Source organism: Salmo salar, chromosome 11 (genome assembly GCF_965601325.2).
Source record: "Salmo salar chromosome 11, fSalSal1, whole genome shotgun sequence".
In the NCBI taxonomy this organism is placed as follows: Eukaryota; Metazoa; Chordata; class Actinopteri; order Salmoniformes; family Salmonidae; genus Salmo; species Salmo salar.
In genome coordinates, this window is record NC_138301.1 from 31,114,090 (window position 1) to 31,186,178 (window position 72,089).

At 41.6% G+C, this 72,089-nt stretch overlaps 2 protein-coding genes and 1 long non-coding RNA gene across 3 annotated transcripts; 2 read left to right on the top strand and 1 right to left on the bottom strand.

Moving 5' to 3' along the window:
• Positions 1-23,682: 23,682 nt before the first annotated feature.
• LOC106562422 (uncharacterized) lies at positions 23,683-24,614 on the bottom strand. The gene is made up of 2 exons (XR_001319030.3): positions 24,480-24,614; positions 23,683-23,888 (listed from the first exon to the last, which is right to left on the bottom strand). It is a non-coding gene; the product is annotated as an uncharacterized LOC106562422 (long non-coding RNA).
• An 864-nt stretch (positions 24,615-25,478) lies between these two features.
• On the top strand, positions 25,479-46,569 carry mmp2 (matrix metalloproteinase 2). Its single transcript, NM_001139932.1, is given in 13 exon segments — positions 25,479-25,761; positions 26,208-26,434; positions 27,253-27,401; positions 27,975-28,103; positions 28,317-28,490; positions 29,291-29,464; positions 33,485-33,658; positions 33,948-34,103; positions 34,325-34,451; positions 39,037-39,173; positions 43,327-43,486; positions 43,875-43,984; positions 45,529-46,569. Coding segments are annotated over 13 exon segments (1,980 nt in total). The 5' UTR covers positions 25,479-25,605; the 3' UTR covers positions 45,636-46,569.
• Positions 46,570-47,872: 1,303 nt separating this feature from the next.
• LOC106562418 (lysophosphatidylcholine acyltransferase 2) lies at positions 47,873-57,615 on the top strand. Its single transcript, XM_014127296.3, has 13 exons — positions 47,873-48,168; positions 48,674-48,816; positions 50,788-51,005; positions 52,011-52,123; positions 52,931-52,991; positions 54,257-54,350; positions 54,639-54,693; positions 54,907-54,989; positions 55,087-55,212; positions 55,475-55,628; positions 56,038-56,136; positions 56,448-56,589; positions 57,047-57,615. Exons 1-13 carry the CDS (start codon positions 48,058-48,060, stop codon positions 57,220-57,222), a joined length of 1,575 nt encoding a protein of 524 aa, XP_013982771.2. The 5' UTR covers positions 47,873-48,057; the 3' UTR covers positions 57,223-57,615.
• The last annotated feature ends 14,474 nt before the right edge of the window (positions 57,616-72,089 follow it).

Below are 72,089 nucleotides of genomic sequence, written 5' to 3' on the forward strand. Positions count from 1 at the left end.
CAATATGACATATAGGTTACTGTAGACTAGAACAATATGACATATAGGTTACTGTAGACTAGAACAATATGACATATAGGTTACTGTAGACTAGAACAATATGACATATAGGTTACTGTAGACTAGAACAATATGACATATAGTTTACTGTAGACTAGAACAATATGACATATAGGTTAGTGTACACTCTAGAACAATATGACATATAGGTTACTGTAGACTAGAACAATATGACATATAGGTTAGTGTACACTCTAGAACAATATGACATATAGGTTAGTGTACACTCTAGAACAATATGACATATAGGTTACTGTACACTCTAGAACAATAAGACATATAGGTTACTGTAGACTCTAGAACAATATGACATATAGGTTACTGTACACTCTAGAACAATATGACATATAGGTTACTGTAGACTAGAACAATATTACATATAGGTTACTGTAGACTCTAGAACAATATGACATATAGGTTACAATAGACTAGACCAATATGACATATAGGTTACAGTACACTCTAGAACAATATGACATATAGGTTACAGTACACTCTAGAACAATATTACATATAGGTTACTGTAGACTCTAGAACAATATGACATATAGGTTACTGTAGACTCTAGAACAATATGACATATAGGTTACTGTACACTCTAGACCAATATGACATATAGGTTACTGTAGACTAGAACAATATGACATATAGGTTAGTGTACACTCTAGAACAATATGACATATAGGTTACTGTACACTCTAGAACAATATGACATATAGGTTACTGTAGACTAGAACAATATGACATATAGGTTAGTGTAGACTCTAGAACAATATGACATATAGGTTACTGTAGACTAGAACAATATGACATATAGGTTAGGGTACACTCTAGAACAATATGACATATAGGTTACTGTAGACTAGAACAATATGACATATAGGTTACTGTAGACTAGAACAATATGACATATAGGTTACTGTAGACTAGAACAATATGACATATAGGTTACTGTAGACTCTAGACCAATATGACATATAGGTTACTGTACACTCTAGAACAATATGACATATAGGTTACTGTAGACTAGAACAATATGACATATAGGTAACTGTAGACTAGAACAATATGACATATAGGTTACTGTACACTCTAGAACAATACGACATATAGGTTACTGTAGACTCTAGACCAATATGACATATAGGTTACTGTAGACTCTAGAACAATATGACATATAGGTTACTGTAGACTAGAACAATATGACATATAGGTTACTGTAGACTCTAGACCAATATGACATATAGGTTACAGTACACTCTAGAACAATATGGCATATAGGTTACTGTAGACTAGAACAATATGACATATAGGTTACTGTAGACTAGACCAATATGACATATAGGTTACTGTAGACTCTAGAACAATATGACATATAGGTTACTGTAGACTAGACCAATATTACATATAGGTTACAGTACACTCTAGAACAATATGACATATAGGTTACAGTACACTCTAGAACAATATTACATATAGGTTACTGTAGACTCTAGAACAATATGACATATAGGTTACTGTAGACTAGAACAATATGATATATAGGTTACTGTAGACTCTAGAACAATATGACATATAGGTTACAGTACACTCTAGAACAATATTACATATAGGTTACTGTAGACTAGAACAATATGACATATAGGTTACAGTACACTCTAGAACAATATTACATATAGGTTACTGTAGACTCTAGAACAATATGACATATAGGTTACTGTAGAGTCTAGAACAATATGACATATAGTTTACTGTACACTCTAGACCAATATGACATATAGGTTACTGTAGACTAGAACAATATGACATATAGGTTAGTGTACACTCTAGAACAATATGACATATAGGTTACTGTACACTCTAGAACAATATGACATATAGGTTACTGTAGACTAGAACAATATGACATATAGGTTACTGTAGACTAGAACAATATGACATATAGGTTACTGTAGACTAGAACAATATGACATATAGGTTAGTGTACACTCTAGAACAATATGACATATAGGTTACTGTAGACTAGAACAATATGACATATAGGTTAGTGTACACTCTAGAACAATATGACATATAGGTTAGTGTACACTCTAGAACAATATGACATATAGGTTACTGTACACTCTAGAACAATAAGACATATAGGTTACTGTAGACTCTAGAACAATATGACATATAGGTTACTGTACACTCTAGAACAATATGACATATAGGTTACTGTAGACTAGAACAATATTACATATAGGTTACTGTAGACTCTAGAACAATATGACATATAGGTTACTGTAGACTAGACCAATATGACATATAGGTTACAGTACACTCTAGAACAATATGACATATAGGTTACAGTACACTCTAGAACAATATTACATATAGGTTACTGTAGACTCTAGAACAATATGACATATAGGTTACTGTAGACTCTAGAACAATATGACATATAGGTTACTGTACACTCTAGACCAATATGACATATAGGTTACTGTAGACTAGAACAATATGACATATAGGTTAGTGTACACTCTAGAACAATATGACATATAGGTTACTGTACACTCTAGAACAATATGACATATAGGTTACTGTAGACTAGAACAATATGACATATAGGTTAGTGTAGACTCTAGAACAATATGACATATAGGTTACTGTAGACTAGAACAATATGACATATAGGTTAGTGTACACTCTAGAACAATATGACATATAGGTTACTGTAGACTAGAACAATATGACATATAGGTTACTGTAGACTAGAACAATATGACATATAGGTTACTGTAGACTAGAACAATATGACATATAGGTTAGTGTACACTCTAGAACAATATGACATATAGGTTACTGTAGACTAGAACAATATGACATATAGGTTAGTGTACACTCTAGAACAATATGTCATATAGGTTAGTGTACACTCTAGAACAATATGACATATAGGTTAGTGTACACTCTAGAACAATATGACATATAGGTTAGTGTACACTCTAGAACAATATGACATATAGGTTAGTGTACACTCTAGAACAATATGACATATAGGTTGCTGTACACTCTAGAACAATAAGACATATAGGTTACTGTAGACTCTAGAACAATATGACATATAGGTTACTGTACACTCTAGAACAATATGACATATAGGTTACTGTAGACTAGAACAATATTACATATAGGTTACTGTAGACTCTAGAACAATATGACATATAGGTTACTGTAGACTAGACCAATATGACATATAGGTTACAGTACACTCTAGAACAATATGACATATAGGTTACAGTACACTCTAGAACAATATTACATATAGGTTACTGTAGACTCTAGAACAATATGACATATAGGTTACTGTAGACTCTAGAACAATATGACATATAGGTTACTGTACACTCTAGACCAATATGACATATAGGTTACTGTAGACTAGAACAATATGACATATAGGTTAGTGTACACTCTAGAACAATATGACATATAGGTTACTGTACACTCTAGAACAATATGACATATAGGTTACTGTAGACTAGAACAATATGACATATAGGTTAGTGTAGACTCTAGAACAATATGACATATAGGTTACTGTAGACTAGAACAATATGACATATAGGTTAGTGTACACTCTAGAACAATATGACATATAGGTTACTGTAGACTAGAACAATATGACATATAGGTTACTGTAGACTAGAACAATATGACATATAGGTTAGTGTAGACTAGAACAATATGACATATAGGTTAGTGTACACTCTAGAACAATATGACATATAGGTTACTGTAGACTAGAACAATATGACATATAGGTTAGTGTATACTCTAGAACAATATGACATATAGGTTAGTGTACACTCTAGAACAATATGACATATAGGTTAGTGTACACTCTAGAACAATATGACATATAGGTTAGTGTACACTCTAGAACAATATGACATATAGGTTAGTGTATACTCTACAACAATATGACATATAGGTTACTGTACACTCTAGAACAATATGACATATAGGTTACTGTAGACTCTAGAACAATATGACATATAGGTTACTGTACACTCTAGAACAATATGACATATAGGTGTGCCATTTCAAACAAAAGCTAAACAAAACAATCTTGGAATTTGATTGAACTTATCTTGAACTTCATAGAGTTAAATTTGATCATTTATGTTGATGATATTCATTGCACTCAGTTTTATTTGAATGAATGTTAGAGTCACAAAAGACTTCAAGTCACTCATCAAAATTCTGATCAGTCAAGATTCTGAATTGGCCTCTCTCATGCTCATAGGAGGAACAGTCAAGAGCCAGCAGGCCATCTTATCTCACCTGCCACATGTGACCCCAACACAATGCACATCTAGTGAAAGAACCTCCTAACAGTGTCACTACTCAACCTATGTTAATATGGCATAGAGGAAAATATGATGACAGGTTTTGTTGTTGAAGATTGGTTGGGTGTCTAGGTCTGTGTGTATTAGTGTATATGTGTGGGTGGGTGTATCAGTGTGTGTGTGTGTGTGTGTGTGTGTGAGGATTAACCAGAGATCAGGAGTGTGTGAGTGGTGTGGGCATTAGCCACAGTATGGGGCTCTATAGGGGCCAGTCCCAGCCCCCCTGCACCCCTGTTACCCCTGTGTCTGTTACCCCTGTGTCCTGTCCAGGGGCGGGGTGATCACCTCCGTGTGAAAAGGCCAGACTGAATTACCGGAGAGGCGGCTCACCGTGGCGTGCGTATCTGTGGAATTAAGCCATGCGTGACGTGACTGCACTCCCCTTTAAAACATGCAAGAGAGAGCTAGAGCCAGCGGGATCTCAAGGCGGCTTTGGAAATCGTTGAAAAGAATCAATTACTGTAAATACATCAGGAGCAGCCATGCATGAAACACATGACATATCTTAGCATTTCAGCCAGCCTGGGCCTCCTAGACTACCATCACGGGGGCTATTGCTATCTATTGTGTGATTGTGGAGGTGGTAGATGTGGAGGGTATCTATATTCTAAACTAATATCCCTAATACATAGGCCAGTGTATGTAATTAAATTACACTTTTTACAATGAATTGTCGCTCCCTCTTTTGTTGAACAACTAATATCAAAGAGTGTCAGATGAGATGTCTTGTATCTGGCACCAAATAGCACATTAGCTGTATGGTGGATGTTTTCAGGCTGTTTTTCAATCATAGGAGTAAAATGATCCCCCCCCCCTTTTCAACACAAACCCATCTTTCTGAGAAACGAAAGTCGTTGACTGAGCCAATCACATTTTTCTTCTTTGTAAAAAAGAAAATCATGGTTTGCTTAACATTTTATGAGGTCATACAATGTTTGTATTAAAAACATTGTTTAGTTTATTTGTTTTACATCAATGTTTTGATGCCTGAACAATAGATTATAATTTGTCATTGATGCACTATAGTCCCAAAATGTATTCAAAAGACACAACATAACATTACTGAGCATAGGATTCAGTTGTGTCTTTTGAATACATTTCAGAACATTAGTGCCTAAAAAACATTAAGGAAAGAGGAAATATTGTTGTCATATTTTAGCCTACCCCAAATCTCCCCAATACTGCCTGAATATAGCTGTTCAGTACATCACATAACCTGCCGTGACCCCAATCAGCCCAAAAGCATTTCTTTAGCTTTACATCAAGAGTAACATCCCTAATCTGATGTTCACCAAAACAACACATCACAAAAACATCATCCCACTGCCTCCGCCTAAATCTTTTTCCCATGTTGCTCCTGAGTGGACAAGCAATGTTTATTACTGTCTAACAAGGCAGGGACAAGGTTTAGGATCCCCCTGTAGACACGGTCTGAAGACCAAACCACTGTTTTCACATCCATTCCCAATGTATACACGCTGTAAACCCACGCTGGTATCAGACGGAAACCTTTGTTAACACTTGTTTATAGGTGGTTTCTCTTGATTAGATAGCTGGTCAAAATATTGATCGTTACACATTTCGGACATTGTCTGCATGTATACAGGACACAGGACAGCAACCGTGAAAGTGGAGACGAGGATAGGATTCTCTCTCTGGATGGAAGAGAGAAATGGGAACAGGCCCTGTCTAATACTGTATGTGCCCACAGAATTATGCCACCAAATCCCCCCCCCACACACACACACACACACACACACACACACACACACACACACACACACACACACACACCACACACACACACACACACACACACACACACACACACACAGGCCTCTGTGTTCTCACTCTGACTCCTCTGTTCAGTTTGAGGGGCATTAGCTGATCGTTCATTATTAGCTCCCGTCTGTCAAATGAAACAATGAATGGACTGCTCAGAATTGATGACTATATAGAAGTGCATATGAGCAAAAAGCCTTCCATTTAGTGCCCTACCTCTCTGTATAAGAGGTGACAGCCATGATGGATATGACACTATACACCAGATTTATCTTGGAAATTGAATAATTACCCAGTGGATGCATGGCTGGTGGTCTGCATTTATACTGATAGCTAACAGGACACCCACCCACCCGCCCGCCCGCCCGCCCACCCACCCACCAACGCTACAGCCAGGATATGCATAAAAGGGAGATAGGGGGTCAGATGGTGTGATGATGGTGATGGTTAAATCCCAAAGACCTAAAAGCAGTGCATTGGAAATCTTCACTAACTATGGGAAAATAGATTTTCCTGGTTCAAGGTTAAGACACTAGTCTAATATTATGCAAAGTGGCACTCTGACTATGTCACCTCCATCGGGGATTAAGAAGCTCATAGCAAGGTGACCCCAGAGCACCTAATAGTGACTAATATGCCTGTAGAGAGAAGCTAAGGGTTACCAGGTGCCAGGTCATTTACACCCAGACCAACACGAGTTCACATCATGGATCAATAGGGGAAATTACACATCCCTGCACCTTTCTTCTTTGTCCCATTCCTTCAAAATCTAGCAAGGAACCACATCCTGGTAATGTAGAAATAATGTTGATGTTCTAATCGACTCCCTAGGTTTTACATAGTGAAGTCGATACATCAACGTAGAGCCATATAAATGCTCCACTGTTTCAATAGAATGATTTTCCATTACAAGTTATCAGTTGAGTTGTTCTGCTCTGTCTGGAAACAGAACAAACAGCTCTACTATGCACTGAGCCTTTATAATTGACTGTGTGTTTCCCAGACATCAAAACAATCAGAATGTGTCGGCTTTGGGCCGCTCTGTCTCTCTCTCTTCATCATATCAGCCTAACTTCGGATAGGCTTTATTTTCTCTCTCTTCTCTTCCTCCCTCTCCCTCTCTCTCTCTCCTCAGGGATGAAGCAATCCTTCAGTGGTGTCATGGAGGGTGTTTTGTAAAACACAAAGGAGAATCATCTCCTCTCTCAGAGGTATATTTTATTTTACAGGTATCAGTCATCCTGCTGTCAATCCTGCCCAACAGATTTCACACGCCACTGCCACCTCTGCTCTGCAGTCGCACCTCACACTCACACACATAAACACACACACACACACACTCTGCATCTCACCTCCCCTTCCTGATTGCATTCATATATACACCCACCAGTCTGTTCCACAGTGGACTGACTGCATCCAATTCCACAGCAACTCAAACATTTCATGCAAGTACATGCACAGGCCATCAGAGGAAGGAAACCATCAACTAATAAACAGTAGGAAGCCATTTGAGGACGGTGGGATTGTGGTTGTTGTTCCAGCTCGCAAGACTACAGATCCACTCACATATCTGTAAGCAATTATTAGTTACTGTGTTGTGATGTGAAGCAGCACTGTGGATGAACTCACTCCACTACAGTGATGAAACAAGGGAGAGAGAGGGAATGAGAGGTACAACACTGAGTAATGCAAACAGTATTTATTACATTTTTTTACCTTTATTTAACTAGGCAAGTCAGTTAAGAACAAATTCTTATTTTCAATGACAGCCTAGGAACAGTGGGTTAACTGCCTTGTTCAGGGGCAGAATGACAGATTTTGACCTTGTCAACTCAGGGATTTGATCTTGCAACCTTTCGGTTACTAGTCCAACAGTCTAACCACTAGACTACCCTGCCGCCCCAGTATGAGTGTAATCACACCTCAATGAAAGCCACTCAATGGTTAAACTAATTTCAGTCATTAGCTTCACTAATTCTTCATACATTTACGTGTTACCATTCGACTGGCAGTTGTTCAAAGATACATGAAAAAGCACAAATCCACCTTGCCTCCGGGTGACATGTTTAACAGGTAGTACCCAACCAAATGATAGTCTAAAGACTGATGGAAAGAGGTTTCAACCACACGCCTGAACTGAACCCATCTGCCTGGGTGATGATGATTCCCATTCATTCCTGTTCTAGTGATACGGGTGCTGTGTCAGTGTCTTTGATCAGCTGGATGGAGACAATAGTAGCTGTCCCCAGCCTGTGGTACTGGGTTTACCTGCTGCTAAGCCAGGTATCACAGCCTGCTGGGGGGACGTCATAGCACCTTAAAGCAGCTTTAGCCCACCTCCCTCTGGATCGGCATTCAGCTGACATGATTCATGTGGGCCGGGACGTGGATTGGAGAGAGTCCCTACTGTGGAGGAACGTCGTCTTTCATGTCTCTGAGGAGTGTTTATGAGGATATGGAGATGTGAGGACGGTGTTGCGAGGGGGTGTTCCGTTCCTTAAATCACTGATACTGAAACGACCTCAGGCTGGGTTAAGGCTTGATCCCTTCTCTGACGAGGAGGAGAAATCTACCTCTGGATGAATCCCCTTGTAGTACAGTTAATTCCCATAAGAACATGGCGCGTGAGGAAGCCTCATCTTGGTAAAAGAAAGGAATATGAGAGCAGATTAATATTATAAACAGTAATATTCCTGGCAGCAGCATCTGCATGCACCAGGGATTACAGGGCTCCCGGGTGATTACCGGCGGGGGAAGAGGGGTTACAAGTCCACACAACTTTTCATCTTCGTCCAGGGCACAGAGCACACACACACACACACACACACACACACACACACACACACACACACACACACACACACACACACACACACACACACACACACACACACACACACACACACACACACACACACACACACACACACACACACACACATCATATGCTCAGTATAGCAATGACATGACATACTTCCGTTACTGGATCACAGTACACAAATAGTCTTGACACAGGGTGGAACACAGTAGATACACTGTTTATCTACTATCAGCTGATTGCATGTTCTAGCATTGTTATATGTTCCCATGATGAATAGGCCTAAAGTTGTTAGAGCACATTTTGTATGCATAGCAGACCGCATTAGCAGTAAATAAATAATGCAGTGTGTGAGCTTCAAAAGCATCCAATAATAATCTACAAACTACATTAAAACATGATGTTTACATTCAGCACATTAATTTATATATTGTTTCTGTATTTTCTTGTAAGTGTGAGCACAGGAACTTTCAAAGGTACAAGGGTTAGCAAAGCCAAACTCCCATAGGACAGAGTGAGTGGAGCCCCTCAGGGATGTGTGTGGGGCACACTGATAATGTGGTGATATCAGGTTCCAGTGAGGCTGAGGCCTGTGTGGTGTGTGAGGGGCCTGCCAGGGCCAGTCTGAGCCCCAGTTCTCTGTAAGCTCTCTTTATCCCCCCTGCCATCGGGCAGGCAGACGCCGGCCACGCGTGCAAAGCAAGCCCAGGAAATCGTAGCCAGGAGATGTCTTACGACCGATAGGACTCAGCAATTTCCTCTGCACCTTTCGCGTGAGGAATAACACACAAGTCTAGTCTGTGACCAATAAGCAGGTCTAATGAAGGCCAGGCGGGGGCAGACTAGGGGGCGACGCAGGGCTCAAACAGATCCTGAGGAAACTACTCTGGCACTCTACTCTAGCTGCTGGCTGTAGTGTGAAAGAAAAGAAACAACACTGTTTCCATTTAGAGACTAAAGCCAAGAATCACAGGGTAGACATATTTGCTGGGAGAAAAACAGTGGGACGTTTCCCGTCTTCAGACTCAACTGTTGGCTTTGTAGTATGCCGCGGGGTCCCTGGATTTTGGACCAGAGGAAGTAAGGAGAGGGGGTGCAGGGCGACACTGCTGTGCTCCCCCATGTGGCATCTAAACGTGTGTCTGCACCTCCTAATCTGGAGGTTCAAAGAAACATCTGATAGAAGGGGGTACCAACCTACCAGCGGATCTCTCCTCAGCTGCCAGCTGACTGCTTCCGATACTCACCCACCAGTCATCAATTAGGAACCTGACGGGCACCACCCATCCACGCACGCACGCACGCACGAACACACACACACACACACACTACCCGACTGACAGACCTAGCGTGTGGAAAATACACACCTTTACTGAAGCTGGAAATCCGATATAGAAGGCTATACACTGCCCACTCACAGAGCTATAGCGGGAATAGACTTCCTACATTGACATGTACAGTACTACTTTGACATGTTAGACCTACACTCAGCTACTTTTTTGCAGATATGAAAACATATTGCAACATAGTGTGACTGTTATAAGAATCAATGATTGATCACAGGATATATTGCAAAGAGAAAAACACATTTGTTAGTTAATACGTGAAAAATGAGAAGAGGAGAGGCTATACAATCATGCAGAAGCAGTTGGAAATGAATACGTTTCTCATTCTGCATACATTTCCAAAGGTAGCAATGAAGTGCAGTAATGTTCCATGAGAGGAACTCACATGAATAAAAATCATTCCGCTCTTTCATTTTTCTTTTCTAATTCAACCAGTCTTAACGCACGACACATTCCCCCACAAAGGCACTAAACGCTCTGTTGAAGAATGTGATTGGAAGGCGGGCGGGCCGGGTCATTGGTGTAATGGTCGCCTAGGTGATTATACCACAAATTGCTCTTTGCTATTAGAATAAGATTTCATGCAGATGGTGACAACGTGCTCCGTCTCTGAAATTAAAGGGCAGCAGTAATCTTAACGCCCCTCTCCTAAATATAATTTAAAGCGTTGTAGCGAGGAAACATCCCAATTCATAATCCCTGAAATATATCATTATTGGGATAATGCGAGTGGATGAATTACTTTGCATACACTAGCCGTCTGGAAGGCTGACCCTGGCTGGCAACAATTCCATACGACACTTCTCCAGAGCCATATGAATTCATTTTCATTTTCCTGCAATGGCTGTCCTAATCAGCATGCCTTATTGTGACAGAGAGTTCATTGTTGCTGTTCAGATTGCCTGGGTGCTATAGGAGCCTATGGGTGCTGTTCAGATCGCTGGGCCTGGGTGCTATAGGAGTCTATGGGTGGTGTTCAGATCGCTGGGCCTGGGTGCTATAGGAGTCTATGGGTGGTGTTCAGATCGCTGGGCCTGGGTGCTATAGGAGCCTATGGGTGCTGTTCAGATCACTGGGCCTGGGAGTTAGAGGAGTCTATGGGTGCTGTTCAGATCACTGGGCCTGGGAGTTAGAGGAGCCTATGGGTGCTGTTCAGATTGCTGGGCCTGGGAGTTAGAGGAGCCTATGGGTGCTGTTCAGATCACTGGGCCTGGGAGTTAGAGGAGTCTATGGGTGCTGTTCAGATCGCTGGGCCTGGGAGTTAGAGGAGTCTATGGGTGCTGTTCAGATCACTGGGCCTGGGTGCTATAGGAGCCTATGGGTGCTGTTCAGATCATTGGGCCTGGGAGTTAGTGGAGTCTATGGGTGCTGTTCAGATCGCTGGGCCTGGGAGTTAGAGGAGTCTATGGGTGCTGTTCAGATCACTGGGCCTAGGTGCTATAGGAGCCTATGGGTGCTGTTCAGATCGCTGGGCCTGGGAGTTAGAGGAGTCTATGGGGGCTGTTCAGATCGCTGGGCCTGGGAGTTAGAGGAGTCTATGGGTGCTGTTCAGATCATTGGGCCTGGGAGTTAGAGGAGTCTATGGGTGCTGTTCAGATCGTTGGGCCTGGGAGTTAGAACTTTCCTGTAATGCAGGAAATGTCAAACGTGTAGTGTATTTGAGGTTTATAAAGGATTCTGAAGTTTGTGATTTCCACTTTAAAATGTCAGACTTGATTTTCCCTTATGAAAAAATGTATCAGCCCCTACAAAAATGTAAATTAAATATAATCCACATCATAATTCATATTTCCTGTTACTGCCGGATTATTTTCCTGCTATAGCACACTGGCTCAAATGAAGACCCAACATGGGTATATTTTAACACATCAGACAGAAAGTAGGGTATGAGTAAAGGTTGACAGGATGAGGAACTGGGGGATTATAGTCTGCATAGCATCCCATCTGTAACCCAAACCTAACATAAGGTCAAAATAATCATCTGCTTTGTATCTAAATCCTCACTCATAACCTAATTGTGACAGGAACATGCGACCCATGGGGCCAGAGAATCACTGCTTTACGGAGACTGACATCTATGGGTTCCAGGCAGTTTTACAGGACTTTTAAAACACAGATGGGAATTGCAGATAGGTGACATATGCATAAACAGGCCTGGTGCCGTAAATCAATACAGGCTTCTATTTGCATCACTTTGATCATGTTAAGGCAGAAGCAGGAGAGTAAGAAACACAAGCTCTGCCTGACAGGCCGATCGTTTACATTAACATTAACACCAGTAGCAATCTGTCTGTACCTCCATCTACACGTCCTGTCTAACACTAGGGGAGATGCCTTAGGGAAGACCAGACAAGTGTAGAACATCAGTGAATTGCAGAGTGCAAATGTACTGTAAGACTGCGGACATACAGTAACAAACATACTGTACCTGCAGTTAGTGTTGTTTGCTGTTAGGTGAGTGTGCACATTGTGCACAACCTGTGTCAAGTAAACCTCAAATCATACATAACCTGACCTGACCAATTTCATCATCTAGTCGTCTTGAGTAGTACTATTATCAAAAAGGTTACACATTTAACCAGAGAAAAAAGATCAGAATTAATACTTCCATTTCCTGGGAAAATTATAATCAGGGTATTGTAGAATTTGGGTCAACAGAGGCAATGTAGAATGGTGACCTCTGCACTTTCCTCTCAAACCCAATAGGCCTCGATATCCCCCCTCTCCCACCTCTCTCAGACCCCTTCTCAGCCCCTCCCTTCCCCATTCTCACCCCCTCCCTGTAATCCTTTCAAGGATTGGTCCTCTTAAATGATTAAGCACTCTGATCTGAGGACACAGAGTGCAATTTCATACGTCAGTGATATTCACAATGCTGTAGGAAATTTCAGGGCATATTGTCCACCCCCACCCATTCACCGTTGTTCAAAACACACACACTACACACACACACACACACACACACACCATAATCACCAAAGCGGGTTGAACAATGTTGTTGGTGAGGGAAATCACTGTCCCTGATATATTACAGAGATATAAAAAATGATGTGTAGGATTACGTCCTGACACCAGCTCTTATTTACTCCTATTGGTGTAATCAAAACACCTGCCTCCAGTCCTGACCCAATAGGATCAGAGGATTCATCTTGGTAAGACTAAATACATACAGATGGTCAGACAGGAGAAATTAGAAAAATATGCAATATGAATACATTCGCCTTGCGTAATATGAAATATGATTAATCTATGGAAGAGATTACAGCCTGATGTATTGGTGTACTTAGCAAAGAGACAAAGTTAATTTCTTTATAGGCCAAATGTTCCTGCCAAGACCTGGGAATAATAATGATTCTTCTGGGAATATCATATAAATTACAGTTAGGCCGTCTATCCAGGTTGCATATTAATGCTGCTGGGGTTAGCACAGAGCACTGATTCATTTCATTCCCTGTCACATTCCCATATTAAAGATAAAATACACTCTGTGTAACATGCCTGTCATGTGCCTTTAGTTATTTTACATAGAAATAAAATGTTCATACCACAACTAAGAAACATGCACTGAAAACTAGAGGATAACAAACCTGCTACACAAACTTAATACACAAACCTACTACACAAACCCAATACACAAACATACTACACAAACCCACTACACAAACCTAATACACAAAAATAACGCAAAAGCATAATACACAACCTATCTTTATTATATAGATATAGAGAGTTCATTCAAGACATCCTTATATTTGGGTATCTCAACACCAGTGGAGGCTGCTGAGGGGAGGATGGCTCATAATAATGGATGGAACGGAGAGAATGGAATGGCACCAAGCCATGTGTTTGATACCATTTCACGAATCCCGCTCCAGCCATTACCACGAGCCCGTCCTCCCCAATTAAGGTGCCACCAACCTCCTGTGCTCAACACAAGGCTCTCATCCCAGTGCTTTACAAACCCCCAAACACACAAACTTGTCACCCATCAGACACAACTTCTGCCGTTACCTGGAGAGAGAGGTGATACAGTAATCTAGAGCAACACCACCTCCGCTCCCCAATGGCCTGTGGGCCTCCACTTCCTGACACAGGTCTTTTCCAATATCCTGTAAACTAACATCCCTGGCGGGCGGGCGGAAAGGAGAGAGAGGTGGCGTGCCATCCGGTGCTTAGTTAGAGAGGGGGCCTACGGGCCACAGACTGGCAGGCCTATACAACAGGACCCAGATCCTAGATCACAGGCTGCAGAAATAGGAGGAGGCATGGGCTTCCATGACCAGAACACTGGCTCATACATGGAACCACCTCCGGGCCGCCGCCTGCTAACACGCATCACAACACATTGCTGTTTTCATAACCTACCATGCAGGCCAGGCCAGGCCAGGCCAGTCTCTGTGGTGACAACATCCAGTAGCATGCCTCTGCAGTCTGAAGAGCTGCATGATCAGTAATAATGTCTTCATATCTGGATCAACAAGGCCACTAGTTTAAGGCTACGTGACTAAAAGTGAATCAGTGATATAAGGCTCCCGAGTGGCGCAGTGCTCTAAGGCACTGCATCTCAGTGCAAGAGGTATCAATGCAGTGCCTGGTTTGAATCCAGGCTGCATCACATCCGGCTGTGATTGGGAGTCCCATAGGGCGGTGCACAATTGGCCCAGTGTCGTCTGGGGTAGGCCGTCATTGTAAATAACAATTTGTTCTTAACTGACTTGCCTAGTTAAATAAAATAAAAAAATATATATACTGTGTGTCGTGGAAATTACAACCAGGTACACTCAAAGTCAATCTTAAATGAATCATTTCTTTATTACTATCATCACGCTGGAGAGGCTCCAACCAACTCAATGCACCATAGTACACATGTCAATCAGGAGCTCTGCTGGGGCAGTCCCAGCAGTTGTCTTATACTGTATACGGCAATACACAGACAAGTTATATTTGCATGATTTAGCATAATTAATTCATCATTACCGTTTTGTTTAATTCATGTGACCGACCAATACTGGCTCATAACATGTGACAGACCAATACTGGCTCATAACATGTGACAGACCAATACCTCACAAGGCTTCTTCTCTCTAAGCCGAGACCTTGAAACTGAGATCTTTCATTCTCAAAACAAAGGTCTGGGCGTACTGCCAAATTGCAGATACTGATAGTGAGGATTCGTTCAGTCAGTCACTTGCTTGAACATAGAAAATGGTTATTAGAAAAGCACATGAATAGAACACAGAAATTTGTTATTAGAAAAGCACAAACATTAAAAATGTCCAGCACAGGCGACTTCTTTACCAGTGTGTGATTCTGAGAGAGGCCTGAAAACAGTTGCACATTGACTGGGGTGTGTGGACAGTGTGGGCCAAAGAGGTGTGTGGACAGTGTGGGCCAAAGAGTGATACTGATATAGCCAGTCTGGTGTTTCTGTTTCTTGGGAAGGCTATGAAGGTTACATACATGGTGGAAAAGCAACGGTAATCCAACTCCCCTGGACTAACAAGGGTAACACGGGGTCAAAGTGAAAAGAATAAGTGACAGGTTTATTGAATCATGCTTCCTCACTTTCAGAGGTGATACTCTGGGTGTTATTGACAGGGAATAGGAAATTCACTTCTGTCTGGAATTTGTGACAGAGGGTACGAAACCATAACAATGCCATATTGAGCTTTAAAGCTATTACGTTTTTCCAGGAAGCAGGGCCAATAACGTGACTGAGGGAGATTTGTTTGAACCAGTTCGAGTTGTGAGAGAGATTTAAGTTTAAAATATATATATTTTTTTAAACATGTCAAAACTCATATTGAGCCCAGCTGTTGAAATGTGCTGTTTGATGTAAAGCGGGTAGATACACATCAAATCAAATCAAATTCCGTCTGCTCTGTATGCAAGCCCAAAGCAGATTAAACCTGCTTACCTGGGTGTATTACACATTCTCTGAATTAAGAGCCGAGCCTGAGGGACAAGCTGCTGGAGACCTCACATTAGACTAGAGAGAGGCAGACAGGCTATACTCAATGATGAGGTCATCTCAGCCACCAAGCACACACAGACACACACAGTGTCACACACATCACAATCACAGCACAATCACACACACAGACACACACAGTGTCACACACATCACAATCACACACACAGACACACACAGTGTCACACACATCACAATCACAGCACAATCACACACACACGCTGTGTCGCACACACAGTGTCACACACACGTCACACTCCCATACACAAAAAACAACACATTATTAAGACGACAGAGTAGGGTTGGAATACATTAGTGCCAGCCAGGTGATGATACGAGCCCCCTGGAAAGAAGGAGAGAAGGGAGAATGGATTAGAGAGACGCTCCACCACCTCATGTTCAAAGAGGGATTTGTGTTCTCCGAGCCTGGGCCTCGGCACCTGCTCTCCCTGTCCCCAGAGACAAGGTAATGGGGCCTGGGAACATGTCCTTCTAAAGTGCCTATACATACCCTCCATTAAGAGTCAGTCATCAGTTAGTTACTATTCTACCATGATTTCTTCTCATGAGATTTACTATAGGTCAAACCTAACAACTGGAGTGCATTTACTAAAATAAGGAATCTCACATGTGTTCTTCTATCACAAAGCACTTATGACATATGTCAATCTTTTGAAGAAGGAAGGAAGCTAAATTACTAGCTTGAGATCAGAAATAGGACTCTGGAAAATACATTATAGCTCTAAAACAAAATGTGATATGCTCTTTAAATCATACACAGGCCACGGGTAAAGAAATTAAGGCCATTGATTGACTACATGTAATTTCTACTCATCATGCTAATTTCTTTCACAAACAGTAATCACTAGAAACACAATTTTCCCTGTCCCCACCTGACATGTACAAACAGCATCAGGAGCTAATCTGCAGCAGAGCTCTTAGAACTGTCAGACTGTCAGACAGAATGCTTTCACTCACTTACATCATATTTCATTCACATCCCTCACCAGCGGTGCAGGTACATCCAAACCTGAACATGACTTATCAAGGCTATTCATTTTCTTCTGTGACGGCCGAATCAGAACAACCACTGAAAGATTAATCCCCTACTGTCAGCCTGCCAGCCTGTGCATAGCAAGCAAGGAAGTGAGGCTTTCCATTCCATAAATACCACTTTAAATATTTTACAATTACTAAAAGCAATTCAAGGTAACCATTCATATTTCATTTCCATGTCCGGGTACGTACCTCTCTGGGATATCTTTTGAGAGTAATTTGTCTTAGACGTGAAAAAGGCATCAATATTTGAATTTCTCTAAAACATATACATACAGGCCCAACGGTGCCATCATTGCCTAGTGGTGCTGATTCTTTTACAAACTGATTGTTTAGCTGTCTTGTATTGAGATGACAAAATGATATATGTACTACTTCACATTAAAAACTCTGATGCCTAATCTAAATCCCTGTTGTCTGACAGTCATAGATGTTAAAGGAAGAAAACAAATAAATGAGAGAGAGAGAGAGAGAGAGAGAGAGAGAGAGAATAAAGCCCAAAGACTAGGTTCTGATGCCTTGCTCTCTCTTGGTCATTTCTATGATGTGTATTTGCGAGGCCCCACCACAGAGTGGAGCAGCAGGAGCATGAGGATCTCTGCCTGGTAGTGACGCAGGGCCAGGGTCGGCCCCTTGTCCTATAAACACAATACAAATAATTTACATGCTGCACTCATCAAAGCCACCTCTTCCTCCCTCATCTCCATAAAGATTCACTGCTGATCTGAGCTCCAATTGCATCTCGGAGTGCCGCCACCGCTGCTAAGCTTTGCAACTGCCCAAAATTGTATACATTTTTTAAATACATTTTTAAAGAGACGCAAGTCTCTTCCTCTCAGCGCTATAATGGAATGTGTTATTGCATCAGTGTTTACACGGCAACACTAAAAGAGAAACAGAATGGAGGGGAAAAGCATTAAATAAAACAATTCTGTTCATGTTGCTCTCTGGGCCGGGCTCTCAGATTTCACATACAACACGTCAGTCAGTCAAAACTCAGCGAGTAAAGCTGTGATTCATTGCATTTCAACTAACTTTGCTAGTTTGCAAGCATCCAAGAGGAGCAGACCTGGGTTCAAATACTATTTGAAATATTTCAAATACGTGAAATATTAATAAAAGTGTATTATATAAAAGTGCCAGATGGGAAGGGTTTACACTTCAGGGACTATTCTATTGGTTAATTACGACAGGCAAGTTCCACCAAGTACATATAAAGGATTTGAAATGTTTTTAAATAGTATTTGAACCCAGGTGTGGAGAGGAGCAGTGACACAATATGCAACAATAATGACCCAGTAGTGCTGAAGTGTCTTAGAGGGCTTATAAATAAAATATGTCCAAGATAATGGATTTATGTTCTATAATTCATCATCACAATGTTTCAAACTGAGTGATATAACATGTGTCATACTATTCGCTAACACAGTGCTTAGCCAAATTAAAATAAATGAATTGGTCAGGGGGAAGATGTTGGGTTTTGTTTACTCAGCAACCATTGCTTAATCATTTCAAACAACCAATCCTGCCAGACTGATTATCAACCTCTCTGCGTCAGTCTTAATTGCTCTCAACATAACAACTACAATTCCATCCCACCACATCGACTCGAATACTAAGGCATGCAAGGAGGGACATGGCTTTCCCAGTCCCAGTCTGTTTCACTCAAAGCTGTGTATGCCACTCCATCCTCCTAAGTTCTACTACCACCAGAAACTCTCTACAACTTTGAGTGAGAGGAGAGAGTGGAAGTGTATGTAGAGGAACTGTGACTTTTACCATGTTGGATGTTTAGAGAATCATGAAGAGGTTTGGTGATTCATCAGAGGCTTCTAAGAAGAGCCAAAGGACCAAAGGAAGGGTGTGTCTTCTGTTGGACCAATAGTACTGGAGCAGACCAAGGACCGCTGGAGAGGCTTGATACAGTAGAAGAAACTCTTCATGTCCAGTATGTCCAGTCTGTCCCATTCCCATCCAGTGATTTATATACAGTGCCTTGCAAAACTATTCACCCCCCTTGGCGTTTTTCCTATTTTGTTGCATTACAACCTGTAATTTAAATATATTTTTATTTGGATTTCATTTAACGGACATACATAAAATAGTCCAAATTGGTGAAGTGAAATAACATACTTGTTTCAAAAAATTCTAAAAAATAAAAACCGGAAAAGTGGTGCGTTCATATGTATTCACCCCCTTTGCTATGAAGCTCCTAAATAAGATCTGGTGCAACCAATTACCTTCAGAAGTCACATAATTAGTTAAATAAAGTCCACCTGTGTGCAATCTAAGTGTCACATGATCTCAGTATATATACACCTGTTCTGAAAGGCCCCAGAGTCTGCAACACCACCAAGCAAGCGGCACCATGAAGACCAAGGAGCTCGCCAAACAGGTCAGGGACAAAGTTGTGGAGAAATACAGATCAGGGTTGGGTTATAAAAAAATATCAGAAACTTTGAACATCCCACGGAGCGCCATTAAATCCATTATATAAAAAGGAAAGAATATGGCACCACAACAAACCTGCCAAGAGAGGCTGCCCACCAAAACTCACAGACCAGGCAGGGAGAGCATTAATCAGAGAGGCAACAAAGAGACCAAAGAAAACCCTGAAGGAGCAGCAAAGCTCCACAGCGGAGATTGGAGTATCTGTACATAGGACCACTTTAAGCCGTATACTCCACAGAGCTGGGCTTTACGGAAGAGTGGCCAGAAAAAAGCCATTGCTTAAGTTCTCCAAAAGGCATGTGGGAGACTCCATTTTATCCTCATCACCCCGTGAACAACATCCCCACAGTGAAGCATGGTGGTGGCAGCATTATGTTGTGGGGAAGTTTTTCCATCGGCAGGGACTGGGAAACTGGTCAGAATTTAAGGAATGATGGATGGTGCTAAATACAGGAAAATTCTTGAGGGAAACCTGTTTCAGTCTTCCAAAGATTTGAGACTGGGACGGCAGTTCACCTTCCAGCAGGACAATGACCCTAAGCATACTGCTAAAGCTACATTCAAGTGGTTTAAGGGGAAACATTTAAATGTCTTGGAATGACCTAGTCAAAGCCCAGACCTCAATCCAATTGAGAATCTGTGGTATGACTTAAAGATTGCTGTATCTAGATGTGCCAAGCTTATAGAGACATACCTCAAGAGAATTGCAGCTGTAATTGCTGCAAAAGGTGGCTCTACAAAGTATTGACTTTGGGGGGTGAATAGTTATGTACGCTGAAGTAATTTTTTGTTGTCTTATTTCACAAGAAAAAATATTTTGCATCTTCAAAGTGGTAGGCGTGTTGTGTAAATCAAATGATACAACACCCCAAAAAACTATTTTAATTCCAGGTTGTAAGGCAAAAAAAATAGGAAAAATGCAAAGGGGGTGAATACTTTCGCAAGCCACTCTATACACTAGATGATCGACAGGGGGTGTGGTGTTTTGAAGCCACCGCGCCTCCATCTTGACACTCCCCCACCATTTTACATACATTTATGAATATTTACATTTGTTTTTTATTCTATTACAGACACCTTCATGCACACTTAGAAAAAATATGAAAGAATAAAATTACATTTTGTTACTTAAATTCCCATTTTTGAATGTTCTTCTGTTAATGTCACTACTACAACAAAAATTCTTAAATACATGTAATTTTGTACTTAAACATTTAATTGAAATACTGTAGAATTCCATTCAGTCCTAGACAGCTCCTTCTGGGCTTCAAAGCCTCTCATCGGCCAATACATAGCATTAGCATTCCAGGGTTTATAAACATCACTGGTCACATCCCCATCCACAACAGGGCCACTGGGCACATTTGAGAAAGCTACCAATGGTATATTAATGACATGGGTATGTGTGCCGCATGTGACAAATACAATTTGATTTGAGTAAACTAGAGTAAGCATATTGCACACAAACTGAACATCTTCCCTATGTAAAAAAAATCTCTGCTAGCCATTAAATCAAATATATGTGGGATGTTTATGCTTATGTTTAGGCCCTGTGCTATGTATGAAGTTATATACTGTAAATGATAGAAGTACTATACGGCATATTCTATTACAATCAGGTTTGTTTCCCTTTAAAAGTCAACCATCAAGACGACATAAAATACAAAGGAGGGGATCAACACATGCAGACATTTGCAATCAAAACAACAAGAACACACACACACACACATGCACACACACACGAAAGAGCGAGAACTTGAGAGTCACTGCCTTCAATCTAAAGGAGCTGTGGCAGTAAACAAACAGAGAATAAAAGAAACAATTTACATGCAAATCAAAGTTTATCATCTCAATCTGTTTATGCCCGTATCCCCCGCAAATTTGCATTCATATGCACAAAGGCATTCACTTAGCTGTTACCCAAGTTTACACGCCTCAGCATTTTCTATTTGGAAAAGGCAGGGTGCATGTACATTTAATGGGCATCCCTCTCTATTTGTCAGAGATGTGAGAGATCTGTGAGTGTGTGTGTGTGTGTGTGTGTGTGTGTGTGTGTGTGTGTGTGTCCCACTCCCTGCGTGTCAGTCTGCGCAGATGGCTGCATGTATCAGTGCATGAAATGAAGCCCTGCTCTGCAGTGACAGGCCCAGGATATTGTAGGCAAATGGATGTTACATTTACTCTGCTTTAGCCACAAACAGGCCTATGCTATGAAAAATTAACTGTACTCTTGGCTAAAAGAACAGGAAATTGGTTTGTGAGATAAGCCACAGAAATCCTATTTGCTAGCTACAGTATATCCGTCTGTCTGTCAGATCTCTGGGTAAAGTCCTTTGGCTTCCTCTATTAAGGAGTCAGTCCACAGTCATACTGTCAGGGGTAATCCACAGTGATAGGAGAAACAAAGAGATGTCAAATGGAGTTAGGATATCTCTTAGAGATCCTGAGCCTATGTGATGCGGCTGGCCTAGTGTTGCTCTATGTGAGCTACTGATGAGAAAGCGATGCATGGCTTTGTTCAGCCACTAGAGGGAAATGATACAAATCCACAACCCTTTAATGATGAAGCTGCCTCACCACAAGCCTTTACATCAAGCTGCCTCACCACAATCCTTTACATCAAGCTGCCTCACCACAATCCTTTACATCAAGCTGCCTCACCACAATCCTTTACATCAAGCTGCCTCACCACAATCCTTTACATCAAGCTGCCTCACCACAATCCTTTACATCAAGCTGCCTCACCGAACAGGGCAGACTCCTGCTCCTATGAGCTGCTCTGGCTCGTGGAAGGCTACTTACTATATATCTGTTCTAGAGTATAACAACAGCTCAAAGATATGATGTTAAAGGGACTACAATACAGCACAATGTACAGTAGCATACTGTATGGAAACAGAGGTAGCAAACATGAGTCAAGAAACACCTATGTCTTTAAACAAAACATATTTTCTAAGTGAGATAATGACAGCAAGCCAAAGTCCATGTTGCCTTGTGTGGTGACCAATTAAATAGTTCCCCATGATTTTCCTGACTGCACTTCTTTCAGTACATAATGTATTTACACAGCATGACCACCAGATGTCAGCCTTTCACCTCATATTGCATCACACTGAGAGTTCAGAGATGGAGCATAATCTGGCCCAGACTGAGAAGACTTCCATGTATGCAATGTTGTAGTGGGTTACATCTTATGACTTTCTCTGGTGGTTTCCTTGGTCTACTACAATTTAAATAAATACAATAAATACAAATAAAATTTAAGTAAAGTCCTAATGAAAGGAAAAGATCAAAGCAGAAGCTGCTCGGCGTCTGTTGTTGAGCCATTCGACACATTCAACAAACCACCATTATGTTGTATAGGCTGCTATACTCTACCATCCCTGTCATACTGAGGAGCCTAAGAACATAGGCCTATTATTGGGCCAATGGGTCCTAGTCCCATCTTCATTAGAGTCCGACTGAAATTGGGTTTTTGGGTCAGATTGAGATTTTTTGGAAGGACAAAATTTACCGATATATCTGCCAATTACAGCAGGAAATTCAAAAGTGCCGTTGTTCCACACTGAGTTCTCTTAAATTGCCATCCAAAAGCGCACTTGTCCAAGAAATTGACACATCATGAGAATGGCCACAAGTGTTCAGATAAGAATGAGACTGACATTTTTTGAATATCGGTTATCGGTGGGATTGTCACACTATATCATATATCAGCTCTAATCTCCATGACACCACCAGAGATGATGTATTGTCACCATCGTGGTTGAATTATGAAAATGCCTTCGTTTTGCCATAGACTGCTTATTTTCCAAGATGATCATTTATTTTCCATAATACATTTTCCAAGAGGCACATTTTGGGAAAAAATGACAGTCGCACAAAATCAGCACAGAGGCTGTGTGAAGAGATTAAGGGATGATTTACTCTGCATCCATTGGTTGGCATTGGCACCACTGTTCCCCATCAGAGTCCGAACAGCAAAAGGTCCAACAGCAAACTCTCAGAAGCTGTGAAAAAAAGAGCAGAATAAAGTGCATTCCATGACATGTTCACATGGAATTAGTGCTTGATATAGCTAGTGCTTGATGTAGCCTAGTCCATGCGCAACATTACTTTTCTTATCATGATTTGAAGCTATACATATTTTTTTAGTTAACATAACATTTAAAAAAAAATAGTATTTTGGGTTATGGTAAGATACAGTATTAGTAGGCGGTCTAAGCTTGCTAGGGTACATTCTTAGAAAAAGCGTTCCAAAAGGGTTCTTCAGCTGACCCATAGGAGAACCCTTTTCGGTTCCAGGTAGAACTCGTTAAGGTTCCATGTAGAACTCTCTCTGGAAAGCGTTTTTACATGGAACTCAAAAGGGTTCTACCTGGAACCAAAAAGGGTTCTTCAAAGGGTGTTCTTATGGGGACAGCCAAATAACTCTTTTAGGTTCTAGATAGCACCTTTTTTCTATGAATGAAGTAGTAAGCCACACCTAGGCCTAGGATACTAAATGTACTGTTCTTTGCAGCAACAGGTGTCAGGGAAACATTTTTACTAAGGCCTTTTGCTAACATAATCAGAAACGTCTTAAGAGGGGCGCTGCTCACCTTTTAGCCAGGACAGAACAGGTGAACTCTCAACTTCAGGGCCTGGTTAGAGAGCGCCTTTGCTGAACTCATGTTCCAACTTTTTCAGTGGTTTTAACATTTTGTTAAACTTAACTATTTCTAGCGATATTAGGCTACACACTTTACCATTTCGTTGACACTGTTAAAGTGATTGTTTTGATTCCTTGCCGCAACATGTCTCTTTCCTTAATTCATGTCATTATCAGGTGTTTGGTCCTGAGTGGATGAATGCGGTGTATAGGAGCTCATAAACATTTGCTAACACTTCCGCTTTGAACACACCGACATAGTCATTGCATTTTGGTACACCAGAATTATAGTCATTGCATTTTGGTACACCAGAATTAAGTTAATTTCCAATGAAAGCTGCGTTTGCCTTGCAGCATTGCGTTGGATTTATTGAACATATGCGTCAAACTGTATGCGTAGATGGCTTGACAGAAATGGTAGCAGAAGTCTAATGTTGAACTTTTGTTGAATACATATCCAGATGATGCTGCTTACTATTTTGCGCAATGACCCTGTCGGTGTGATCGAAGCGTCACAAGACATTCCCTGTAGTCCGGCGGCGGATGGCCTCTGTTCGTCCATAGCCTAAAAAGGCGCTCTCTTTTTTTCCGCGTTGAGTTATTTTTATGCTATGACATAGACCTTGGTTACAACTGTGTTCATTGTAATTTATGCTGAATTTTCCCTATCTGTTTGGTTTCATTGTCAATCTATCTACTATTTATGCTGGATTAGTGCATTCATTGTACCCGTTTCAATGTATGCGCAAATACAACGAATAGGCCTAGCCTACAATGCAATGAAAACAGACCAGAGGCTAGGAATTACGCAGTAAACTCGTAATTGGAACAGGTATCCGGTTACATTTGTCCAACGTTCCCCGATTTGGGGAGACTGCGCAGTCTGTAGCCTACACTTCCCGTGGAAAGCAGCATACAAAAATTGCATGTGTAAGCACAACTGAGTTAGCAGACCTGGGTTGCAGTGCAGAATGTCCCGTTGAGGAGAAGATAAAGCAAGAGGACTACATCCAGCCCAGAAGCGTTCTGTTTTCTCCATCCCGATTACATACACAGCGATTCTCCACCGGGGAAAGATGGGGTGCCACACGGCATTTAGCCCTCGACACCTTGTCCTCAAAGTGTTTTTGGTACAGTTAATCGCCTTTCTCCAGAAAACCTCTGCAGCTCCCTCGCCCATTATCAAATTCCCAGGAGACGATAGTCCAAAAACAGACAAAGAAGTGGCTCTGGTAAGTGTTTCTTAAACAACTTTTCATAGTGGGAATGTAATGTGACTTTTGCTTCAAACTACTTTATCGGTTATTTTCAATAAATTCAGGAATAGCGAATTTAAATGCCATGATACCATTTGTGAATTACTTTAAAATGGCAAATCATTCATGAAATTCATAATGTTTTGGCTTCAGACCTCATAGTTGGATACCCACTGGGCACACACTGGCTGAATCAACATTGTTTCCACGTCATTTCAATGAAATTACATTGAACCAACGTGGAACAGACATTGAGTTGACATCTGTGCCCAGTGGGGATGTTTCATTGTGTAATGCACACAAATGTTCATGTATTCATTGATACAGTATGTCTACATGGATGAATGCACTATATAGAGTAGGAAGGCATCAGAATAGATCCTATATCAACTCATAGGCTTGTCTTTTATTCCCTTCTGCAGCACTATCTGAACAAGTTCTATGGCTGCCCACAAGATAGATGTAATCTCATGGTGCTGAAGGACACCCTGAAGAAGATGCAGAAGTTCTTCTCGCTACAAGAGACGGGTGAGATCGACCCCAAGACGGTGGAGATCATGAAGAAGCCCCGCTGTGGAGTTCCTGATGTTGCCCAATACAACTTCTTCCACAGGAAACCCAAGTGGCAGCAAAACGCCATCACCTACAGGTCAGTGGTCAAAACATGTTCGTTTGGCCCAAATAGTGTTTTGGTATAGGGAGTTGTGCAATAGGGTTGTACTCCATATAACTCCCTATGTTGCTGTGCAATGTGCTGACTGCTGAACAAAGGAAATGACTAAGGAAATGACTCCTCCAGCCCCTGTAGTTTGTTTTGGGGAGATGAAAACCTCAACTATGTGCTGCCCACCAACCCAACCACAATCTGCTAACTCCAAGATTCCTGTACAATGTGTGCTTGTTTGATATTTTTAGTTTGAGGTTAAGAAGAGAGTAAAGTTCTGTTGTTTACATCAGCCCTTTCTGTGTCCTCATGACCACTCACTTACTGTATGAACCATGGGAAAAATAAAGATGGGGAGAAGTTAACCAAAACAACAAGAGACAGAGGGTTGTAATGCTCAGACAGACTCACATAGCAGGGGTTAGTTGCTGGACTCTCTCATGAAGCATTCTAACCACATGAGTCATAGGCAAGGCCTGAAGACTGATGGACTTTTTGTCCAGAAGGGGGGTTTAGGAAAGCTCTGCTCTATTGCTTTTGTCCTGTAAATAGAAGAGAGTGGTGTGTACAAGCTTTTGTCTTCTGCATTTTGACATAGGTGAATCTCACGTTTGAGGGTTTTAAATGCTGACATTGGTCCCTCTTCTGCTTGCATTATGTGCATTTCCTCAAGCATACCTAGTCAATCACACTGTAATATTCCATTATGTAAGATGTATGATGCAGCACATCTTCAGCCAGGGATGAGCTGTTTAATGAGTCTCCTCCTCAGTTTCTTCTCGTCTCTGTGTTCCACCTCTCAGGATTCTAGGCCACTCTCCTGACCTGGACGAGGAGACTATTGATGACGCCTTCTTAAGGGCCTTCAAAGTGTGGAGTGACGTCACCCCACTCAAGTTCACCCGCCTCATGGATGGAGAGGCTGACATCATGATTAACTTTGGCCGCAACGGTACGGTATTACAGAACAGTTTTGACTTTTATATTCTGCTGAATGTACTGTATGAAACGTCAGCAATGCCGGCTGATGAGTAGCCTAGTTAAACCAGACTTAATTCTGCTCTCACCTTCGTTCAGACTGGTTTAACCAGGCTACTCATCATCCGGCTATTGTGCAAAAGGGCGGAAGTGGCTGGGAACTAGATTAGATGATGGGTGCTCAGTGCTGCTAATCGTAAAGTATAGTACCGTAGGCCTGCCTATGTGTGAGTTACTAGTTGCTCTTTCTCTGGGTTCCCTGTGTCTCACATAAAGTCAATATTCTCGTAATGAGGCCAGACCTCAAGTAAGAACATATAGAGGTCACTGTCTGACCGACTTGTGGTCAAAACAAGCCCAGAATGACATGTTTTCATTACATGTCTTCATGGCACCATCCCATACGTGATCTACACTGTTGAAGTTTAACACTAGCTACTTTAGAGACAGTTCTATTCTGAGTTGAATCCATCCAGCAAGGCTGTAACTGTATACTGATCTGTGCCTTGAGTCCTTTTGTTTTAACCCTTGTTATGTGAATCCACAGAGCATGGAGATGGCTACCCCTTCGATGGTAAAGATGGTCTGCTGGCTCATGCCTTCGCTCCTGGACCAGGCACCGGGGGAGACTCCCACTTTGATGACGACGAGCAGTGGACCCTGGGAGAAGGACAAGGTACTGGAGACTGTACTGTCTGAGTTGTAAATAAGAGTTCATCCTGATCTAATATATAAACCTACTTGTTTTTACTTATCACCTATTTATTCATGGTCATACATGCCACGTTTTTAAAGCAATTTGCTGAACCACACAGTATCTGATACAGCTCTGTTTGAGCTCTGTTTGATCATCACCTCTCCCCTCACCCCATCCCCCTCCTCTCCACAGTTGTGAAGGTGAAGTTTGGTAATGCAGAGGGGGAGTTCTGTAAGTTCCCCTTCATGTTTATGGGGAAGGAGTACAACAGCTGTACCAATCAGGGCCGTGATGATGGATTCCTCTGGTGCTCCACCACATACAACTTTGACGACGACGGCAAATACGGTTTCTGTCCCCATGAGTGTGAGTAGGAGCCAACATGGCTGCGTTTTTCTTTTTCCTCTAAAGAGTTCCTGTGAATGTATTGTGCAAAAGAGTTGTAGTATGCGTTTTGATATCTACATGGAGTGTATAAAGTTAAGAGTGTTGCATTCAGCAGTCCCTCAAGGAACGTTTGTGGTGTTTTAGCTATAGTTTCTGACGAGGAGTAGGCCAGGAGTTACTCCAGGTGAGAGGTTTGTGATTAGTTAGAACAAGCTGTGTTGCTGTTGGACTGGGACCAAGTGGGTGGGAGTCCATTCTGGGAAACTAGTGTTGTTGTCTGGGTCATAAAATACTCCCACTTCTCTGTGTTGCTGGGCCAGATTCATGAAGCTTTTCATCAATCCTTTTGTCTGTCTGTTTGTGTTGCTGTCCATGGTACTGACATTAGGGTATAGACTCACCATAAATGAGCGCAAAGACATATTGATACATATAGGATTACAGTCGACTCATATGAGACCAACAGTCTTTATGAAACTTCCTAACTGGTTATCCTTTGATCTTGAGAAAATGGCGTACTCAGTGAAGTCTTGTGAAACATTTCTCTTGTTGATAGTTTTATAGACTGTTGATATACTGTAGCAATAAACATTTTAGTCTGGACAGAGTGGATGTGTAACACCCTGACAAAGATTGATTATGCGGTTCAGTTAGCTTTAGATTGAATCTGTGAAATCACTCAAACTCAGGCTCAATGTAACTGCCATGGCATTTTATTAAATTATGGAAACCTACTGTAAACTCTGTATAGATAATTCCTTCAACTTCCCGTGTTACAGTACTCTTCACCCTGGGTGGAAACGCGGACGGAGCTCCCTGTAAGTTCCCCTTCACATTCCAAGGGGAGAACTATGATGGTTGCACCACTCAGGGGCGTGACGACGGCTACCGCTGGTGTGCTACGACTGAGAACTATGACAATGACAAGTCCTACGGGTTCTGCCCTGAAACAGGTAGGTTCCCAGTTCATACTGCCCAAGCCTGAAGGGGTCTCTCCGTCCATATAGCATACAAGCCTCATCAGCTGTGTTAACCCAAACAGCTAAGGGCACTGATGCATCCAACAAACCTAACTGTTGCATGGAAACCTTCATCTGAGGATTATATTGAAATATGTGTGTGCTTTCGATTGTACTTGAGCCAGGTTGTGTGTGTGCGTGCTAGCGTGTGTTAGTGGTGCGCGGGTCAGCTGTTTCTTCACCCGCCCACTACTGCTATTAACCCATCCGCAACCGCCCGACTATATGTGATAGTGAAAGTCTGAGGGCCTCACCCAACCCTAACCCGTGAATGTAGAAAATGTGCTATAGGCTACAGTCAAAGATGGCAGAACAATGTTTTGACAAGGGGTACAGGATATTGTTTTTGCCTGATTTAAATATGTGTCTGCTTATAATTTATGACATTTTGGTGAGCTATTTGTTAGCCAACTTGTCTATAATTAGATACATGTGGCTGTCATTATACAGTGCACACATTTTGTTACGTTACAGCCTTATTCAAAAATATATATGTTTTACCCCATAATGACAAAGTGAAAACAACAGGTTTTTAGAATTTTGTGCAAATGTATTAAAAATAAAAATCTGAAATACCTTATTTACATACACTACTGTTCAAAAGTTTGGGGTCACTTAGAAATGTCCTTGTTTTCCATGAAAATAAGTTGCAAAATGAATAGGAAATATAGTCAAGGTTATAAATAATGATTTTTAATTGAAATAATAAATGTGTCCTTCAAACTTTGCTTTCGTCAAAGAATCCTCCATTTGCAACAATTACAGCCTTGCAGACCTTTGGCATTCTAGTACTCAATTTGTTGAGGTAATCTGAAGAGATTTCACCCCATGCTTCCTGAAGCACCACCTCCCACAAGTTGGATTGGCTTGATGGGCACTTCTTACGGTCAAGCTGCTCCCACAACAGCTCAATAGGGTTGAGATCCGGTGACTGTGCTGGCCACTCCATTATAGACATAATACCAGCTGAATGCTTCTTCCCTAAATAGTTCTTGCATAGTTTGGTGCTGTGCTTTGGGTCATTGTCCTGTTGTAGGAGGAAATTGGCTCCAATTAAGCACCGTCCACAGGGTATGGCATGGCGTTGCAAAATAGATAGCCTTCCTTCTTCAAGATCCCTTTTACCCTGTACAAATCTCCCACTTTACCACCACCAAAGCATCCCCAGACCATCGTCAAGCACTCCTCCAGCATCTTTTCATTTTTTCTGCGTCTCACGAATGTTCTTCTTTGTGATCCGAACACCTCAAACTTAGATTTGTCTGTCCATAAGACTTTTTTTCTAAATCTTCCTCTGTCCAGTGTCTGTGTTCTTTTGCCCATCTTAATCTTTTCTTTTTATTGGCCAGTCTGAGATATGTTTTTTTCTTTGCAACTCGGAGTCGCCTCTTCACTGTTGACTTTGAGACTAGTGTTTTGCGGGTACTATTTAATGAAGCTGCCAGTTGAGGACTTGTGAGGCGTCTGTTTCTCAAACAAGACACTCTAATGTACTTATCCTCTTGCTCAGTTGTGCACCGGGGCCTCCCTCTCCTCTTTGTATTGTGGTTAGAGCCAGTTTGCGCTGTTCTGTGAAAGGAGTCGTACACAGCGTTGTACGAGATCTTCAGTTTATTGGCAGTTTCTGAATAGCCTTCCTTTCTCAGAACAAGAATAGACTGTTTCAGAAGAAACAGCATTGTTTCTGGACATTTTGAGCCTGTAATTGAACCCACAAATGCTTGGGGGTAAAACCGTTTTTACCCCCATGCCATAAGACTCCTGAACAGGTAATCAAATGGCTACCCGGACTATTTGCATTGTGTGCCCCCCACCCCTCTTTTACGCTGCTGCTACTCTCTGTTTATCATATATGCATAGTCATATATGCATGTGCCCCCACACATTGGCTAACCGGGCTGTCTGCATTGTGTCTCGCCACCTGCCAACCCCTCTTTTACACTACTGCTACTCTCTGTTTATCATATATGCCAAGTCTTAACTTTAACCATATCTACATGTACATACTACCTCAATCAGCCCGACTAATTTTTCACTGCTTCTTTAATCAGAACAACAGTTTTCAGCTGTGCTAACATAATTGCAAAAGTGTTTTCTAATGATCAGTTAGCCTTTTAAAATGATAAACTTGGATTAGCTAGTTTCCAGCTACAATAGTCATTTACAACATTAACAATGTCTACGCTGTATTTCTGATCAATTTGATGTTATTTTAATGGACAAAAAATGTGCTTTTCTTTCAAAAACAAGGACATTTGTAAGTGACCACAAACTTTTGAACGGTTGTGTAAGTATTCAGACCCTTTGCTATGAGACTTGAAATTGAGCTCAGGTGCATCCTGTTTCAATTGACCATCCTTGAGATGTTTCTACAACTTGGAATCCACTTGTGGTAAATTCAGTTGATTGGACATGATTTGGAAAGGCACACACCTGTCTATATAATGTCCCACAGTTGACAGTGCATGTCAGAGCAAAAACCAAGCCTTAAGGTCAAAGGAATTGCAAGAAATGCTTAATTCTGCAGGAGTTATTTTTAAGGCTATGTGAGAGGTTATAGACCTACAGTCAGTATCCAGATTTCAGTTTCCATTAACCAATCTTAACAGTAGGCTACAGTTCCCTAGACATGCCATAGGCCTATTTCAAGTCCCGTCTTGTGGCTGTGGAATTGGTGTACCACCTCACAATCATCACACATAAGATAGCCGGTACTGCTATGTTACTGCTAATCCTCTTTTACCACTTCACCAAAACATTTCTAAACATTACTTTTCTGGCCCTCCCTCCTATTTATTTTCAATTCTCCTTTCGTAGCTTTTGTCTTATTGAATTCAACTTTGACAATGTCCTTTTATTGCCTCTGTGTATAGACGTGAACTTTTTCTGCCCATTACCAAAAGCATTATTTGGCTTTCTGCCCATTCTTGAAAGCATTATTTGGTGATTGGCGGTGTAGGCTATTTGGCACACGTACAGTTAAGCCCTGAAGCTTAGGCTTATGCACTAATAGACTAAAATAATGAAAGAAAAACCTCAATGTAACATATATGTTACATTTATTTATATATATATATATATATATATATATATATATATATAATATATTATATATATATATATATATGGCACAAGAATGATACCTTTATGGATTTTTTAAGGTATTGTTTCTCTTTATTCAGCCCGCCCGCCTACCCACCCACCCTTCAGCCACACAATATTTAATGACCCTAAACCCATCCTCCCGGGACTGCGGGTTATGAGTCAACCCGCGCATCACTAGTGTGGGTGCTTGCATTTATTAGTCAAGGTGTGCTGTGCTGATGCCTCCATGTATTGGTGTAGGAGAATGTTATAATGTTCCAGATCTATGGTTTCCAATCTTGCAGCAGCTAGTCTCCTGAATGACTGTAAAAGTATTTTACTGAGTGGCTGCTGGCTGGGGTTATTTTCCATTGTGTCAGTGGGGCTGGCTCAGGGCTTTGGGGTAGAGTCGGGAGAGTGAGAGAGCGGGATATGGGGAGAGAAAGAGAGACAGAAAGGGAGAGAGAGGGGGGGTTTAAGGCTGAGGTTTTCATCTGGTTCTAATTGGTTGGGAATGCTGGCATGCAGTGTAGTCTTGTGTGTGTGTAAGAAGCACTGAATAAGAAACAGGCTGCTTAAAAACATTTTTTACACAGGCCCAGTGCTGTACCAACCCAGATCCCAGATATAATATTATCATGCAGGAAAAGAAAAGACACTTTTTGGAGAGTGGTATTTGGTTTTGTTTTGGATATACCGTAGACTCAAAATACATCTGATGTCAATGTCATTACAGTCATGGTAGTTTCTCAAGAAAATCCATTTAGCAATTCAACCCAAATCAAGTTGATAACTTTAAGCACTACCTCATCGGCACACAAAGAAAAGTCCATTTGGTCCTGAAATATGTATTTTTGTTCACCCATGCAGCCATGTCCACCGTTGGAGGAAACTCTGAGGGTTCCCCCTGTGTGTTCCCCTTCACGTTCCTTGGAGACACTTATGACAGTTGCACCGCTTCTGGACGTAGCGACGGCAAGATGTGGTGCGCCTCCACCAAGAGCTACGACGATGACCGCAAGTGGGGCTTCTGTCCTGATCAAGGTAAATATGTAATCGATGACCTTTGACATTATGCTTGTTTGTAGGTTGTTTTAGCAGTTTAGTGGACAATGACAATTCATGTTTATTTATTTGAATCATTTGTATTATTATTCTGTTTTATTCATTAATGTATTTAGTCATTCATTGTCTATGCAGAATGAAGGGAAAGTGGCCATCAGGAATTTCCCAACATGGAAACTATTCTCAAACTATTCACCTGAATATATCTTGACTTGTTATGCTTTGAATATGTGTTGCTGTATCTCTCACTCCTATTGGTGTTGTCCAGGCTACAGTCTGTTCCTGGTTGCGGCCCATGAGTTTGGCCATGCCCTGGGCTTGGAGCACTCCCAGGACCCTGGTGCTCTGATGGCCCCCATGTACACCTTCACCAAGAACTTTAGACTGTCCAACGACGACATCAAGGGCATTCAGGAGCTCTATGGTCAGTTTGAAATTCTTATGTACTGCTTATGGGTTATGTATGGGTTATGAAGTCATTATGTAGGTACCTTTTAAATAATGTGTAACCATGACTTCACCCGCCGTTTATAACCCGTGTACTTTGGTGAATGTCCTGCAGGTAACAAATGTATTTCTCCTTGTTGAAGGATATCAATCTCATCTACTCAATGCTCACCATGTTGCCTCTCCTTTTCCTCTCAGGTGCTGGTACAGACAAGCCCGTGCCTCCCACCCAGGGCCCAGTCACTCCTATGGACATCTGTAATGAACCTGTGGTGTTTGATGCTGTGGCCCAGATCAGAGGAGAGACCTTCTTCTTCAAGGACAGGTAAATGATTTACTGGGGATTCTACAGTATTACTTCTGATCGCCAATGGTTAGAGCAAAATTTGACTTGTAGGTAATACACTTTTGTTTGGTCTTCTCAAAAAGCATGTTGCCAATCTGACCACCGATCTGTCCACAGAAAACAGACAGAAAGAACATATAACCCGAAATACTCTTATTTTAGACTCTGTGGTTAGAGTCATTGGAGCAGACCAGAGTCCACAAGTTAGACCTCACAATCCACAACTAAATAATTTCACCACAAACAATGGGTAGTTTAATAGGGGGCTTTATTTGGTCTCAGAATGAATTATTTTCTCTTGGCAATCAGTTGTTTTGTTTGAATGAAGGGGGTGGTGTTATCTCTGTCTGAGCTCTAATGCTTATCCATACTGTGATAAGTATAAAGTTATGAAACAGCTGGTAATAATAACCACTCTCACAATCCTGTATCAACTATGGTAAACCAAAATGGCTGCCTGTTATTAAGATTGTAAACCAGACCCTACTACAGGGTACAGACTTCAACTGGGATTGTCCTATGTAGTGTAAAAAAGGAGAAAAGGAATAGGCTTTCTGTATCTCTCCATCTTACATTATCTGTTGTGGTTCATTCTCAGCTTTCCATGACTCAGTGTACTTTCCCTCTGAAATATGAACTCTTCACCACAACAGATTAATCCTGTCTGGGACAAATTATGTTAGGAACACTTTCAACCCAAACAATAAGCTATTGCATGCAATCCAAATTACAAAATTGTGACTGAAAAGCAGGTTTAGATTAGGCTTCATTGGACATTTATATGTTCCTTCTCAGACATTGCCGCCACATCTTTTAGCCTTCAAAGTTTTAAGGTGAGCTTTACTATATATCTGTCATTGCTGAGTTGGAACGGTGTCCAAAGCAAACAAGTAGACATTTTGGACTCAAAAGACTGTAGTCATTCAGCCTGCCTGGCTTTGCACACTGCCCACCCTGAGTCTGGGGCTGGAGGGAAACCACCCTCAAATCCTGCTTTAGTTCATAGAATCCTGCTTTAGTTCATAGAATCCTGCTTTAGTTCATAGAATCCTGCTTTAGTTAAGAGTTAAGTCTTCACTCGCTGTGGTTCACCATGCATTAACGCTGTTCAGGGAACAGGGACAAACATCATGCTGAAGGCTGTTCTGTGGACTTTAAACTACTGTATAAACAGTGTAGTGTTTGGTTGATGTGTCAACATAATATTAACTGTTAAAGGATGGAGGACTGCCAATTAAAACCGGAGTCTGGTTTTAACAGTAGAATTTCTCTCAATAGTTAGTTTAGAAATGATTTGACTATGCCTGTAAGTCATATCTTTGATTGGGTTAGTTTGGTTATTTTTTAGGTATATCGTCTGTTGTCTGCTGCTCAAACATCCTAGAGAATCCAAATCCACAAGATATCCAGCCTATGATAAAAGCTGTCAGAATACCCATACAGTGATGTGTTGTGGACAAGACACTGGACCTGGGGATTTCTGGAGAGATTCTCCATTTCCTCATCAGCAAGATCATTGTCTCATTCAAAATGATTTGCGGTGTTCTAGTTCTAGATATCACATATACCATGATATCATTAACAATGACACATATTCAATGATACACCCCATAATTATAGCTATCTCTCAGATGGAGGGAAATGCCATTACGGAGGGAGTTACGGCTGTAGGATCTTCATTTGAGCCAGTTTGCTACAGTAGGGAAATAATCCTGAAGCAAAAGGAAATGTGAATAATTATGTGGATCATAATTCATGGACATTTTTTGTAGGGGTTGATACATTTTAATTTAGTGCAAATCGAGTCTGAAATGTTCTAAAGTTTGTAATTTCCACTTTAAAACGTGAATAAACTGCTGTGCAGGAAAATTCTCATCAACAAAAGAGTGATCAAATTAAGATCCTACATCTCAGGTCTTCCCTGTGGCTCAGTTGGTAGAGCATGGTGTTTGCAACGCCAGAATGGTGTGTGCAACGCCAGGGTTGTGGGTTCGATTCCCACGGGGGGCCAGTACAACAACAACAAAACAATGCATGAAATGAAATGTATGCATTCACTACTGTAAGTCGCTCTGGATAAGAGCGTCTGCTAAATGACTAAAATGTAAATGTAAAATGTATCTCTATGGAGGAGTTACAATAGCAAACCCATAGCTGCATGATATCTGGACTCAGAGGGCCAGTTAGGCTGTATCTCAGGTTTCAGTGGTGGGATGACTTTGGTCCCTAGTTATTCATTGTTGGCTCTAGGTCACCAGATGGTTTAGCTATCAGAGCCATGGAGCAGAGGAGTGAGAAGAGATGGAACAGAGACCGTGAGGAGGGATTCAATATAAAGAGAGAGTGAGGAGAGATGGAGACTCAAGTCAATAAGCAAAGATTAGGATAGAGACTACTAAGGTTATTGGCGTTTCGTTTCCTCAGCCAAAAAATTGTTTTCATGGAGCTGTCAAGGTTAATAAAAATAGCCTAGGGCCCATTAGGATATTCATTTCTGTGTGCAGCCATTTTGTTTTGTTTTGTTCTACTTCTCCCTATTTTTAGGCTGTAGTGAAATTACAGAGACGGATAAATAGGGAAAGTCACAGACTGGAGGGCAGTCACCAGTCTAGTGGGTCAATGTAATGTCTGGAGGGCAGTCACCAGTCTAGTGGGTCAATGTAATGTCTGGAATCTGGAGGGCAGTCACCATTCTAGTGGGCCAATGTAATGTCTGGAGGGCAGTCACCATTCTAGTGGGCCAATGTAATGTCTGGAGGGCAGTCACCAGTCTAGTGGGTCAGTGTAATGTCTGGAATCTGGAGGGCAGTCACCAGTCTAGTGGGTCAGTGTAATGTCTGGAGTCTGGAGGGCTACTAGATTGGAAACAGTGTGCATCAGTTTAAAAGTGTTGTCACCCAGCTAACACTTTTTTGAGAGCAGATCTCTCTGGTGAAGGTAGAATCCTCTCTCTAATATCTCTGGTGTAGGTAGAATCCTCTCTAATATCTCTGGTGTAGGTAGAATCCTCTCTAATATCTCTGGTGTAGGTAGAATCCTCTCTCTAATATCTCTGATGTAGGTAGAATCCTCTCTCTAATATCTCTGGTGTAGGTAGAATCCTCTCTCTAATATCTCTGGTGTAGGTAGAATCCTCTCTCTAATCTCTCTGGTGACGGTAGAATCCTCTCTCTAATCTCTCTGGTGACGGTAGAATTCTCTCCCTAATATCTCTGGTGTAGGTAGAATCCTCTCTCTAATCTCTCCTGTCTCAGCATGGTGATGGAAAGCAGATCTGGACATGAAGGATGAGTAAGACATCGTGGTGGTCTAACTTCACTGTGTGCTCAGCACCTTATTTACAGTCAATGGCTCAGAACAGGGCTGGGTGGGAAGTCTGCAGAATAATCCACTGAACTGAACCCACGCACACTGTCACTGTTCACTGGCCTAGTGATTTAAAAAATAAAAATAATAATAATAATATTTAACCTTTATTTTACTAGGCAAGTCAGTTAAGGACAAATTCTTATTTACAATGACGGCCTACACCGACCAAACCTAGACGACGCTGGGACAATTGTGCACCGCCCTACGGGACTCCCAATCACGGCCGGTTTGGCTGATGATGAGGTGGACCTGTATGGGATCGAGACTCTGAACACAGACAGCCCTGCTAGCTAGGTTTCTCTAACCTCTCTGGCTGCATTTCATGCAGGAAGTGTATTACATATGCATCCAGAATGTGACAAGAGTGAGTGAAATGCTGAAATCTCTGTGACCCAGATATAGGATTTCCTGTAATCTCACAATCAGAGGTGGACATGGATTGTCTTCCTGTCTGATTTAGGGTCAGGTTGGCTTGTTTTGTGGGACTAATTCAACATACCTCAACCTTGAATAGATTACTATAGCAGATCATCATATGACTACTTTGTCCATATCTGCATAGCATTTTATAACCATTAACAGGCTATCTATCTGAGAAATATCTGGCTCTTTGAAAAATAGGTCAATGGAAAAGACTTGGGGAGCTGCTGCTGCTGTTGTTGCTCATGCAGCTGCCTGTTGGAAATCTGGGCAAGATGGGTCTTGTTCCCCTGGCTTCGATAAACACCGGTCCTAACGAGAACCAGATGCTGAATGAATCAGGCTATTGTGGCTTCGCTGCTGAAACTCTCCCTCTCACTCACTGCCCCTCTCTCTCTCTTTCCCCCTTACTTCCCCCTCTCACATCTCTTACTGCTCTTCACTTTCCCCTCTCTTTCCCTCCTCTCCCCTCTCTCTTTCCCTCTTCTCTCCTCTCCCCTCTCTCTTTCCCTCTTCCCTCCTCTCCCCTCTCTCTTTCCCTCTTCCTTCCTCTCCCCTCGCTCTTTCCTACTCGCCGCTCTGTCTTTCCCTCTTTCCTCTCCCCTTTCTCGCTGCTTCTCTCCCGTCTCCCCTTCCCCCTTCTCCTCTCTTCCCCACTGCCCTCTACTCTCCCTTCATCTGACCCCCCCCCCTTTTCTCCCCTCTCTCCTCTCCTCTCTGCCCCCTCTTACATGATTTGAACCAGTAGGTAACTCCTCTCTGCTCTCTCTATCAGGTTCATATTCAGGTCAACCAACTTCCGGGGCAAGCCTTCAGGTCCCATGCTGGTAGCCACCTACTGGCCTGAGCTCCCTGTTACCATCGACGCTGCCTATGAAAACCCACTGGAGGAGAAGACTGTGTTCTTTGCAGGTAATGTATGTATGGGAGACTGAGTTGTCATCCAACGTTGAGATGCAACGCCTTCGGAAAGTATTCAGACCCCTTGACTTTTTCCACATTTTGTAACGTTACAGCTTTATTCTAAAATTGCTTTTTTTTAAACGCACACTACCCCATAATGACAAAGCGAAAACAAGTTTTTAGATTTTGGGGGAAATTTATTAAAAATAAAAGTATTCAGACCCTTTCTATGAGACTCGAAATTAAGCTCAGGTGCATCCTGTTTATATTGATCATCCTTGAGATGTTTCTACAACTTGATTGGAGTCCACCTGTGGTAAATTCAATTGATTGAAAAACATGAGCGGGCGCACACCCAGAAAAATTGTTTTGTGTGGAGGTGCTGACTAACGGCGAATAAACTATAAAAATAAAGAGAGTCGCACACTCCATATATAAACTCCCAGTAATTTATTGGGTAAATCGCCAACGTTTCGGCATCAATGTGCCGTTTCGGACATGATTTGGAAAGGCACAAACCTGTCTATATAAGGTCCCACAGTGGACAGTGCATGTCAGAGCAAAAACCAAGCCATGATGACAAATGAATTGTCCATAGAGCTCCAAGACAGGATTGTGTCGAGGCACAGATCTGGGGAAGGGTACCAACAAAAATTCTGCAGCATTGAAGGTCCCCGAGAACACAGTGGCCTCCATTATTCTTAAATGGAAGAGGTTTGGAGCCACCAAGACTCTTCCTAGAGCTGGCCGCCTGGCCAAACTGAGCAATGGAGGAGAAGGGCCTTGGTCAGGGAGGTGACCAAGAACTCGATGGTCACTCTGACAGAGCTCTAGAGTTCCTCTGTGGAGATGGGAGAACCTTCCAGAAGGACAACCATCTCTGCACCACTCCACCAATTGTTTAAAAAAAATGTTTACCTTTATTTAACTAGGCAAGTCAGTTAAGAACAAATTCTTATTTTCAATGATGGCCTAAGAACAATTGGTTAACTGCCTTGTTCAGGGGCAGAACGACAGATTTTGTACCTTGTCAGCTCGGGGATTTGATCTTGCAACCTTTCGGTTACTAGTCCAACGGTGTAACCACTAGGCTACGCTGTCGCCCCAATCAGGCCTTTATGGTAGAGTGGTCAGACGGAAGCCACTCCTCAGTAAAAGCCACATGATACCCCGCTTGGAGTTTGCCAAAAGGCACCTAAAGACTCTCAGACCATGAGAAACAAGATTCACTGGTCTGATGAAACCAAGATTGAACTCTTTGGCCTGAATGCCAAGCGTCACATCTGGAGGAAACTTGGCACCATCCCTACGGTGAAGCATGGTGGTGGCAGCATCATGCTGTGGGGATGTTTTTCAGCGGCAGGGACTGGGAGACCAGTCAGGATCGAGTCAAAGATGAATGGAGCAAAGTACAGAGAGATCCTTGATGAAAACCTGCCCCAGAGTGCTCAGGATCTCAGACTGGGATGAAGGGTCACCTTCAAACAGGACAACGACCCTTAGCACACAGCCAAGACAACGCAGCAGTGGCTTCAGGACAAGTCTCTGAATGTCCTGTTTTTGCTTTGTCATTATGGGGTATTGTGTGTAGATTGTTGAGGAAAAAACACAATTTAATCAATTTTATAATAAGGCTGTAACAACAAAATGTGGAAAAAGTCAAAGGGTCTGAATACTTTCCGATTGCACTGTACGTACGTACGTACATACATACATACATACATACATACATACATACATACATACATACATACATACATACATACATACATACATACATAATACGGTTTAATATTTTCCCGGTATTTTACAAATGTTCCATCCCAAGAATAAATCACTTTTCTCCCAGGTAACCCGGTAATTTTGTTAAAACCATAAGTGTCATTGAAAACCATTATAAAGAATATAAATATGTCTGGATTTGATTAGAGCTTTGATCAGCATGAAGATTAAAACCTGATGCTACCTGATCCTGATGAGCCATATATTAAATACATTTAATGAGACATATATTAAATACATTTAATGAGCCCTACATTAACCACATTTAATGAAGCCAAAACCAAAAAAGGCCAAATAATTGTGCAGGTATTCAATAAATTCCCATTAGTTGCAGCTAGCTATATGCTCTCTTTGGTAGATAAATGAAACTATCTCCCGTAGGCTAATCTTTCTGGGTGTGAACTGTATTACTGTACTGTATTGTATTATACTGTATTATATGGACTGGAATTATGCACATCATTCAAACCATGATAAAGCAGAATGGAACATGCAATTCTGAAGCAGCACATGTGGCCTACGAAGTTAAAGTATAGCCTAGAAATGTAATTTTAATTTTGGAATTTGTAAAATTAGTAGGCTGACGCTTCATTCCTTCCTCGCTTTCAACAGTTAAATGAAATAAGTTTTGTTGTCCTTATCTTCATCATTCTAATGACATCCTTGAATAATATAGGAGCAGAATTAGATACAGAAGGTTTTCACTTCTCTTCACGAAGATTGAATGGTTATGGGTCTGAATATGTAACTGTTATAGCCTACCACCATCGAGTTCGCTCTTATTACCCGTGACTTCTATTGGCTGCTGTATTTAACATTCAGCAAAAAAAGAGCTTGCGTCCCTTTTCGAATAGTCTACTGGTATAATTGTCTATTGTCCAGCGAGCTATTCTAGTGTAGCTTTTCCTGCATGGGACTCCAAGAGCTAAGGAGCTTTTTTTAAGGAGGCCAGGGGAGCAGAGGTGCTTGCGTATTGCGCTAGAGACAGAGGCTATAAGTTATAAGCTTATTATGCATAACCCATCATTAATTAGCTAAATATAAGGTTAATACCTCATTGAATGTATTACTGATAGAGGTACGCAAGGACATCTATATATAGGGTTGTATATCAATCTAGAACAGGATGTTCTATTTTTAATGGAGTTGATGGAGAGAGAGAGAGACTGCGCGGGCACTGATTTAAAGCAACGATATTCGAGTGACAGGCTGTTTTAAAACTCTGCAGCTGCAATACAAAACATGTTCTATCTTTCCAGTTAAAAAACAAGGTGACCTCTGAAAGACAGGTTGAGATGGGTAAGTTAGAGGTGCATTCAGTCTTTATATTACTGAGCATAGACTATGCTGTAGCAAATGTAGGACTCCCTGTCACAAGAAAAAAAAGTTACCATGATGAGATGATAGGTCTACATGCACTGTGAACTGCGCTCCATACTGTGATGGGGTGTCTGTCCCCACCCTGAGCGTTGATTCATCAGGCCGTAGAAAAGCCAAATATAATAAATCATTTAACAATTCCATTTCACGACATGCTGTTCCTCTAAATAATTTATTATAATTTACCGGTTTCTCACTGTTACTGTATTTATCCCGGGAAAAGGGAGTGGTAAATCTCGGTAACCGGTTTCCCACCATTCAACCCTAATACATACAGTTATGGATGGATGTGAGAGTATGTAAATTAGTTGTCATTCACTGTTGATACCCAGGAGAACAATCCAGGATTACACGCTTGCATATATGCAGTTCATTGTTGTGCTTATTGACTTGATCAGAAAAACTCACAATGACATTTTCATGGCAGTTTCCTCTCTCTACCACCGTTAAACGGCTGTGACAATTTCCAGTAAATAACATCCTATTTCTAAGAAGTTCACCGTTAGGAGAATCATAAGTGTCTTTTAGTATTTCAGTCAAGTATACTGCTAGTATGTGGTTTGGACATTTTGGACATTAGTAGTGTAAGTAGTTATTAGTGGTTTATAATACATGCCATGCATTGTAGAAGCATGCCATTCTCCTTTAGAAAAGCTCCATCTCCTATAAGACCATGAAATCAGAGCTCTTCCTATTTAAGAAGATGAATGCTTGGCCTTGTAGAAGAGAACCATTTCTTTTCCATCCAGCCCTTCAATTGTAAAGCTATGAGTCACATTTCCTCAATTACTTATCCAGTCCTCCCTAACCACAAGATATGATCAAATGTTAGCCTGGCCCCAGATCTGTTTGTGCTGTCTTGCCAACTCCTATGATCATTGTCTCTCTGTGGCTAATGAAAAGGAAACCGTTTAGAGAAACTCTATCCTCACAAACCCTTCCCTGTGAGCATCTTGACCTGTGCTCATTTGCCATCTCTCCCCTCCTCTCTCTCATATAGGCAATGAGATGTGGATCTTCAATGCAGACCAGATAGAGAAAGGCTACCCCAAGAGAATCTCCTCTATAGGCCTGCCCACAGACCTGAAAGGCATTGACGCAGCCTTCTCCTTCGGAAAGAGCCAGAAGACCTACCTGTTCGCTGGAGACAAGTTCTGGAGGTGAGTCACCACAACACAACCCCTACCAAAGCCTGTGTCTGGTCCACTCAGGATTGTAACGATGACATCGCTATAGAATTAGAATTACTTTAAAGTCATTCTAATTCTATAGACGTCACTGTGTTGATGTGTTGCTGTGCTGAGCCATGTCTGCTTTTAATTAGAGACCTTAGCTTCCACTGGACTGTTAAAACAGCTCACTCTGCTCTTACCTAATACAGGGATAATGTAAGATACTGTTGCTGTATGTACTTAACTCTTGCATGACTGCTGTGACTTGTCAACCAAAACAGCCCAATCTTCTCGTACCTGACAGACTAACATAGTATCATGTACTCATGACTAAACATTGATATCATGGCCTCTGTGTGTTATCATGCCCCTCCAGGTACAATGAAGCCAAGAAGAAGATGGACCCTGGCTTCCCCAAGCTCATCGCTGACTCTTGGAACGGAATCCCAGACGGCATTGATTCTGCTTTTAGTCTGAATGGCATTGGTAAGCATACTAGAATACAATACTGTATAATAGATACTTTATTGAACATCACTTAGAGTGACACCACCACACACACAGAGCAGGGGGGATAGAGGTAGAGAGGGGGGGTAGAGAGGGAGACAGAGAGAGGGGGGGTAGAGAGAGAGGGGGAGGGATATATAGAGAGAGAGAGACCTACTGGACACAGACGTCAATTCAACGTCTATTCCACTTTGGTTCAAATTAATTTCATTGAACTGACGTGGAAACAACGTTGCTTCAACCAGTGTGTGTGTGTGTGTGTGTGTGTGTGTGTGTGTGTGTGTGTGTGTGTGTGTGTGTGTGAGAGAGAGAAAAACATGGAGGGAGCACTGCTTCAGTCTGAGCTGTACCGACACACCACTGGCTGCAGGCTTACATTCCTGTCAGTTAGAACCCAACCTGACCCAGCCAGTCCTCTCCATTATGAACTGTCACCTGGCCTTAAAGCTGGAATCCTTAGTGGTGAAACTGCCACGTCTGTTTAGATATTACAACAACAAAGACCTTACTTAAAACAACCAAAACTGTTTCATTCCCTCTGACATCATTGCACATCCTTGCATGCCCGATATGCAGGAGGAGAGAGAGAGCAAGCAGGAGGAGAGAGAGAGCAAGCAGGAGGAGAGAGAGAGCAAGCAGGAGGAGAGAGAGAGCAAGCAGGAGGAGAGAGAGAGCAAGCAGGAGGAGAGAGAGAGCAAGCAGGAGGAGAGAGAGAGCAAGCAGGAGGAGAGAGAGAGCAAGCAGGAGGAGAGAGAGAGCAAGCAGGAGGAGAGAGAGAGCAAGCAGGAGGAGAGAGAGAGCAAGCAGGAGGAGAGAGAGAGCAAGCAGGAGGAGAGAGAAGAGGCAGGAGGAGAGAGAGTAGAGGCAGGAGGAGAGAGAGTAGAGGCAGGAGGCGAGAGAGTAGAGGCAGGAGGCGAGAGAGTAGAGGCAGGAGGCGAGAGAGTAGAGGCAGGAGGCGAGAGAGAGTAGAGGCAGGAGGCGAGAGAGAGTAGAGGCAGGAGTAGAGGCAGGAGGAGAGAGAGAAAGCAAGGAGAGAGAGTAAAGGCAGGAGGAGAGAGTAGAGAGCAAGCAGCGAGAGTAGTATAACACAGGAGGTAAATCTTAGTCTATGGCAGTTAACCAGGGTTTTTTTTATACCCTTGCTTCTGACACACATATACTATACATCACACACCGCGCTTCCCTACTAAGAAACCGTGTTTGATAGAGCCAGCCTGTGCTGCTTCACAGAGGTACCTCTGTCTTCATTCTAATTAGCCTGAGCTCCTCCTCTGCTGATTCCTGATTGGGTGTTTTTACTGAGGAGACGAGTGACATCATCATGTCCTCTTCCTCTGGCTGAGACAATAGTGTGTTATACTAAGATAGAAGCTTCTAGGGGACATATTTTACACTAGCTCAAATTTTCCCTTCTAGTGTGTAAGGCCTCGTGGCTTGCTCAAGGTGAAATTAATGTATATTTGATGCACTGAATGTGATGATTTTTATGTACCTTGTCTCGTCATAATGTTTGTGTTTTCCAGATTACACCTACTTCTTCAAAGGTGCCCACTACTTCAAAATGGATGACAGTAGCCTGAAGATCGTCAAACTGGGCGAGATTACAAAGGACTGGCTGGGTTGTCACTAAGCAACAGTGAGACGCATAGACATTGGCTAAGCTCTCAGCGGACTGATTCCCCCATCCCTATCCAACCAGCCTTTCCTGCACCCTAGCCTAGAAACTAATGACACCTTGTAACACACCGTGGGACCATCTACACAGGCTGAACATAGGCAACAGGATTTTGTATTATATTACGGTGTGATATTATCAGTTTGTGTTATGATGATGCAGATTTACTTTGATCTCTTTAGCCCGTTGTTTGTTATTAGAAACTCAGACATCAGGTATGTCCACACTACATAGAGACAGGCAGTGTTGTACTGGAAGATATTCTCCTATATAAATGTAGCTTCACCTGAGCAGTATTGCATCATCTGAAGAATGAATGCTGTCTATATTTACTGCTATGTCTGCAATCTAGAGAGTACATGATACTGCAATAGAATGAGAAATAGTCAATAGTAATTTCAGTGTTGTGGAATACATTTGAAAATATGAATTTGCACAATATGTCTGGACAGATAATGGTGCTTATAGAAAATGCTTATTTGCATGATCCTATATTTGATATGCAGTTTTTCTACATTCTGTTCAGACTATTTTCAGAAGTAAGTACTTATAGACATACCTTATTCTTCATATAGGGCTAGCACTTTGTATTAGACTATACAGGGGTACTGCACAAATATGGAGACCAAATTCTCTATTTTGTAGGATCTGTCTATTGTTTCACTGATGGTACAGGGAGATGAAAGGCACAGGCTGCCTAGAGACTGTATCTGGTTTGTTGTTGCATGATGGAGTCATGACAAGAGAAGTACCACAGAAGTATTGTGTAATAATCTTTTTGTATTGTTGTTTTGATACTAGTCATTTTGTTTTGATTCATATGCTTTTTTATAATACTTTGTGCAATGTGTCATTCTCTGTCTGTAAAATAATAAAGATGGATGGTCAATACATGTTATATATATATGTGTGTGTGTGTGTGTGTGTGTGTGTGTGTGTGTGTGAGAGAGAGAGAAAAGCCCTTGAAGTTTCTTACCAGATAGTCCTATGTCACACTAGATAGGACTATGCCTTTCTGTAGCCCACTAGCACACAATTTGTAATCAGTAAATTAATAGTTTATAAATAGGTGTAGTTCTAAAATGTTTTTTCTTAAGTACACTTCATACTGTATATTTGTATTCAGGTCCTTGTTGAGCCATTCTGAGGGCCCTTACATACAGTACCTCTGTGGTCAATGTAAATGCCATATTTGACTAACAGGTGACATCTTGTGGATGGATGAAGGTCTGAAAAACACTTTGTTGTGGTTTTTATTATTGAGCAGAGCATGTCATCACGCCAGCCATAGTATGCCTTTGCCCTTGAGATATGACTTAGTTAATTTCATACAAATGAACAACAATTTGACCCCAATTGCTAAGCTGTGAAAAGAAACCTCAATGACTATTCTTATCCTTCTATGGGTATTTCTGTGTTTTCTTTTCTTAAGGCCCTATATCTATTGAATGCCACCCTAATGTACATTAACTAATCTTGTAAAGTTGCTTCAAAATTATACATTTTGTAATTCAACATGAATATTTGACTTGTTCACACTTTATTTCAGCCAATCAATTTCAATTGAAGGGGCTTTAATGGCATGGTGTGCAAATAGTTAAAGTACAAAAGGGAAAATACATCAGCATAAATATAGGTTGTATTTAAAATGGTGTTTGTTCTTCACTGGTTGCCCTTTTCTTGTGGCAACAGGTCACAAATCTTGCTGCTGTGATTGCACACTGTGGTATTTCACCCAATAGATATGGAAGTTTATCAAAATTGGATTTGTTTTTGAATTCTTTGTGGGTCTGTGTAATCTGAGGGAAATATGTGTCTCTAATATGGTCATACATTTGGCAGGAGGTTAGGAAGTGCAGCTCAGTTTCTACCTCATTTTGTGTGCAGTGTGCACATAGCCTGTCTTCTCTTGAGAGCCAGGTCTGCCTTCGGCGGCCTTTCTCAATAGCAAGGCTATGCTCACTGAGTCTGTACAGTGTACATAGTCAAAGCTTTCCTTAATTTTAGGTCAGTCAAAGTGGTCAAGTATTCTGCCACGGTGTACTCTGTTTCGGGTCAAATAGCATTCTAGTTTGCTCTGTTATTTTGAAAATTATTTCCAATGTGTCAAGTACTTATATTTTTGTTTCCACTGCTCACTTGGCAAAATGTTACAATCCCACGTAAACCCAGTGCAGTAGGTGGGGCCTAAAAGTAGTCGGAGGCAGAGTGCCAGATCACTCTCGTCCTCGCTCTACCGTTGTTGTGAACGATGTTATCGCAACATTCGGAGAGCGAACAGAATTCGCAAGATTCGAATCGAGGAAGTGGGGTGATTGCAGAACTACTGTGCAATTCTAATGCTTATTGACGCCATACCGCGACCCGAGCGAGAAGAATGACTCCCCGGAGAGTGTTCGCGCTACCCAGGCAGCAATCCCTGTTTCTTCCGGCCGTCCTTAATCCTTTTGTGCAGGAGGTGAAATTGGCCAAGGCTGACATTATCAAAGTGAGTATAAAATGTAAAATAAATCGATTAACTCATTCATTTATCGGTCACAGAACTGAGGTTGGTATTCAAACGTAAACAGTTCTACTCCACTACCCACCGCTGAGCGCAGCCGGGTGGTTGTCCTCTAGCTCCTCGGCTGTGTGTGTGTCTGGTGGTGCGTGACTATAGCATACAGTACAGGTACATAGCTAATCTAAACCGATGAAACCCTGACAATCCTTTTGTAATACCTTGTTATTGTGTAACACAAACAATGAATGCATTTGTGCACCCTTCTGGAAATTCCTCCAACCATGTGAATTTCTAGAATGAAAAGTCTATAACGTGCGTATTCCTTGGTCAATGGTTGCATTGTTGCGCATTATATGTTGGTTAGGAAATGTGTTTTAAAATGGCTCTTTAAAGTCCCTCTTTCAGTGACATGAAGTCAATAACCTAAACACGTTGTAGATCTGTAAAAAAAAAACTGGTGTGTGTGATGTTTTTTTCTCTCTCTTTGCAGTGTGTATTCCGGGGAATCTTCCTGGTGCCTATCCGTGCCATCTTCCTGACTCTGGTTCTCATGGTAACATGGCCTGTTGCTGTCGTAACAACATTCTTGCACCCTCTCAAAGGAGCAGTGGCGCCCATGACCGGATGGAGACGGTAAATATACTGCAAACACCATCCTGTGCCACTACTGACATAGGTCTGTATGTATAACTATTGTAATGAAACAGCAGGCAGGGAGCAGGTCTCGAACCCTCGACCTTCAAGCCAAGGAGCTGATGTAGGCTACATTCCTTAACAGCTTGACAGTTCGTTTTTTGTTGAAGGTGAACAAGAATTAAGCTAGTGTGAAATTACGTAGTTGCGTTTCTCAATGTGTGAAATTCCCATCGCACTTGATGCATAGGAGCAATTCCACATTAACAGAACTGCACAAACAGCACAAACTATTATTCATTTACCAAATGTTGCATGTGCACTGTGTTTTTGTAACATTTTCTGTGGAAATAGTTCAAAATAGTCATTGTGCATATAGTTGTGTGGTTTGTTTAAAGTGAAAATATGTACATTTTGGGGCGAAGGACCAAATTCACATAGAAATATGAGTTATAGATCTATCATTCTACATGAAAGCAAGCATAGGAATCGGTAGATCTGTTCTATGTGCACTTTCAATGCTTCCCGTTAAGTTTTGTTTTTGAGTCTTTTACTTTCGGTTTTGTACACCAGTTTCAAATAGCTGAAAAAACTATTATTTTGATTATGGAAACTATATTTCATAGAGGTTTCAATGGTACAATGATTGTCTACACTATACTAGCTTATTTTGTCATATAAACTGAAATTAGTCTAACTATTAGAGTTTTAGCAACCAGGAAATGGCATAGAGATTCCAGCATAGTGCAACTTTATCTTTGCAGTCATTGTTTTTGTTTGAACTAGATTTTAAAGTGAAAAATCTGTTTCAGCATCACTCTGTTACCATGGAATTGCCAATATACATCCAGAGCTGTGGGATTTTCACACATTGAGAAATGCATGAAGGACAAAGGAGTAACAACTACGCAATTTCACACTAATTCTTGTTCATCCTCAACTAAAAACTGTGAAGCTACTAAAAGGAATGTAGCCTACATCAGCCCTTTCTGTGTATTTATTTATTTTTATTTAACCTTTATTTAACAAAACAAGTCAGCTAAGAGCAAATTGTTATTTAAAATGACGGCCTACCAAGAGGCAAAAGGCCTCTTGCAGGGACGGGGGCTGGGATTAAAAGAAAAGTAGGACAAAACACACATCACGAGAAGAGAGACAACACTGCATAAAGAGACCTAAGACAGCAACACATGATAACGCAGCATGGTAGTAACACAACATGACAACAACACGATAGCGACACAACATGGCAGCAGCACGACATGGTAGCAGCACAAACATGGTACAAACATTATAAGGCACAGAAAACAGCACAAAGGGCAAAAAGGTGGAGACAACAATACATGATGCGAAGCAGCCACAAGTGTCAGTAAGTGTAAATAATTGAGTCTTTGAATGCAGAGATGGAGATAAAACTGTCCATTTTGAGTGTAGCTGAAGCAGTCTTCATTAGATCTTGTTTGTATCGAAGGAAACAGTATCTACCTCTTCTTCTTTATTTCCTCAGAACGGAGGGGGTCATAGAGATATGTAACATGAGGCCTGATGCAACACATGATAAATAAACCAAATGTGTTCTTCTGTGACTCAAAAGCAGCCCACTTCCCTCTCTCTTTGATTGTATGTGTTGATATGACGTGACCACAGCTACATGCAGCTGCTGGATGTTTATCGCCCGTGTTCAAGTCTGTTTTATTTGATAGTTGTCAACACTAACTAGCTGATGAACATGGAGCACCAACTTAGCTCATAACAACTTAGTACAGTACTACTGACCCTCAAAAGGCTAAGTTGAGGTCCTGACAACACACAGATCTATGTTGACTGTAATATTGGTCCATTCAGATGTAGGCTATATGTATCCATGTTCAGTGTCTCTAAGTGAATATTCCTGACAGTATACAACTGTTAGTTTAATCTGTATAGTTTCATGCTACATGTCTGTTGATGTTTGACTCTCTGGTTCCCCAGGTTCATGTGTCGGCGTGTGATGGCGTTCCTGGGGAGGTCCTACTACTTCTTCATGGGCTTCAGGGTGGTGGTGAAGGGCCAGCAGGTGAGCAGTGCAGAGGCCCCCATTCTGGCTGTGGCCCCACACTCCACCTTCTTTGATGGCATTGTGTGCATCGTAGCAGGCCTGCCCTCCACTGTGTCCCGCACTGAGAACCTCGCCACTCCTATATTCGGCAGTGAGTGTTGTTTCTGTCTGGGGTTTTTTTATTAGAGGGATTTTTTTTTAGAGTGTGTGTTTGTGAGTTAGCAGTAAGTGTGTGGGTCTGTCAACGATAAGTGTGGGTATTTATGCTGATTCTGTTTGCAGATTTAATATCCGTTAGTGTTTATCTGATGTGTGTGTTTCCTCTCTCCAGGGTTTGTGCGGTGCCTCCAGCCTGTAATGGTGTGTTAGTGCTGAGCGATTAACTGACATTTTTAAACAACTAATTGACCAACAGGGGTTCAATTATTTCATTTCCATTTAGTTCGTTTTTTTTCTGTGAGCTCAATGCGTACATTGCACACATTCTCGTACATTCTCTAGAGATAAATCAGATACAGCCTGAACTGTGTGATATAGTAGGGAGTTGTAGTTTCCAACAGGCCAATATTCTACATAGTTTAGTGCATAAAACGTGGTAATTAACTACAATGACGATGATCTTTTGCGCATCTGCTTGTCCGGTCTATGTTTCTTTTACACCTGCAGCGGAAGACAGAAGAATGCGTGATCGTGAGGTGATATAGAGAGCAGATGTTGCTTCGTGAGGCATCTCTAACTAAAAATACATGATCTTATTGATTGATAGTTGGTATTCAGCAGTCATAAAGTATGCCTTATTTACTTTGAAGAATTACAAAATAGTGATTTGTCAGACAGCATAGGTAGCAATGATGACTTGAAATAAAATAATAAAGCCATCAAATAAAACAAATGTAATATACACAACAGAAATATTTGATTAAAGTAAAGTAATGTGAATAAATGGTGGTTAATAAGTGATAAGCAGTAATGGTCAGTCACTACCATCATGGGACCTTTATTCATTGTTTTATTCTGTGTTGTTACAGCATTCAACCCACATAATGCATAGTGCATTTAATCTTTAAAATAATAATCATACTCAAAACACTAAAAAACACATTGCTCAGCACTAGTGTGTGAGTTTATCTGATGTGTGTTTCCTTTCTCCATCCAGGGTTTGTGCGGTGTCTCCAGCCGGTGTTGGTCTCCAGACAGGACCCAGACTCCCGTAAGAACACCATTATGGAGATAGACAGCAGAGCCAAGTCTGGAGGCTGCTGGCCACAGGTCTGTCGCATGCGTATATACACACACACAGTCTTGAATAACTAGCCTTGTGGGGACACACAATTCAGTCCCATTCAAAATCCTATTTTCCCTAACCCCTAACTCTAACCCTAGCTCCTAACCATCAACCGAATTCTAACCCTAACACAAATTCTTAATCCTAACCTTAATCCTAAACCCCCCCATAAATCCCATTTGCTCTTGTGGGGAATAACCAACTGGGGTCCATTTTTTTTATTAGTTTACTATTCATGTGGGGACGCGTATAGTTAAACACATCCACACACACACATACACACAGCCATTTGACATTTTTTATCATAATTTATCATGTCTTGTCTAGCTTGTAGTCTGATAAAGAGCTTGGGAATGAAACATCACACCTTTTCATACCAAGAATTTGCCTTGTCAACTTCCTCTCGCGTGACATATCCTTCAAACACAATTTCTGTTGCTACTTCTTTGTTATAGAAAGTCTGCTTCATTCAGCATAGAATGAAACATTGGACTAGATCCACCTACATTGTCAGTGGCAGTAGCCTAGTGGTTAGAGCATTGGGCCAGTAACCGAAAGGTTGCTGGATCGAATCCCCGAGCTTACAAGGTAAAAATCGGTCGTTCTGCCACTGAGCAAGGCCGTTAACCCACTGCTCCCTGGGCACCGAAGACGTGGATGTCGACTAAGGCAGCCCACCGCACCTCTCTAATTCAGAGGGGTTAGGTTAAATGCAGAAGACACATTTCAGTTGTACAGCTGACTAGGTATCTCTCTTTCCTAAAATAAACATTTAGTTATTTATGTTCCAGATCCTGGTCTTCCCTGAGGGGACTTGTACAAATCGCTCATGTCTCATCACTTTCAAACAAGGTAGGTTGAACTTCACTACCATGCTTATTTTTAAATAGGAGTAGAAACACCTTTGTGTGGATCCAAGGTATCAACTTATACCAAACAGTGTAGTGTTGATAGGGCATGAAAATCATGTGGGACCCTACAATGTCCATGTTGTATTCCCATTTAACAGGCTGGTTGTCATTTGTTTATAGTGAAGACAGACAGCCTTCCAGGAGAGACACACAGTACCATCCACACTAGTGGTGTCATTGACTTAATGCAAATTCACTTGATGCAAATTCACCACCATGCGGTTGCAGAATGGTGTTCATTTAGCTTCTTTCTGGGGTGCTTGTGTAACCGGTGTGAAATGACTAGCTAGTTAGCTGTGCACGCTAGTAGAGTTTCAATCAGTGACTTCACCCGCTCTGAGACCTTGAAGTAGTTGTTTTCATTGCTCTGCAAGGGCTGTGGCTTTTGTGGAGCGATAGGTAATGATGCTTCGAGGGTGACTGTTGTCGATGTGTGCAGAGGGTTCCTGGTTCAAGCCCAGGTTGGGGCGAGGAGCGGGACGGAAGTAATACTGTTACAATTGTTTTGACACAACACCTCTTCATTTACTCCCAGTATGCTACATGCTATGTGCCTCATTGTGTGGTCAGTCAGCTGATGCACACACAATGGGCTTCTCCAGAGTGAAGGGGCCTGAGTGTATCCATTACTTCCTGAAACAGAACAGTAGCCATAGCGACATGGAATAGATTGCACGATGTAATAATGAACTTCAGAAGGAAATGACTGACTGATTATCTTCACTCAATACCAAGAACTAGGCTATTAAGATCTGAGTGAATTGTACAGTAGCACTTTCTATGGTTCAATGCTAAAGCTGTAAACCTGAGAATGCATCTAATAATCAATGCAAATAACAGCATACAAGACCATCAATTACACTCTATGGCATGTTACACTTTTTGCATAGACATTTGCACCTAACTGAATTACTTTGTTTTACTGCAGTGCCAATAGCCAAACCCACAGAAATAATATGAGTATCTTCCTTACAGTACTGATTGGTATATTGATCAGGGTTAGATGAATCCAGCTTCTGGTCTTGTTATTGGTTGGACGTGTACTGTGGGTAAATGAGTTGTCATCGGCTGCACTCTGTCCAATTAGTAGGCTGTCTGTGCTCCTGTGTTTGCACATATAGGTCGTGTGTGTGTGCTCATTAAGTTAGAATAGTAGTCAGTGCTGGAGGTCAGTAGGGTCTCACTCTGTCCCTCTCTCCCCGTCAGGTGCCTTCGTCCCTGGGGTCCCGGTGCAGCCTGTGGTCATGAGGTATCCCAACAGACTGGACACTGTGACTTGGACTTGGCAAGGCTTCAGCTCGTAAGTTTGCAGTGCACTCAGTGGATTACAATCATCAGTGTTGCCTCAACGCTTCGACGCTACATTTCCCCTGTTGTTTTCCGTACAGTCTCTCACATTGCAACTATGTTCCTGTAACTTCTCCTCATGGGCCATAGTTAGGCCTCAAACTCTGGGAATAGAGATTTTCACTGTTGAGCGATGAATTGTTTTTCAGTTTAGTAGGCTTACATTTCAATCTTGTTGTATGGGATTACCGTTATGCCCTTTGAATAGAGGTGATGATGATTCGTGGTGATGTTCTTTCAGGAAAACCCTGCTGCTTCTCACTCTGTCTCAGCTCTACACCAATGTAGAGATAGAGGTTAGTATTAACACACTACACAGGAATACTTACTTAGGCCAAGAGATAATGACTTCATAACACATTCATTAGCAGTACTTATGTGTTATGTATGGTTTGTGAAGGTGTTATGTATGACTTATGAATGTGTTATAAAGACCTTATTTAGGTAGCCCTCCAGTTAGCCTGTACTTCCTGGTTAGTCCCTGTTTTGACCTTTGCCCTCTCCTCCAGTTTCTTCCTCCAGTTACCCCTACTGAGGAGGAAAAGAAAAGACCTGTGCTGTTTGCCAGGACAGTACGAAATGTTATGGCCCAGTAAGTGTGTGTGTGAATGGTATTACAGCATTTTAATAATAGCTTCCTTATGTCTATTCTTACCCATCTCTTCAATGCTATCCCTATGTGTGTGCAGGGCCCTGGGTGTGCCAGTGACGGACCACACATATGAGGACTGTAGACTGATGATCTCGGCTGGGGAGCTCACCCTGCCCATGGAGGCTGGTCTAGTGGAGTTCACTAAGATCAGCCAAAAACTTGAGTAAGACTGGCTCCTCTGATGCTCTAATACTGTGCTATTGCCACTGTGGCAACACACTATGTCCTGTTATGTACTGTTGTGTCACCCACTGGCAAACTCCACACTGGAGTAACGCTACCTTACACAATACTGCTTTATTTGTCCAACTGCTACATCGGCAATTGGTAATAGTTGGACACACACACACAGACCTACACCCTCTTCCTCCCCTGAGTAAGTCCTTGTGTCCTGCCCTCCTCCTTTCCTCCCCGGTCCCCCTCAGCCTGAAGTGGGACAAAGTGAAGAAGGAGCTGGAGGGCTTTGCAGCCGTGGCCTGCTCCTGTAAAGGAGGCCGCATCACAATCCAGGAGTTCGCCAGCTTCCTCAAGCTGCCCATCAGCCCCGCCCTGCAGGAGCTGTTTGCTCTCTTTGACAGGGTGAGAGCCAGTCACATCTAGTTCGGTTCAATCTCTCTTCGAGGCTTTCCTAGGTTGTGTTGGATTGGTGCAAGCTTGGCTGGAGGAAGTCTACACCATATTTCTTACAACATTCCTTTGAAAACTACAAAGGGAAGTGTACGACTGCACTATTCTTTCAAAGCGTGGAGAATCAGACCACAGCTATTCTGTCTGTTCTCTCCAACCTGTGACTGGATGGGCTAAGTAACCGAAGATTTAGTATGCTGTCCCCCGCTGCTTTGTTCATAGAGAGGGTGAACAAACTGTCTGAAGAAATAAAGGAACCATTGTTCATCTTGGAAAAACATACTGTATTGTAGTCCACTGAATGCAATGTGTAGTCTGGCTTTGTTAAGTGATACTTAGCTGTCACTCTGTCTCTCTCTAGGATGGAGATGGCACCATTGACTTCAGAGAGTATGTCATCGGTGTAACCATCTTATGTCGGCCAGCTAACACCGAAGAGGTCCTCCGCACAGCTTTCCAGGTTCGGCCAATAAAAACCCTGCTTGTTGCGAATGTTGCCGTGTCACATTTAGCTGTCCAACACATGACATTGGGGCGTTGGAATATAGCTGACGCAGACTGTCTGTGAGGTCTACCCATGGTTTGGAAGCAATAGAGCAGCACTCAGTGGCTATGATAAAGTCAAATAGGTGTGGGGGGTACTGTGTTTTGTAGTTGTCTGAGGGGGAAATTAAGTAGGTTTGAAAGCCACATGGTCATAAGAGCAATCTCGATTTCAATAAGCAAGCCTATGTGTTGTCATTACTTAACTAATTGTCTCCTTCTCCTCAGCTGTTTGACACTGACGCGGACCAAAGAATCACTCATGAAGAGTTCTCCTCCATGCTTCGCTCTGCTCTAGGCGTGTGTGACCTCAATGTCTCCAAACTCTTTAAGGAGATAGATACAGACAGCTCTGAATTCATCACTTTCGGTAAGTAGACCCTTGTGAAGGTCAAAGGTTATCTGAAGTGGAAGACTCCAGCATGAACTAAAGGCAGCTTGCCTTGCCGGAACACCGTAGAAAAGGCCGGGTTGAGCCTTGGATCTCTCCATTCTAGAAATATAGAAAGATAAATACTATATGGATTTGAAAGTGGGTTTTTAATATTTGTATAGTTTTTTTTATCCTTCGTTTTTTTAATTCCCATAGGATATTAACATTACTTTCACCAAAAGTAGCCCATTTTAAACAACAACTTTGTGGAATTTTATTTTAATTTTTATGCTGTAACAGAATTGCTTCTTTAGTCGCTGACAATTTGAATATAGTTCTGATTTGATCCTCTCTGAAACTGAATTCCAGGTATTGTGAGCATTGATAATATACCAGATATACTACTTACTGTAAGTTCTGATTTGATCCTCTGTCTCTCTATTTCCCTCTCCAGCCGAGTTCCAGGCGTTTGCCCTGAACCACCCAGAGTATGCCAAGCTGTTCACCACCTACCTGGAGCTCCAGCGGTACCAGGCCCTCCAGGGGGTGGAGTCAGAACTCTCCTCCACCAATCACGTCTGCTCTGAGGACAACCAGGAAGAGAGCATCTCTGACAAAAAGGACGACTAAGTCTGAGGCAGAGACTGACGTTGTGTTCGAGAGCATTAGCATACATTTTGCTCAGTAGCTGATCACGGACGGAGCAAACTGACTGATCTACTGTTAATAATACGGTTATTTAAGATCCAAGGTGATTTGTTGATCAGTAAGTCTGCAGTTGCCGACTGCAATGTCGATCTAGATCATGTACAGAGACGGAGCTCTCAGTTGAATACATAGACAGACGGACTACTGAGTCTGATGAACCACAACAGTCTTTTCTATTGCACTGATTTTAGAGAGCTGGAACCTCATTTTGACAGCATAGTAAAGTATTGTGTTGACCACATAGGAAATAGGATGATGTATGTTTAAATTAATGTTGCTTTTTTACAAAAATAAATCATATATTTTTTGCTTAAATTCTTTCTATGATTTTTTAGTGCCTTAATAAGATTTGTAAGCAAGGTTTGTAAGAGCTATTGTTTGTGTTTCTGTACAGATGGGGTGGAATCATAGACCTCCAAGTATATTATTTCAGATCCTTGTTGATGTCAGTAATGTGGTCATAGGAAGGATGAGCAATATACGGATATCCACTTAATCCTAATGCTTTTAGGAAGTTGCTCATAGCAATGTTGAACTTTTTGCCAATGTTTTTTGTAGATTCCCCTGCTGATTTTGATTTAAGGAATCCCATTGTTTTGTCATAGTTTTGCCTCTTCAGATGAAAACCCAACTACATAGTGCCAGCCCATAATGTATGTAAATGACCTGGATAACCTTCTGAGATGACTGTATCCTGTACTCTTTAATGTGTCTACCTGTTCACCTCTGTTTTCTACAGAGGTTCCTTGAAGATAACTGAAAAGGCTGCCAAACGTTGCTTTCGTATGAGTTGAAAGTCTTTAATATATGACTGGATTGCAGAAAACGTCATTAATACATTTTTCTAATGATATCAACCCAATCTGGCAACCCAGTAAAGGAGCAATAATACAAGCTATAACGATACATGCTGTGCTTTACAGTTTTTCCACTGCTCAGGGACACGCAATGTAAGTAGTGCTGCTGTATAATTAGCTAAAGGTTTTGCTTTGCATCTGTTTCTATTTGCATTTCCATTGAAGAGTGATGTTGCTGAGGCAGCAGTTGATCCTTATGGCTTTAGCCAAACTAAAGCCCAAGCATCTACTGAAAAATAAGGCAATTTGTGAGCAAAAAGGCAAGTGTGCCTAGTAATACAACAGTGTATTCCAGGGGGTATGTATGGTTTCAAGTTAACTAGTGTGCATTGTTATTTATTTAGCAGAGCGCGTTGTTGCAATTATGTTAATTTCTGTGAACACAGCAAACTTCCTTTTTTTGCAATAAAATCCAGTACAATTTTATATTGTATTTTATAGCTTTCAAACTTCGGTAATTAGTCTTTTTGCTTTCAACTTTCTTGTTCTAATTATGTGTATTCTCCCTGTTAGTGTACTGACTTGTGTGTATGTACAGTGAGGGAAAAAAGTATTTGATCCCCTGCTGTTTTTGTACGTTTGCCCACTAACAAAGTAATGATCACTCTATAATTTTAATGGTAGGTTTATTTAAACCGTGAGAGACAGAATAACAACAAAAAAATCCTGAAAAACGCATGTCAAAAATGTTATAAATTGATTTGCATTTTAATGAGGGAAATAAGTATTTGACCCCCTCTCAATCAGAAAGATTTCTGGCTCCCAGGTGTCTTTTATACAGGTAACGAGCTGAGATTAGGAGCACACTTAAAGGGAGGGCATTGAAAATGGGTCGTGGATGGGTATTCCAGCATGACAATGACCCAAAACACACGGCCAAGGCAACAAAGGAGTGGCTCAAGAAGAAGCACATTAAGGTCCTGGAGTGGCCTAGCCAGTCTCCAGACCTTAATCCCATAGAAAATCTGTGGAGGGAGCTGAAGGTTCGAGTTGCCAAACGCAGCCTCGAAACCTTAATGACTTGGAGAAGATCTGCAAAGAGGAGTGGAACAAAATCCCTCCTGAGATGTGTGCAAACCTGGTGGCCAACTACAAGAAACGTCTGACCTCTGTGATTGCCACCAAGTACTAAGTCATGTTTTGCAGAGGGGTCAAATACTTATTTCCCTCATTAAAATGCAAATTATTTTATAAAATTTTTGACATGTGTTTTTCTGGATTGTTTTGTTGTTATTCTGTCTCTCACTGTTCAAATAAACCTACCATAAAATTATAGACTGATAATTTCTTTGTCAGTGGGCAAACGTACAAAATCAGCAGGGGATCAAATACTTTTTTTCCCTCACTGTAAATGTATGGTTGTTTGACTCAGTTGATTAGAGCTTGTCATGAGAAACTCCAAGGTTGGGGGTTCAATTCCTGTAGGGATCACATAAACATACTATACATGTGTGCAGTCACTTTACTGTAATCCCTTTGTATAAAAAGTGTCTGCTGGATGGCATATATACTAAACAAAAATATAAACGCAACATGCAACAATTTTAAAGATTTGACTGAGTTACAGTTAATATAAGGAAATCAGTCAATTGAAATAAATGTATTAGGCCCTAATCTGTGGATTTCACATGACTGAGCAGGGGTGCAGCCATGGGTGGGCCTGTGAGGGCATAGGCCCACCCACTGGGGAGCCAGTGTTTTTCCCCACAAAAGGGCTCTATTACAAACAGAAATACTCCAAAGCATCCCCCGTCCCCCTCAGACGATCCCACAGGTGAAGAAGCCAGAATTGGAAGTCCTGGGCTGGCGTGGTTACATGTGGTCTGCAGTGAGGCTGGTTGGACATATTACCAAATTATCTAAAACGACATTGGAGGCAGCCTTTGGTAGAGAAATTAACATTCAATTCTCTGACAACAGCTCTGATGGACATTTCTGCAGTCAGCATGCCAAATGAACTCTCCCTCAAAACTTGAGACATCTGTGGCATTGTGTTTTGTGACAAAACTACACATTTTAAAGTGGCCTTTTATTGTCCACAAGCACAAGGTGCACCTGTGTAATGATCATGCTCTTTAATCAGTTTGTTGATATGCCACATCTGTCAGGTCGATGTATTATCTTTGTAAAGGAAAAAATGCTCAATAACAGGGATGTAAACAAATTTGTGCACAAAATTTGAAAAAAATACGCTGTTTGTGCATATGGAACATTTCTGGGATTTTTTTATTTCCGCTCATGGGACCAACACTTCACATGTTGCGTTAATATATTTGTTCAGTGGTTTCGCTGCACATTCTGTTCTGTAACCCACCACCAGGTGACAGCAGTCATCCACTTGACCAACATCATCCCTCTCTCCAAGGGAAGAGGATAGGAGTTGAACAAGCCAATTGGAAGCTGGGGATGATTACATTTCTTATTGTATGATGGCCACGGAATGATTGTGGCTATAATTTAGATTAATGTTAGCAGAGGTGGTGCAGTGCACGTCTACAAAATGCTTGCTTTTAGCTTTTGTTACTTGATTCTTCCTTACTACGTTCATTGTAAACTGGGAGACAAATACAACCTTTTAACCCCATGGTGGAGATACTGATGTATGTATCACACAATGGCTGCATTTACACAGGCAGCCCAGCTAATATTTTTTCACTAATTGTTATTTTTAGCAATCAGATCAGCACATGTATTTATTTATTTAACCTTTATTTAACTAGGCAAGTCAGTTAAGAACAAATTCTTATTTTACAATGACGGCCTAACCTGGCCAAACCCTCCCCTAATCCGGACGACGGAGGCCAATTGTGCGCCCGCCTATGGGACTCCCGATAACGGCCGGTTGTGATACAGCCCGGGATATAACCAGAGTCTGTAGTGACACCTCTAGCAATGAGATGCAATGCCTTAGACCGCTGCACCACTTGGGAGCCCAAAGGGGATCTGATGTGAAAAGATCTGATGTGATTGGTCAACAGATCAATTGGTAGAAAAAAGTTATCTGAATTGGGCTGGCTGTGTAGACGCAGCCAAACTGGCCCAACATCTTTTCACTGCCATCTATTTACCAACATGCATTTTAGTTAACTATTTCAATTTCATTTTTACTAGTGTCCAGATTACCACAATATATACATGATAGAGAGTTTTCTTTTAATTGTAAATGAATGTTTTGGCCTATTGGATAGCCATGATGTTGATACCGTTGATACCTTATTAATTGCTCTTCTTTTCCCACAGTCAGGGGCATTAGTTAGCTCTGTGTAGTTTGTTTTTTACTCTCTTCTTTCTGTGTAAATCTCTCAGTTGACTATGGACCAAAAAATACTTTTCTGAAGAACTGTCCCTCAGAAAAGAAGGGGATTTAAATGAATGGGATTTAAACCTAACCGCAGCAGAAAATCTAATCGTTTGTGAAAGAAAAGTATAGCATTGATTACCATTCTCTAATATCTGGCCTAAGGAGGCTGAAGTCTATCCAATTACCTTTGGCTGCCACCATCGTTAGCTTGACGGGCCCTCTAGCCAGTCAGTCCCTATTGTCTGTCTTACTGAGATGCCAAACACAGGGACAATGGGTGCCATGCAGTGAGATGGTCTTAATTAGAGGCTGCTAGCTGGGTATGGTAATACCTCCAATGTAAAACCTCTACTAGGGTAATACCTCTCCTCTCAACTAAAGCTGTTTTACCAATCTCTTCTGTGGGCTGTGGGATTTTTACATTTTTAAATGTATTTATTTCACCTTTATTTAACCAGGTAGGCCAGTTGAGAACAAGTTCTCATTTACAACTGCGACCTGGCCAAGATAAAGCAAAGCAGTGTGACAAAAACAACAACACAGAGTTACACATAAACAAATGTACAGTCAATAACACAATATAAAAATATATGTACAGTGTGTGCAAATGTGGAAGAGTAGGGAGGTAAGGCAATAAATAGGCCATAGAGGCAAAATAATTACAATTTAGCATTAACACTGGAGTGATAGATGTGCAGATGATGATGTGCAAGTAGAGATACTGTGGTGCAAAAGAGCAAGAGGATAAGTAACAATATGGGGATGAGGTAGTTGGGTGTGCTATTTACAGATTGGCTGTGTACAGGTACAGTGATCGGTAAGCTGCTCTGACAGCTGATGCTTAAAGTTGGAGAGGGAGATATAAGTCTCCAGCTTCAGTGATTTTTGCAATTCGTTCCAGTCATTGGCAGCAGAGAACTGGAAGGAAAGGCGGCCAAAGGAAGTGTTGGCTTTGGGGATGACCAGTGAAATATACCTGCTGGAGCGCGTGCTACGGGTGGGTGTTGCTATGGTGACCAGGGAGCTGAGATAAGGCGGGGCTTTACCTAGCAAAGACTTATAGATGACTTGGAGCCAGTGGGTCTGGCGACGAATATGTAGCGCGCCAACGAGAGCATTCAGGTTGCAGTGGTGGGTAGTATATGGGACTTTGGTGGCAAAATGGATGGCACTGTGATAGACTACATCCAGTTTGCTGGGTAGAGTGTTGGAGACTATTTTGTAAATGACATCGCCGAAGTCAAGGATCGGTAGTATAGTCAGTTTTACGAGGATATGTTTGGCAGCATGAGTGAAGGAGGCTTTGTTGCGAAATAGTAAGACGATTCTAGATTTAATTTTGGATTGGAGATGCTTAATGTGAGACTGGAAGGAGAGGGGTATGTGGAGAGTGACTGTCTCTTTTTTTCTTCTTAAAAAATCTGAGTGTTATTCCATCTCCAGCCTGTCTCAATTTTAGGATGCGTCCCAAATGGCACCCTATTACCTATGTAGTGCACTACTCTTGACCAGAGCCCTGTGGGCCCTGATCAAAAGTAGTGCACTTTATAGAATATGGTACCATTTGTGTCATGCAGCCACATTCTGCTGCCAGTACAGTGAAGGCCAAGAGAGGCTCCCAGCCTAGAAAAGGCTGCTGTAAAACGTGTCATGTATATTCTCTGTTTGGACCATAGATTGTGGGTTTGGACCAGCCAGAGAGAGAACTGTCATGGGCGTCATAAGGATTGGACCAAGGCGCAGCGGGTAAAGTGCTCAAACTTGTTCATTTATTTAAAGAAAACACTTAAACAAAATAAACAAACGACGAAAACCGTTCCATAAGGCTCCCAGGCTATACAGAAAATACCACCCACAAAACACAAGTGAAACAAACCCCAACTAAATATGGCCTCCAATTAGAGACAACGACAACCAGCTGTCTCTAATTGGAGGTCATTGCCAAAAACCCAACATAGAAATGGAAACTAGATTTAAACATAGAAATAGAAAACATAGAACCTAAACCAAAAACACCAAAACACACACCCCCTGCCACGCCCTGACCAAACTACAATGACAAATAACAATTTTACTGGTCAGGACGTGACAAGAACAGAGTATGTTTTCTTCCATTCAAAGTTTGTCTCTATCTGGAATAGTTATTGCTAGCTAGTATGACGACAGTCAGAGACCAAAAAAATCCACTTTATCCTAGTTAAGTACTACAGTACAGTCTCCTGTTGCTGTTATGTAGTCTCCTCCAACAGCTGGATGCCTGGCACACAAGGCTGGCCTTTTTGTCTCTCTAGGCTATTAAAACATGCTGCCTCCTTTTCACATCTAAATCCCAGAGTTTGAGTACGGTAAACTAAGGTGGTCAGGAACGGACAAGTTAATACCCAATTCATCAAAGGGCCAACACATACCCTAACCGACTGACTCCGCACCTGTTGGATGGACAGGGCAAGCTCCAACTGGGCTCTGGCCAAGCTTCCTATTGACCCATTCAAAGACTCTTGTCTTCCCTGCAATTCTCTCCGTTGCTGTATAAGAGAATGTTCTCAGCTCAATTGACCAGTTAAAATAAGGATTAAGTAGAATTACTTGAATTGGCTGACAGGTGTTTAGGGTTAGAATCATATATTGTATGAGGGGTGTTTAGGTAGTTTATGCAGGGTGTGCAGGTAGTTTATGCAGAGTGTTTAGGTAGTTTGTGCAGGGTGTGCAGGTAGTTTGTGCAGGGTGTGCAGGTAGTTTATGCAGGGTGTGCAGGTAGTTTATGCAGGGTGTTTAGGTAGTTTGTGCAGGGTGTACAGGTAAGTTTGTGCAGGGTGTGCAGGTAGTTTATGCAAGGTGTTTAGGTAGATTATGCAGGGTGTTTAGGTAGTTTGTGCAGGGTGTGCAGGTAGTTTACGCAGGGTGTGCAGGTAGTTTATGCAGGGTGTGCAGGTAGTTTGTGCAGGGTGTGCAGGTAGTTTATGCAGGGTGTTTAGGTAGTTTATGCAGGGTATGCAGGTAGTTTATGCAGGGTATGCAGGTAGTTTATGCAGGGTGTACAGGTAGTTTATGCAGGGTGTGCAGGTAGTTTATGCAGGGTATGCAGGTAGTTTATGCAGGGTGTACAGGTAGTTTATGCAGGGTGTGCAGGTAGTTTATTCAGGGTGTGCAGGTAGTTTATGCAGGGAGTGCAGGTAGTTTATTCAGGGTGTGCAGGTAGTTTATTCAGGGTGTGCAGGGTGTAAGCCTATAATACTGTAAGTGTGTGGGGGGACTGACAGCTGGAATGTAGTGAATATAGTAGTTACTGTAAGGACCAAGGGTCTACTGTTTTTCTAATCGTATTCTCTGTGCCACTCCATCTCTGAACGGCCACTGTAGAACAGCAGAATAGAGCTCAGAGCTACCCTAACCAGATGCCCTGACATGGATAGAAATCTACCAGATAAGAAATATGGATATCTTACTTAAGTCTTGGCTCAAACACCTATTGCACTTTTTCATCAGATCACGAAAACACTCTGCCACAGGACAACACACTTAGGGACTTTACAGAGTATGTAACTAATTGTAACATGAAAAGACCTCCCTGTAAAATACAGGATAAAACAGTGCTTATAGATGGATTGTTTCCTTCTTTGACAGAAGCATCCTACTGCACTCCCATCCCTGGGTTTTTGTAACTCTTTCAGAGAACAAACACATAGTTTACAGTATCTAATAGCTACTTTATGTATTCTTATAGTTTCTCCCTTGATTCGTATAGTAGTAGTAGTACTATAATAGTACGGCACGTGTTTCACAAATACTTGATATGAAAACATGCATATGAACTCCTCTATGTTTTGTCTATGTACTTTTATTTCGCAATATTGTACTGCCTGCCTGCAGGTGTAAGTGTTATGGACAGACTGATGCCTGTCAATACACACACACACACACACACACACACACACACACACACACACACACACACACACACACACACACACACACACACACACACACACACACACACACACACACACACACACACACATGACGATGCTCCAGGGGCCTCTCACACACACTCATTGCCGGTCCTCGCCTCGGCCTCCCAGGAAATCCACTGCAGATGGACAGGATAACATCAAGTCCACTTCCCCAAGCCTGTGGTATGGCTGTAACAGATCCCAGAGAGAGACGCTGCTGAGCAGAGGACTAGAACTAGAAAGGATATGAGAAGAGGGAGAGATAAGATCTACAGTATACTCCATAACTCTGAGTCAGGGAAACAAAGACTACCGAGCTCTCTCTCTCTCTCTCGCGCGCGCACTCTCTCTCCCTCTCTCTCTCTGTCTCTCTCTCTCTGTCTCTCTCTCTCTCTGTCTCTCTCTCTCTCTCGCGCGCTCTCTCTCTCTCCCTCTCTCTCCCTCTCTCTCTGTCTTTCTCTCTCCCTCTCTCTCTCTTTCTCTCTCTTTCTCTCTCCATCTCTCTCTCTCTCTGTCTCTGTCTCTCTCTCTCTCTCTCTCTCTCTCTCTGTCTCTCTCTCTCTCTTTCTCTATCTCTCTCTCTCTCTCTCTCTCTCTCTCTTTCTCTCTCTCTATCTCTCTCTCTCTCTCTGTCTCTCTCTCTCTCTCTCTCTCTCTCTCTCTCTCTGTCTGTCTCTGTCTCTCTCGCTCTCTCTCTCTCTCTTTCTCTCTCTCTCTCTCTCTCTCTCTGTCTCTCTCTCTCTGTGTGTGTGTGCGTGCGGTAGCCACATATCCCCTCTGCCCACGTCTCCGCCTTTCCCCCTTTCCCCCCTCACCTGTCTCTCTCCACCTCCCTCCTCTTGTTTGTGTTGTGTGTTGGCAGCAATATCCCAGGTGTGGTTGCAGTGTTGCACATGGTGGGAACTAGCACCGGTGTTGTGACCACCACCACTCTGACTGGGTTCAAAGTGTTCAAATATTCGGTGTCCCAAATGGTCTTGGTCAACAGTAGTGCACTATATAAGGAATAGGGTGTAATTTGGGACACAACCAATGTGTTACGTAACTATCACCTTCTGTGGTGATAGTGTATTCTTCTGGTTCCTGAATGCACATTGCGTCTTCCTGGGCAGAAGCTTTTCTAGTCATACTGTACCCTGAGGTCAACATTTTTAGCAAATTGCTGAAGCGCCACTTCTCCTTGATCATGAGATCATTGGATTTCAAAGGGCTTCCTCATAGTGCAAGTGCAATGATATTATGCATGGCCATAGGGGAGATGATGCTGTAACTGTATAACTACAATATGTGTAGAGTAGGGTTAAGGTTTAAGCTACAAAAATGGTATACTGTACTTATCATATTCCTAGAACTGACTTACCAGGCATTGGTCATGGATTTACTTGTCAATGTTTTGGTGGTTAAGTCCATAAATTCTTTGTTCTGAGGTCTTCAACTGTTCCACAGACGTCTCATAAAGCCTACAGACATAGATGATATACTGTTGTTGACGTTGATGAAAGAAACTCCTAGAACTGTTTAGGAAACAGCTTCTCATTGTTATTATGTGCATGATGTCAAGATTGAGTAAAGATAGTCTTGTATATTGGTTCTTGACGACAATAGGCTACAACACATTAATCTACCATGTGAATATAGGACACAAGAGGCTCTGAGGACCTACTGTATCTTAATTTCTAATACAAAAAAGCTAGGGTTTGTTATCATAGGAGGGATAAATAGCCAGATAACTAGAGTTCATTGTGGGTTCAGTTTCAGTGACGCACTGTAACTCACACATCATAATAAACAGCAATAACTGGGCTACAGTAGCTTTTTAGACTGAACAGCCTGCTTTTCTTACCTGAACATTGGAGTACGAGCATTATGATGCCATGTCACGTAAGACTTCATTGTATTCTGACTTGATATATTGATTTGTTTCAATGGAAAATGAACAGCAAAGACATATGCCTACAAACTTACACAACCCCCCTGACTCACCCTGACTCAGGATTCTATTTCCTGAAAATCACAGTTGGTGTAGCCCCCCTGTGGCTCAGTTGGAATAGCATGGTGTTTGCAACGCCAGAATGGTGTGTGCCACGCCAGGGTTGTGGGTTCGATTCCCACGGGGGGCCAGTACAAAAAAAAATGCATGAAATGAATGTATTCACTACTGTAAGTCGCTCTGGATAAGAGCGTCTATGTAAATGTAATGAGAAAATCAAGTGAGAGTTGGGAGACACTTCTGGTTGATACTTATCTTTACTTGACAGCAGAATGGGTTGGAAGATAGCAACCCACTGTCTTATCTTGTTGCACAGTCATCATGCCTTTATGCAGCATTTCAGAAGCTAGACCTCTCCTCACCTGGGCTCATGTGGTCACTTCACCCTATTCTTTCTCCACAGAGGGCTCTATGGCTGGCAAGAGAATGTACTTCAACTCAATGTCTCACGACAGTGACACTTCCAGTACAGTAGTACTGTACCAGCACAGGAAACGCATGGCCAAATCTGCAAGAGTTGAATCCCTGCACACACATATGTAACCCCATATGGCAAGGTCAAGCAGATACCCGCTTGACCTCTGAAAGGCGTCAATGCACCCTGGCAGCTGACAAAGCAAGACAGGGTACTGCAAAACAAAAAACAGCTATGGAGGAAACATACTTGAACCTAACCAGCTCTTAGAAGAGCTGAGGAGTGACTGAGTGAGGACTGCCCACGGCCCGCTGGCTGGCTACACAGAGCTGAGCAGCAGAAATTGTGTATCCAAGTTGTGATCTCTCTGTTTATGCATATCATCTCATAGGCATTCTCATCTCAAGAGAATATATCTGTTTTTAAGAATCCTCTTTGCATTCTTGCAGCTCCATCAAATGCAGTTTTTCCTACCAGAGATACATTTTTTAGGGCTCTATTCAATCCATAGCGCTGAAGATCCACTTTATAGCGATTGACAATTAAAGGCAATGTTGCCTTCGGTCTCGCGGACTGCATTCACATTAAACGCAGCATATGTCGGCTCAATCGGAAATATCCTTTACATTTTAACACGGATTGGATTAAATCCAGCCCTTAGTTATGAAATGAAGGGGGAAACCTTTTACCCAGATAACGTTCACCATATACTTTTCTCAGCATAATGAAACAGCACTATTCAATATTGTTGTGCTTCATGTCATGTTATACGTTATATGTAATAAGTCTGACAGAAGTTTCTGTCTGTCATGATATACGTTATATATAATATGTCTGACATGTGTTTCTGTCTGTCATGTTATACGTTATATGTAATAAGTCTGACAGGAGTTTCTGTCTGTCATGTTATACGTTATATGTAATATGTCTGACAGGAGTTTCTGTCTGTCATGTTATACGTTATATGTAATATGTCTGACAGGAGTTTCTGTCTGTCATGTTATACGTTATATGTAATAAGTCTGACAGGAGTTTCTGTCGGTCATGTTATACGTTATATGTAATATGTCTGACAGGAGTTTCTGTCTGTCATGTTATACGTTATATGTAATAAGTCTGACAGGAGTTTCTGTCGGTCATGTTATACGTTATATGTAATATGTCTGACAGGAGTTTCTGTCTGTCATGTTTGTGAAAGTCCAGAACCTAATACTAATATTCCAGTAAATTGATAGGGTTGTGACCTGAGCCTTGTGTAGGTGGATCATATCATCTCTAAATGAACATCATTTATGCTTGAACTCTGTCTATAATATGCCAGAAGTCAAACCTCTCTTGAGGTTAAGTCTAATAAATCGATTAAGTCTAATATGTTAAATCATATCAGAGTTTTTCTTCTGCCGTGAGACTCTGTGAGTTCAAGCTCAAGTCCACTCAAGTCCATTCATTTTCTACTGGATCTGTCTTCTGTGAAAATCCTACAATGTTATTCCAAACAGTGACATCATGTGTTATAGTAGTCTGATGGTGAAAGAAGACATTGTTCTGGCAGGGAGACATTAACTGTGAACAGTTAAGCAGAACAGTTGTAATATTATTAGAAGCCATTGTCGTTGCAAACACAAATGTTAGGGAGAGGGCCAAGAGTTAATTCTTAAGTATCTTATAGAATCACAACAATAAATTGTACAGGGATGTCTATATTTATCTAACTTTGGTGTTGTAGACAGACATGTCTGGCTATGTCAGAGAGCATTGCTTAACTTCTACGACAAAAAATATTGCAGTAATGAAATAATAACAATATGGATGTTGAATGTCTATTCCATTACTAACTATATGTCTCAAAATGATAGTACCTGTAGGTTGGCTTAGATAGTTGGTAACATATAGACTATATTTCATCTCCAATGTTTATTGAAAACATACATTAAGTTTCACAATGAGCACTTGTCTCTTAAATACATTGTTACAGTTGTTGGTTAGCTAGTTAGCATATTTGAGCCATATGAGCATAGATATGACATCAGCCAAAACACCTCAAAACAAGACATGGTATCAATAACAAGACCAAACTAGCTGCAACAATCCACTTACAATTCACTACATGGCAGTTTATTTTCATTGTTGCAAGCTATCTGGCCATCCACAATGACAACAATACACAGCCTTCTGTCCCTTTGAAGTACATACATTGGGAATAACCAAAATGGAACCGATTTCGTCATGCATGTGTCCCACTATCTAATGGAAAGAGTTACTTCTCTTAGTTGGAAAGACATCTCCCTCAACCATTTGCCAGTTCATTCTATAAAAACATGTTCATAGATTTGTATTTTTTTATTTAACCTTTATTTAACTAGAATGAGTAACAATCTCTGACCTGTCGATTTTTAAGACTGGCCTGCTCTTAGCAACCCAACAAAGGAAATTATAGCAGATATTTTAAATAGTAGCTTCATTAAATAGTACCAGTCTCAACATCAACAGTGAAGAGGCGACTCTGGGATACTGGCCTTCTAGGCAGAGTTGCAAAGAAAAAGCCATTTCTCAGATTGGCCAATAAAAAGACTAAGATGGGCAAAAGAACACAGACACTGGACAGAGGAACTCTGCCTAGAAGGCCAGCCTCCCGGAGTCGCCTCTTCATTGTTGACGTTGAGACTGGTGTTTTGCGGGTACTATTTAATGAAGCTGCCAGTTGAGGATTTGTGAGGCGTCTGTTTCTCAAAGTAGACACTCTAATGTACTTGTCCTCTTGCTCAGTTGTGCACCAGGGCCTCCCACTTCTATTTCTATTCTGGTTAGAGCCAGTTTGCACTGTTCTGTGAAGGGAGTAGTACACAGCGTCGTACGAGATCTTCAGTTTCTTGGCAATTTCTCGCATGGAATAGCCTTCATTTCTCAGAACAAGAATAGACTGACGAGTTTCAGAAGAAAGTTCTTTGTTTCTGGCCATTTTGAGCCTGTAATCGAAGCCCACAAATGCTGATGCTCCAGATACTCAACTAGTCTAAAGAAGGCCAGTTTATTGCTTCTTTAATCAGAATAACAGTTTTCAGCTGTGCTAACATAATTGCAAAAGGGTTTTCTAATGATCAATTAGCCTTTTAAAATGATAAACTTGGATTAGCTAACACAACGTGCCATTGGAACACACGCCTCTGTACGCCTATGTAGATATTCCATAAAAAATCTGCCGTTTTCAGCTACATTAGTCATTTACAACATTAACAATGTCAACACTATATTTCTGATCAATTTGATGTTATTTTAATGGACAAAAAAATTGCTTTTCTTTCAAAAATAAGGACATTTCTAAGTGACCCCAAACTTTTGAACAGTCGTGTAGGTACGTGGTTGCAAAGGGCATCAGTGTTCCAAGGCAGGATACTCTGAGCGCAGCCAAATCCAGAAATCTAGTAGTGGCTTCTGATTAAATTCAATTTTCACAGAACCGCTTGTTGCCATTTCGATGAGGCTCTCTTGTTCAGATATCGGTAAGTGGACTGGAGGCAGAGCATGAAAGGGATAACGAATCCAGTTGTTTGTTTCATCCATTTCGGGAAAGTACCTGCGTAATTGAGGACCCAACTCACTCAGGTGCTTCGCAATATGACATTTGACATTGTCCGTAAGCTTGAGTTCATTTGCAAACAAAAAATCATACAATGATGGAAAGACCTGTGTGTTGTCCTTGTTAATGCAGACAGAGAAGAGCTCCAACTTCTTAATCATAGCCTCAATTTTGTCCCGCACATTGAATATAGTTGCGGAGAGTCCCTGTAATGCTAGATTCAGATCATTCAGGCGAGAAAAAACATCACCCAAATAGGCCAGTTGTGTGAGAAACTTGTCATCATGCAAGTGTTCAGACAAGTGAAAATGATGGTCAGTAAAGAAAACTTTATGCTCGTCTCTCAATTAAAAAAAACGTGTCAATACTTTGCCCCTTGATAACCAGTGCACTTCTGTATGTTGTAAAAGCGTTACATGGTTGCTGCCCATATCATTGCATAGTGCAGAAAATACACAAGAGTTCAGGGGCCTTGCTTTAACAAAGTTAACCATTTTCACTGTAGTGTCCAAAACGTCTTTCAAGCTGTCAGACATTGCCTTGGCAGCAAGGGCCTCTTGGTGGATGCTGCAGTGTACCCAAGTGGCGTCGGGAGCAACTGCTTGCACGGGCGTTACCACTCCACTATGTCTCCCTGTCATGGCTTTTGCGCCATTAGTACAGATATCAACACATCTTGACCACCAACGTTAATTTCAT

Coding starts and splice junctions, on each gene's coding strand:
- LOC106562418 (XM_014127296.3), top strand. CDS start 48,058: ATGACTCCCCGGAGAGTGTTCGCGCTACCCAGGCAGCAATCCCTGTTT. Junction 54,351..54,638: donor ACTTGGCAAGGCTTCAGCTC/GTAAGTTTGCAG, acceptor ATGTTCTTTCAG/GAAAACCCTGCTGCTTCTCA. Junction 55,629..56,037: donor TGTTTGCTCTCTTTGACAGG/GTGAGAGCCAGT, acceptor GTCTCTCTCTAG/GATGGAGATGGCACCATTGA.